We start from the raw sequence: 72089 nt of genomic DNA, 5'->3' as shown, positions 1-72089 counted from the left end.
CACATCTCACAATATCTGAGCGTCAGTCTTTTCTTAGTGACCACAATCTCTGCTCTGTCCATAGTCTACCTACCCACACTGTGGGTAACTCTTTGAATCTCATATTCATATCCGCCCCTCTCTCCTCATCCACTAATACTAATGTCACACCATGCCTATCTGATCACTCCATTGTTTCCACCACCATCTACTTTCCACCTTCTGACCTCTCCTCACTACCTCCTTACCTATTACTAAAAGGAAATGTAAACTTTCTGCCATTCTTCACCTTCTCTCATACCCCTCCTCCACCTTCACACCTGATGCCTCTTCCACGGACACTGCCTTCTCCAGCTTCCAATCCCTACTATATGATTCATTCTCCTCTCACTTTCCAATGCTAACCTTTACCTCTAAATCTCAGCATCCTCCACCATGGGTCACCCCATTCATATGCTCTCTCCACACAGACATGTGTTGGCTGCTGCACAGATTGAGGTGTACCCACTCACATGAGGCATGCAACTCTACAGTTCTGACTTGCACTCTCTCAAGTACTCTCTTGATAGAGTGAAAGGGAATTCTACCTCACCATCATCGACTCTCACTCCAATCATCCTTGGCAGCTACATGGCACCCTAAGCTCACTCCACACGCCTCCTAAACCTCTGGCCAACAACTCCACTCTCACAGCTAATGACCTAGCTGCAAAAAATTCCAAAATTAGAGTCTTTCCTCTGACCTTCCTAAACTCCCTCCTCCTACATTGTATACTGTGCCTACTCTACCTTTATCCGCTACAGCCATCTCCCACAGACTGATACTGAAGAAGCCCTATCTCTACTGATGAAGGTTGACCCCACGTGTGTCCCATCAGACCCTCTTTCTCCTTAGCTAGATAAGCATATTGCCTCTTAAGTGGCCTCTCACCGAACTCTTCAACCTGTCCTTTGACCCTTCTTGCTTTCCCTCTATTTTCGGCACAGTCATCAATATGTATCAGATGGCTGCCGGTTAGGCCTCTTTAAAAATGTTTTATCGTGTGTGGTGTTTCTTAGAAGTTTACAGGAATTGTGGTACTTTCTTTCTGTTGAATTAACATTAATTAGTTTCTCAAGCATTCTGTTGCCTGCCATCTCAAGAACTCATCGTGCTGTAGACCCTGATGAAAGCTTCATAAGTGCCTTGGGTTATCTTTCTCTCTGCCACGTCTTGAGAACTTGAACCTTCAAAGGTTTTCAAAATACTCTTTCTTTCATTTGCCTCTGCAATTAGCCGTTCACTTCATCTGTGCTCATCAATACTTTCTTGGAAACTCTTATCGCTTACTTCAGCACATTGAGGTGACATGACACCCAAGAAGTCATCATTAGTCATTTTTCTTTTTCTTGTTTATAGATTTTATTCTGCTGCACCTGAGCAGCTTTTTGTTTTCAGAAATCTTACTAAACTTTGTCTACTTTGTTGTTTATGTATTTCAATCTGAAAAATCGAAACATTTCAATGATCCTGGATACAGTAATACCATATTTGATTACAGTCAAATTTTAGTTTCATGACGGGGGCCCATGAGACCAAGGTTCAGATGCATAGTTCCTTGTTAGCCTAGCATCTTTCCCTCTCTGTATTCTTAATTCACCTGTACTTATAGTAGTTATTTTTTTAAACTATGTGACCCTCAATTTCAGTGAGGATCACCCTCATTTGAGAGTGGAAACACCATCACTGGGAAAGAGAAACATGACAACCCTAAACCTCAAGAGCATCTAATGTTAAAACCATGTTATTCCCACATCTCAAGCCTGATGATATCCAATTGACTATGCATGGTTGATGATCACAAACACTTTAATGTAAGGGTGACTTTCATGAAAAAGAAAATCAGTACTCAGGCAATTGAGCATTATGTACCCAGTGATTCAAGCAGCACCCATTTAATAGAGACATATGTGTCAAATATAACAATCTGTGGCATTCTTAAGTTGAACAAATGTTCTTGGATTTTATGCAAAACAGCTAGGAAACCTCACTTATGCCATTTGTCCCCTTCCCCTTTGTCATAGGGTTTTTTGGAAATGGTACAAGAAGAGTGTACTGTCCATCTTGGAATGTAAACCTACATGCAGAAATTGATTTATAAGGCGTTGGTTATGTTCTTTGCTCAGTAGGCCAAGTACACTAATCTTATTATAGGTATAACATAGACTGAAAGTGATCTTCACAAATGAAGATTGTACATTTTTAAAAAGAGCCAGGTTACAGTGCTGGTACAATTAAATAATGTCCTTTCTTTGGCTGATTTTGCCTTGAATACAGAACAATGTGTCTAGCAAAATATCCTGCTTTCTTGGAAAGGTCCATGCTCAGATTAAATCCAATTATCTGTTTCTATGATTTACACAATTTAGAAAATAACAAATGCAATTTTAGAGTCTTTAGCCTGGTCCTCTGGTTACATTACAAGGATTGCTGAACACCAGCAATGTGAGAAATTAGATTCCGCTCCGCACGAGTACAAGGGCGAGTACTGGTAAAATGGCCCACTGAGCCCTCACACTCTACAAACCAAAACAAAATGCCATCATAAAGGTAAAACAGGGACAGTTAAAAGATATAACTCCTTGTCTCTGCAATGAACACTTGACACCTTCTTGAAAGTGATTGCACCACTCAGGCAACAGGTGGCACAATCAACAATAGACACCCAAACAGAACTGCAGACCCTCAGAGAAGGTACGAAGCTACTTGCCACTAGGCTGACAATTTCATTTGTTTTCATTAGAAACATTAAGGTACAGTAGAGTCTATTAATTATGGATCTCTATGTTTTGAACTTCAAATACTTTCAGCCCTAGACAGCATAGTCAAAGGTGAGAAGCAATGACCGCTATAGTTCAACCGATCTGGAGAGCAATAGATTGCAGACCACTGAGGAATGAGGGTCTAGAAGACATTCAGTACAAGATCTACGAATTAGCGGTAGTGAACGCAAACCTTGAACATGATAACAGATGTTGCATTGTCAATGTTCATGGCATATTAAAAGAATAAGAGGGAAACAATATGGTGACATTTAAAGAGGGTCAGATTGAGTAATTACTACAATTCAAATTACAGCCACTTTTGCGGATACACAGAAACCATAGGCTGCTCCTCAAAGAGATTCTCCTGGACCACTCGTCATTTTCCTGTACAAACCACCCATTCCAGAGTAGTTGGAGAGAACATCGGCTGGTCGATCATTTGAGCACTATTTGAATCAAAAGAGGGATTTCATAAGGATAGGCAGAGCATTGGAAAAATCCTAGAGAAGAGGGGTGGGCTGAAGGCAGCTGAGAAGTCGGAAAAGGTTAAGGGTGCTGTCTCTTTAATGGTTTATGCAGCAAAGATCTAGACTCGGATACAGAAAGGGTTGGATGTTTGGAAAATCGGAGTCAAGTCATTTGTATTTTTTTTGTTCAGCAATCACTTTAAAAATTATCAACACAAAAGTGCAATTCTAAATTCAACATAGAATGTTGACAATCCATGAAAACATGATTTTTTAACATCATACATTAACATCAATGAAACATTATCTTTAAAAATAACAAAAGCCATTACACAATGACCAAGTGTCCATGAACTATGTCATAGAGATTATTATGATACATGATTATAAACTACTTATATTTAAAAAGCTGGAATGTAGAAAGAGGAGGTAGAGGTCATCACAAACAGCATTTCAACTAACCTTGCTGTCCACTACAAAAATGGCCATCGCCGGCCTTTGCTGTATCTCATCTGATTATGCATGCACTTTTCATGGCCATCCTAAAAACCAGAAGCAGAGAATTAGAATGACTTACACAGGGCCTCTCACACCTGTGCATGGGAAACAGAACACTTGCTCCAACCATGTTCCACTTCATGTGGATGGTAGAGCACACCCTAAAGACAGACAACAAGCCCCTGGCGCAGGTTCTGAGAGGGAGTGGGGTGCAAAGGTGCACCAACGCCTGGCTGGCATTGAACCTCAGCTATTAGTTTCTGGTACACCATTGAGAAAACCAGGCATGACCCGTGTCATAGCAGACTTTCTTTCCAGACTACCCTTCAATTTGGTCGCTGATAGAAGCGGAAATTAAAAGAAAGTGTTGATATGTGACTTCTGGGATAGTGGTGACCTAGGGCAGCGCTCGTCATGCAAGAATATATTGACATGGAAAGAAAGACTCCAGGCTCACCACAGCAAAAGACCTGCACTCTCACCACAAACCCACTTAGATGACACAATTAATTCCTTTACACAACTCGCTGGGGAAGTCAGCATTGAGTCTAATGAATGGTTGCAGGGTGAAACTTGTGTTCCAACAATTGGCCTGAAGACGAGGATCATAGAAAATGCTCATGTTGGGCATTTAGGTATTTCTGACATCAAGGTGCTTGCCAGCGAGCCTGACTCTGGCTGGGTATGGATAAGGATAGCAATCAGTTTGTCAACAGAGCGGTAAAGTACGGCACAACTGTGTCACTCATTACAAGCTGATAGGGGTACTCAAGGCTGAGAGAAAAAAAACTGGCCCTTGATTCAATTGGGCGATTCCACCCTCTCCCTAGGCAGATGGGCTTTTGTTTTGTCTTCATTCTCTATTTTTCCCACTCATCAGAGCTTATGTCTGTTGAGGACATTGCTACTAATAGAGTCAGTTGTTTCTGATGAAAGGGATTCTCAATACAGTTGGAACGCAGTTGGTCTTCAGTGAAATGTAGACATTTCTCAGAGATGTATGCAATAAATATTCCATCACAGCGCTATATCACCCCCAGGCCAATCGCATAGTGGAGAGGCTTAACAGCATGGAGGAGGACTCTATTCAGCTTATAATATGGGACATGTATCCTATTAGAAGGTGCTTGAATAAGATGTGGCAGTCATAGGAGGCATGTAAGCATGGCCCCACTGACATCATACCCTATAAGGTTATATGGGACAGAGACTTCCATCACAAGTGTTTCCCCTATTGGATTACAGGTACTTGTAGGCTCAGCACAATTCCTCTTACTCTCATAGCAAAGGGTAATGTCAGAAAAGCACAAGGACAGGACAACGGTCACAGATCATACCATCCAGGAGGGCGATGTTATAAATGGAGCGAGAATGGAGGGTACAGACTGCCTCTAGACAGTAAAATAGTCACACATCTCACAAAATCTGAATGTCAGTCTTTTCTTAGTGACCGCAGTCTCTGTTCTGTCCATAGTCTACCTACCCACACTGAGGGTAACTCTTTGAATCTCTTATTCATATTCACCTCTCTCTCCTCAGCCAATAATACTACTGTCACACCATGCCTATCTGATCACTCCATCGTTTCCAGCACCAGACCTTGTCACCCTTAAACGCAAGTGCAGGGTGGCTGAGAGGCGCCTGCTCCAAAGGCAATACTGGCTATCTGTCCTCACCAAGAAGAGAGCTCATACACAAGCCTGTGTCTCGGCGGCATCTGATATAACTCAGCTGAACTCTTTAAAATCTGCAAGTAACTGGCCAATCCGGCTGCAGTCTCTGCCTCTCCTGTCCCTTCCCAGGCCCTCTGCATGGCACTGGCTTCTCACTTCATCTCTAAAACTCAGGACATCCTTTCCTCACTCTCCTCCTCTCCCCTCCCTCCCTATACTACCTGCTCTTCCTCTGGCCCTTCTGCAGACACCTCTCCTCCCCCCTTCTCTGCCTCTCCCCTGTTCTCTGCAGACACGGTTTCTAGACAAGTCCGATCTATAAAAGGCTCGTCAAAACAGGTTCACCCCTGTTCGTCCAAAACCACCAAGGACCACATTGACACGCTGGCTCCTGCGTTAGCTGACTTCTACAACCACTCCTCCACCACTGGAGTCTTCCCCTCCACCTGAAGCACTCACTTGTGCAACCTCTTCTTAAGAAATCCTCTGCTGATCCCTCCTGCCTGGCCAACTATCGCCCAATATCAATCACTCCCTTCCTGGGCAAGCTCCTGGAGAAACTGGCCATCTCTCAGCTTAATCTCCACACTGAATCTGTTGGTTGTCTTCATGACCATCAGTCTGGCTTCAGAGCTGCCAGAAGCATGGAAACTGCTCTCCTGTCATCCATGAAGACCTGCTCTCCAACCTTGACTCTAACACCCCCTGTGTTCTCATCTTGCTTGATCTCTCCTCTGCCTTTGACTCTGTCAACCATGCCATCCTGCTAAAGTGTCTCCCTGATAACCTAGGTATCACGGGTGAGGCCCTGGTGTGGCTGACTTCCTTTCTCTCTGACCGACCTGCCCAGGTCGAACTTGGGTCCTTCCTCTCTGCTATCTTTTTCGCTACCTGTGGTGTCCCACAGGGGTCTAACCTCTCTCCCTGGCTGTTCAACCAATACCTTGCACTCCTTGCCCACCGTATTGCCACTCTCTGCCCCAACGTTCAGTGCTATGCGGATGACTCTCTGCCCCAACATTCAGTGCTATGCGGATGACACTCAACTTATCTTCAGGCTACCTTCAGCCACCTCTTCTGACTCCCTCATCTCTGACTATCTGTCTGCTATCCAGGAGTGGTGTGCCGCCAATACCCTCTGCCTTAATGTCAGTAAGACTGAGATTCTCCTCATCGGCACATCCACTCCCTCCTTTCCTGTAGCTCTCTGTACGGCCCCTCTTGGCCCTCTTCCTGCTCCCACCTGCAAGGCTAAAAACCTATGGGTCATCTTCGACTTCACACTCTCTTTCTCCCCTCACATCTCTGACATCTCTAAGAAGTCACCCTACCAGCTACACCTCCTCAGAGGTATTTTTCCTTTCCTCTCCTTCCCCCAGAAGTTCACTGTCTCCAGAGCTCTGGTTCTCTCCAGGATGGATTACTGCAACAGCATTTTCTAAATCTGCCTGCTTCTACTGTACACCCTCTGCAACTCATACATATCAGTACTGTGAGACTTGTCCATCACCTCAATCCCAGGGATTGTATCTCTCCAGGACTGAAATCTCTGCACTGGCTCCCAGTGCCTGCGAGGATTAAGTTCAAAACCCTCTGCATCGTCCACAAGGCCGTCTGGGGCCTGGGGCCTCATTACCTTCAACTCTCTCTTCCTAAATATCTTCCCTCTCGAGCTCTTCGCTCATCCGCCTCCAGCTCCCTCAGGGTCAGTCGCTTCTCCAAGCCACGAGTTGGTGGTAGATCTCTCTCTTCGGCTGGGGCCTCCCTCTGGAACAGCCTCCCCACACCCATGAAATTGAGGAGAACCATCTTCGGTTCTGGAAGCTCCTGAAAACCTTCCTCTTTGCTTCTGCTTTCTCCCCCCTCCCTGCTGAAGTCCTGGCTGACAATGAGACTGCACGGGTTACCTGGCCACCCATCTGAACTCGGGCCCTAGCCCTGCCAGTTGCACGCTTGCGCTGCCTCCCTGGCAACCCTGCACTGGGGGACTGTTTTCTTTATCCCTACAGTCCCCAAACCAGCACTTACGTCTGCACTCACCGTGCACTTGCCACCAACTGGCCTTTCTTTCTTTATTTTATGTGATTATTTATTATCCCATGTACTGCACTTTCCCTCCCCCCTCCACTTTTCTTTCCCCCTTCCCTTGCACTTGCACGATCTGAACGACACCTGGATTAGTAAGATCGTTGACTGTCTTCCCTTTATTCCCCCTCCCTTGCCTCGTTGCGCCTTGAAACACTTGTGTATAGGCGCGTTATAAATGTCATATCAAACCATATCATATCATCTCTTTTCCACTTTCTGACCTCTCCTCACTACCTCCTTACCTATTACTAAGAGGAAATGTAAACTTTCTGCCATTCTTCACTTTCTCTCTGACCTCTCCTCCACCTTCACACCTGATGCCTCTTCCACTAACACTGCCTTCTCCAACTTCCAATCCCTACTATATGATTCATTCCCCTCTCACTTCCCACAGCTAACCTTTACCCCTAAAACTCAGCATCCTCCACCATGGGTCACCCAATTCATATGCTCTCTCCGCACAGACATGTGTTGGCTGCTGCGCAGATTGAGGTGTACCCACTCACATGAGGACATGCAACTCTACAGCTCTGACTTGCACTCTCTCACGTACTCTCTTGATAGAGTGAAAGGGAATTCTACCTCACTGTCATTGACTCTCACTCCAACCATCCTTCCCAGCTACAGGGAACCCTAAACTCACTCCTCTCTCCTCCTAAACCTCACGCCATCAACTCCACTCTCACAGCTAATGACCTAGCTGAAAAATATTCCAAAATTAGAGTCCCTCCTCGACCTTACTAACACTCCCTTCTCCTACATTGTACACTGCGCCTACTCTATCTTCATCGTTCACAGCTATCGCCCACTTTTGTCACACTGATACTGACGAAGCCCTATCTCTAATGATGAAGGTTGACCCCACGTGTGCCCCATTAGACCCTCTTTCTCCTCAGCTTGTCAATGTTAGGGAGAATTCTCCAGAATGGATAATTTCCTTTACCTACTGAGTCCCTCAGCAGCTTTGCTGGATTTCTAGGATTTACTTTTTTTCACCTGGTAGGAGTGTGACCCTTTTCTCCCACTCTTACATGTGTTTTGCTGTATGTGTTGTACATTTCATGTGGTCAAGGACTGTGGAGCCTCACCTACTCAATAATATTTTTACTGTGTGTCACACAGCACCTTTAGTGCAGTGACACAGGGTTGTCTTTTCTCAGACATCCCACTTTAAACTCCATTTTCTGGGACTGACTACTGTCTCCCAGAACTTGTAAAGTTGCAATTGATGTTATTAGTCTTTTTAAATTCACAGACCCTGTACCAAATATCTTACATAGAGTTCTGGAAAGGGTTAATAGTTATCCCTTTGTGTCTGTTTCTCGTGGAACATTATTTTGTTCCCCTTTCTTTAAGATTTGGCTGGTGGCAGTGGTATCTACCCTATTTTTCCAACCGCGGTCTATTTCGATATCCTTGGTACTGTTTTAGGCTAAGTTAGTAGCCTCGAACTTTAAACCCGCTGGACCCCTTTTATTTTGTTTCGGTTCTGGCTGGGTTTATTCACCATTTCTTTTTGTAAAGGTCTTTGTCGTGTTTTACTCTGCGTGCCAAACCAGGTTTGGTTCCTTTGTTCGCCTTCCTTTGCAGTGCTTCTGCACAGAAGCGCTCCTTAGGCAACTCAATGTCTGAGGGGGACAGGATGTGAGGGAGGGGTATGAGACTCCCTGCACAGGGTCTTCTTGAGACCCATGTCGCACTCTGTATGATTGGCTGTGGTGACTGTCCCACCAGGACAGCCACCCTACTGTGTAATTGACAGCCAGGCTGTGTGAATGGGGGAAAACTGCATAAAAAGCAGGTCTCTGGGACTGAGAAGGCAGAGTTGCCTTGGATCGAGAGAACCGAAGAGAAGCTGGAAGAAGAGGACTGCTGCAACTCCTGAACCTCCCGGTGAAGCCCTGCTGCGGGTCCGAATCTCCAAACTTCGACGACAGGGAAGATCTGCAAGGAATCGTCTCTCCTTGAGCTGGTGGGATCAGCCAGTTCGCCAAACTACAAGCCAGGCCACCCTCCTCTGGTTGAATTTGCTGTGCACAGCTACAGTGAACCGGATAGCCAGGAGGATCTGACCCTGCTTGGGTTTTAAGGAGCGCACATTTTGTTTGTCGCTTTGCTCCGCTGCTGGTTTCTTCCCTGGGCAGTGCAAGACCCTCCAGTCTTCCTCCTTCTTGTCAGTCCGACAGTCGCTTCAGGAACCATGAGCCTGCAGGATCTGCCAGGAACATCTGCCTCAGCTACAGCATTCTTCTGCTCTAAAGGTACTGTGCTAACCCGATTGTTCGTTTGGTACTACCGCGGTGAAAGTGTTTGAAATCTTTCACCAATCCAAGGGCTTGTCTTTCTCTATTCTTTAAAGTAACTTTTCGTCTGACCAACTTCGTTTTAACTCTTGGCAAAAACTTAACAGTGAACTACTCTGAGCTGTGTGATCCTCTGCAAAGACTGTGGTCCATTGACTTTAGCTAAGGCCCCTTGAATTGATTTCCTCACTGTAGTGGCCTTTTGTAGATTGCCCTGCTTTCTTACTTGTTTAGTTTTTGTTTAACCTTATTAAGAGTGTATATTAAGTATATTAAGAGTGTGTTTTTCTGATACTTCACTTCGAAATCCCTTGCAAGCAGGTTTTCACTACTTTCACTAATCAGCAACCGCCCTTATGGAAGTCTCCTACTTCAACGTTTCTGCTAAGCACACCAACCTATCATACTTCTACTGAGGATCACTCTGATCTCCGTAATACTCTCTTTTTTCTTGGGATTCGCGACCAAGGCTTGCCTGGATTGAATCCTACCTGGCACTGCACCAATTATCTGTCTCCTAGAGCAAAAACACCTCTCAACTCACTTCTCTAACTACTGGTGTTCAACAAGGCTCTGGCTTGGGTCATCTCCTCATTACACTTGACATCTCCGCTCTTGGGACACTAATTTCCTCCTTTGGGAATTCGTAACAACACATTGGGGAATGACTCCTTTCTCTCTGCCATTAAATATTGGATGGATTTGCACTCGTTCATGTTAAACTCTACCAAAACATAGGTGCTTATTTCCCTGCCAAATACTCTCAACCATTTCCCTGTATATCCAGTTCCCACCTGACGCGCTCATCTAGTGTACTTCAGCTAGAAATCTCAGCGTCATCTATGGCCCTCCAAACAACTTCTCTACTTTCATCTCCCAAACTGCAACGTGGCTCGCCTCAACTAAATATTAGCAAAATTAGGCACCTTATTCCTTTCAACACTGCCAAGCATTGCGTAACCACTATTGTCTTGTCTAAACTGGATTACAGTGCCAGCATCCTCTTAAGTCTCCCAAACTATGCTTTCTCGACAAGATAATTAACTTCCCTACCAGGACTCTCTTTGAACTTCCTCACTTCACTCCTACTTCCTCGTGCCATCACCAGTCTGGATCGCTGACTATGCAAAACAGGGACAGATTTAAATGTCTTTTCATATTTCAGAAATCTATCCATGGTAAGGTGCCACTGTATCCGTCTTCCTCTAATCAACCTTACAAGCTTTCTTGTAATCTCTGCTCTGCATCATTGACTACCCTGGTGGCTCCTTGCCCTCCCTGTGCTTCCTCTCCCTTCCACTCTTTTTCTCTTCCTTTGCCAGTTGCATGGAATTCTCTTCCTCTGGACATCCGACAAACAGTCTGCATGTATGTTCTCAAAACCAAACTTAAAGCCTACCTCCTTGCTTCCGAGTTACCCTCTTAACCTACCTCTCATCTGCCTGCTAGTTAACATGTTTCCTTGGCCTCTAAGCTGCCTCCGTCACTCACTTTCTCTGCCTCCACTCTAGCACACCCCTAACAAAGTTGGCCGTACCACCTACCTGCACTTAAAAATGTCTAATGTTGTTGTCCTTAATATAGCAAGGTCCACCCATGTATTGCCCCTGGTGACTGTTCTTTACTCCCCTCCACAACCCACTCAGAATGTCTCTCGAACACACCCATTGTAAGAATCTCACTGCTTCCTGTCAAATAGGATTACTTATCTATTGCATGTTCTTTTGTGATCAAAAGAGCATTGTGTTGGCTAATATGTAAAATAAATAAATGCATACATACATAAATAAAGGTCAACATAAGTGGCCATGTAAAAACAATATTGCAAATTATTCCAGTGTGGCCTGGCCCTTCTCTCCCCTCCCATTGGTTGCACTTTGCTCTTAAGCCAATCAAAGCAACCAGGAGGTGGTAGCCGGCCACCAGTAACGAAGGCCCACAACAAAGACCCTGTCTGCCTTTGTAATTGGAACGTTCAAAACTCCTGCTAAACACGCTCAGTACAAAAACATGTCACGTAGTTATTTTCTCACTCTGACAAAAACAATTAATTTGGTGTAGCGGTGGAAAAACAGATGTAATCTGCACTTTAAATGGCACATGAATGTCCTTTGCAGCACGACTGAATGAGAAAGATCGTGATGACTGTTCGACCGATAATAGAAGTGTGGCGGTATCGATGGCCCACAGTTGCATGAATTACAGACACACACAATGCTGGCTTCTCAAATAGACCAACTCAGAGGCAATGCACACTGGATGTACACATTCAAAACATAACAAGACTTTCTTAACTAAATAAATGAAAAGTACGAAGATGCAAAATACCCTTGAAAAAAGAAACAAAGATACTAAAGACAATTCTGGCCTGGAGTCAGGCAGGACAGACAGCCAATCACACATTGCCTAAGTGACTCATTCTGTTTAGCCTGTAGTGGCTTCAAAAAAAGTTGACCTGGTGCAGGGAGTCCCACAGTGGATGTTGAAAACAGCTATACAATAGCTATGCGTACTGTGCATGTTGCAAGATAGCGGCTACGTTTTTGCATAATATTTGTTGAGTGATATTAATATATTGAAAAAAGGCAGTGGTGGGCGAAGAGCTACGTGATTTCATCAGTAGTGTGACTGATGATGCTAATTGCAATGCCATGCATAGCATCCTGAGCAGTGCGTGTCGGGGGTGTGTTATGGTTGCGTCAGAACTATAACTACCCACTTCTTTTTAGGCTCTGCACTGCAACCATAATGTTGGTTCAATAACTTTTTTTCAGTTTATATATTTAAATGCATATTTAACGAACATCAGAAAATGGGTCCTCTTTGACATCTATAACCATGAGACACACCAGTGAATACGTTTGTTTGGTGGGGGTTGGTGGGTTGTGCTGGGCAAAGTAAGTATTATTATTTTTCTCTGAGTAGAAAATCTCCAAAATCACAAATTAGTCTGTATCTACAAATGTGTTTATTGAGGCCATGTATAAGGCTTTAAATTGCAGCCAACACGTAATTTAACAATAGTTATTATCCTTCTTCAACTTAAAAAAAATGACAAAACTCTAATAAGGCTCAATACTAAATACTTTCAAGCTGTAGGAGCTCCGCCTCCCTTCAAAGACATGATATGTACTTCTCGGTCTCTCCACCTATACACATTTTTACATATGGAAATTGGATTCCATAAATCCCAAAGCAGGCTGCTTTGCTTCCAATTTTTCATGTATCTCTCTTTCCTACCACCTCTCAGGGTTCACATGGTTTCAACTTCTTACCTCCTCTTAGGATTCAAGTTTTACCTGGATCTCGACACATCGCAGGTTCACGTTCGGCAGGTTCTCATCTCCTCTGAGGTTCAGGTTTATCAGGTTCTCCCTACCTCACAAATTCAAGTGCCTTCTGGATCTCGCCACGCGTCATGTTCACGTATATCCAGTTGTCAACATTTCTCAGGTTCAAGTGCATTGATGGTCTCATCACCTCTCAGGCTCAAGTGCTGACAGAGTTCCAGTTCCTCTCAGGCTCACGATGCCCCGTGGTTTCTGCAATTCTCAGCTTCAAGTGCTCTGAGTTTGAGCAAATCTTATATTCAAACCTTTACAGTCTTCTTAACCCAGCTGCCAACTCCTTATGTACATGTTCAACCCCCGATTTTACATGTGCCTAACCCCTCCTTTAATCCATCTATCTCTGCAGGATGTATTATCTTCCTATACTTCTTGCACTCTTAATAAGGATGAACTATTTTAAAATCAGCCCATCCCTATTCCGTCAAGGCCAATGTGTTGCACCAGGAAGTTACATAATATGCCAATATCTTATTGTCCCCTCAATTCCTCTCTGCTCATGGCACATTTTCCGTATTGGCATTGTTATAGCTTTGTTGACCTTGTGATTAGTAAGTTAGCTCTACTACTTGTGAACTCACAAGTACTTGTCCACTGTACACCAGTGCACTGGCCATGTTCCCCAGGGATTTCATTTGATTTGACTGTTTATAATGCACTGTGAAACAGGGAGAATAGACTGTATCTGAGTGCAGATGTAACACAGCAGTTAGATGGTTACCTGACTAAGAATCGAGACAGCAAGAAGGTTATCTACGAAGATAGTTTCAAGAGCTTTTGGGATTGAAAGCAGAGAGGTAATGTCTCTAATCTGAATGGGAAAATAATTCCATAAATAAAAGCCTAGAACACAAAACTGTCTATCCCCTCTTGACTTGAAGAGAGAGAGGTGAACCAACACCTGGCAGACCAGGGAGATAAAGTTGGATATGGTATAATGGTGCCAACCTGTGAACACACTTAACAGACAAAACCAAGTATTTCAAAATTATTTTGCTGCCTCACTGGGAGGCCGTGAAGAGATTTCTGCAATGAAGAAATAGAGGGACATTCCGATACAGGACAAATATGTATATATTTGTTGTTCACTTGTTTGGTGCTTATACAGCAAGTAAAATACTGTTTCAACGCATCCACAGGGCAAAGGGAGGGAGTAAGGGAGTGAAACACATTAAAAAAAAAAACACAATATCTAAAAGCAGTGAAGGGGAAACGGCTAACTGCAGCATTGTGAGACAATTGAAGGTGAGCAAGTTGGCAATCTGTGATGGCTGCCAAATGTGCATTGGTGTAGTCTAATTTTGTGTTGACCAATGCACCAACAAAAGATAATTGTCTCTGCAGTGGTAAAACCTCATTGTTTGCGCACGCTCCTGATATGCTGTTGCAGGTCCGTGGTTCTTTGGTTCAAAGTCTGTAATTCCTGAGTCAATTCAACAGAGGCCCTGCGGTTTATGTTGGCTGTACTTGACCACAAGATGAATTTAGATGGGCTTTTATAGACTGTATGCCTTGCATGACGCTTGAGCATGTGGAGGCAAAGGGCAGACCTCCCATCCCAAAATGTGGAACTCATACACATGAGAGGAGAAATTTGCTTCAAATATCTTCATTAGAAGAACTGTTGAGGTGAGAAGAACATATCATTCGAAAGAATACTCATTGTGTTTCATTCTGTGAGAGCACCTAATGTTCCCAAACTCATGACTTCCTCCCCTAGTGTTATTATTAAACCAGCTTAAGGACATTACACTTTTCAGAGAGCAACGATGAACAGCTTCTGCTTGAGGGACTCAAGCTCCAGGCGACTTTCCTTAGCCAGTCCAACCTCCAATGAACACAGGCCCCGCTGTAATGGCCCCTGCTGTACCTCAGAGAGCTCACACAAATCATCCTCCACTTATTATACCCATACCATGCAACATTTGAGCCCATTGTTTACATAGAACAATGAAGAAATGAGTTGGATTCTCCTCGTCCATAACTGAAGGCAGGGACATCTGTGGGACTGGGTATGGCCCTAGTTATTAACCTGATCCTTATTCTGACGGGGCAGATATCAACATATCAAATCTATACTCTTAGAAGGTGACACAATCTACACAGTCTACACAATCCAGGCTTATTTGGTAAAGAAGGAGCTAGAAGGTGGCAATTGTGGGTATTTGCAGAATACTATATGAAGCCAACCTATTTACTGTGCACTCCAGACAGATTGCTGAACTGGGTAGAGCAGCCCCATATCTGCAGTGGCAAAGTCTCCACCATCACCAAACAAGTTAAGTAGAAAGCTGGTGACTTAGTAATAACCGCCAGACTTAATTTGTGCATTTTGGAAATCTTAGGCAATTCTTTTTTGGAATACAAATGTTTGGGGCATTGACCAGAAGAATCCAACACAGAAAGGGCATAGTAAGAACATTGAAGAAATCCAGGATTAGAGAATGGGATACAGAACAAGTGTCAGCATGAAGCATTAAGTAATGCCGGTTTTGAAATAGGCTACATGGAGAGAATGTGTAACTCAAGATACAAAACTCAGCCCTCCCCTGCTGCTAGGAAAAGGTTTGAGGAGAAAGGCATTCAGTTAATGCATACACTTTTTTTTCCTTGTTAAGGATTACAGTTCTGGAACCTGCCTGGTGCAGGTGGCAGTTACTTGCACCACACACTATGTCTATCCAAAAGACAGCGTGGGCAGAGCAGAGGAACTGTCTGGTCAAGGTACCACTAATCCTATCTTTTTTGTATTTTCATAGGATGGCGTCCTGTTAGCTGTCCCTGTCCCCCACCACTTTCCCCGGTGACATCTACCACTCTCGTACCACTGTACTTAGCTGTTTTCTGACATGGCTTTCTCTTCTTAGTCACTGAGAGCTTCCCTTTTGAATAAGCTACCATGGTTTCTTCTGGGGGTGAAGCCTTATTTTCTAAGTCACGGGCACTTCCTTGCTTTGACTTCAGATGTTAGTGCACTTGTCTTCTATTGGGCTACTCTTCACAAGGTGTCTGATGGTTGTTACTGTTTATCTATTTGTTGCAGCGTCTGCTTTTTCTGCTATGCTGCCTAGAAGCTGTCCGGCATATGGGGCGCACTGTCCTTTTATAGTATGACGTAAACAAATGACAGGTTCCAACTCTTTTCCTGAAGATTTCTAGAACCTGTTGATGAATGTATCAACTAGTGGTATTTATTTTCTAACCCCATCTCTTCAAAATGGAGCAATGTCTAGTCAATAGGATAATAACTCTTAGGGGCCAGGGATCGGAACCTGTGCCTGGAGGAGATACAAGTCAAGTCCAATTTGTATCTTCTAATCATATCCATAGATCCAATACATGTCATGGCAGGCAAAGTAGGGGAATGTAGGATTCAGGTTAGCTCCTGGCTGGGGTTTGAGAGCACAAAGATGTGATTGGTAATTCACTTTTACATCAGAATAAAATGAAATGCATTGCAATTAATCATTAAAACCATGAAGATATCACCAAAATAAAATATCAAATCAAGTGGATGCCATAATGAAGCATGCAGAATGTGAACGTTCATTTAAAGGCAGAACACACAGATACATCTGTCAGCATTATAGGTTGTCTTGTCAACACCTGCCACTGGAAAGAGTTTCCACCAAAGCAGCAGTGATTTAAGATGGAAGGCTTAACTTTAGGATTGGAATGCAAACATCTCACAGGTGTCAGAGAGCTCACAATACCCAAGCTTAAATCTGACTTGACCAGATGGTCATTTCTGAAACTATCGCTGTGGGGCAAAATTAACTGCATCAAAATGAACATGGCGCTGAGAAAAAAACAATATCCTCTTGATGCTCCCCATCAAGGCACCCAGAAATATTTTTAAAGAGCTAGACACTGTCATACAAAAGTTCCTGCGGGATGGCAAACCACTGAGGCTAGGTTTATGGAAAATGCAGCTTCCACTGAAACGAGGTGGTATGAATTTGCTGCACTTTTTCAACTATAATCTTGTGTTTACTGCTAGACATCTGTGTCGGACTGTAGGACCTGAGCAAGATCTACTGGAGGACACAGCGGCAGAGAGTAATAGTGTCTCCCACCTGGCACCTAAGGCCTTGTTAATGATGGTGACAAGACCATCTTGACTACAGAACCCACTGACAGCCTTCCTGTGAGAATGTTGGTGCTGCATGACGGGTCGTATAGGAAGCGATCCGTTCCTGTTCCAAGATGCATCACTTTGGCTAAATCCGGCATTGACCTCATAAGGGTAAGTACTCTTCTGGCCATTTGGTTCCTGGGAATCAGATATATCAAAGATTTGATTGATGATGGGAAATTGATTCCCTTCACACCTCTCGGCTGTGATTTTGACTTCAGTGAGTGCACCTATGCAGAATATAAGACATTGAGGGCAATCGTTGCTGCCAAATCGGATCATGTGCAATCAGCATTACAGAGTGCTGCATGGTCAGCGTTGGAGCTTTGCAACTGTGCGCTACACGAAGCTGCCACAATGTATGTAATTCTGCGATCCAACCGTGAAAGAGACCCTGAGCTAGCCAATATCTGGCCTGCAGAGCTAGGTAAATCAATTGATCAGGGCAGCTCGCAGAGGTGCTATAGCAATGTTTGTTTGGTCAGCATGGATTGGGGTCTAAGGGCATCTCAGACTAAACTCCTCTTTAGAACATATTGGACTCAAGAACATATGTTCAAGAGACACCTTTTGGAGAGTGATCACTGCTGGAAGTGCAGTCAGACAAGGGGCACTTTGAGTCATTTGAGTCATATTGTGGACTTGCCAAAAACAAGAGACTTCTGGGAAGGGGTTTGTGAAAGGTTGGGCTTGGTTTTAAGCTGCACTATTACAATGAATGCATCAATTTTAGTTCTTGGAGACGTGTCTCCATTGGAGGACGTACCATTTTGCAAGAAAGTCTGGCCAATCCGGCAAGTATGGTCGGCAAGTATGGTTGCCAAAAAAATGACCCTGAGGGCACAGAAATCATCTGCTTCCTTCTGCATTGATAAATGGGTGAAATAGTTGTTAAACTTATTCACATATGAGAGGGCGATCTGTAAGACACTGATACATTTTCAGACATCTGAGGACGTTTCCTAGATACTTACGGCTAATATATCCATTATGTGACCAATGTTAATTACTGTGTGTTTCACTCTGGTGTATTTCTTTTTTTCTTTTTTTTTTTCTTCTCGCCTTTTTCTTTCTATATCAATTGTCTATTTTGGTGAATATTTATTGAGCTTATTATTTCTTGATTACTCATTTGTACACCTGCATTGACTGCTCATATTGTAATACTGTTATGTACCATCTGTTGAGATTCATGTTACTTGCTTTTGTTGTGCGAAAATAAAAATATTAAATCGAAAAGCAGCACTGCAAGAAGCAGTGAGACAGAATGCAACATCATGTCCAATTGTTCTATCTTGGATACTCACACTCAGTTGTTCCATCTTGGTGATGGGGAGCAGTTGAAAAGTGCCAAGTGTAGGCCATGCTAATGCAAAGGTGGAACCTGGGGCTCTAGTAGACCCATGAACTGCAGCTAAATGTAATAGGTGAGCAAGGTAGGCAGTAGGTAGAGGCAGCACTAGGGGGAACCCTGAGGGAGTGCAGGAGGGGAAATACCAAGAGGCCAGAAAAGGAGTTAGAAGAAACAAGCAAACTTCACTTTCCAGTGCACATGTTATGTTTTACTAACAGAAATGGCTGAGATCCAACGATAATCACCCAGGGACCAAACCCCAAGAACATCGTACAACCTAATGCCTGATTCAACACCTATTTGTGAATACCAATGACCAGTTGATTCATATATCTGCACCTAGCACCTTGCCTGCTCCCGCTTACTGACCAACTCTAATTGATACACCTTGTAATTATATTACATTTTGATTTCTATGTATATGCACATGTTACCGTCCCTGCACCGTGTGAATTCTGTATATCATAATGTGTAACTTTGTTAACAACATATACTGTATCCTAAGCTTAACGTTGTCATGTATTGCTTGCACCCAGTTACCTACGGGCTTGGTGCGCCATACAAATAAAATAAACAAATGAACAAACAAACAAACAATCCGTGTTAGAGGGTACTGTTGTGGCACATTAAACCAAATAGTCTTTGCCACAACTTCATCCCTCCTAGAATCCCTCCCGCAAAATACTTTATATATCATGGAGCCTTATATTCATAATAAAACAATAAAACCCTGTGCCTGACTAAAAATACAATCTGTAAAATCCCACCTTTGACCCCTTGTTCTTATGATTAATAAACCACTTTCCTTTTCAATATTTCCACACCACCTCCCCAAACAAACCTCATAGTTTTCATTCAAGTGGGAATCACTTTTCTTGGTACACCAAATATACTTATTAACAATGATATTGGCCCTCATTACAACCCAGGCGTTAAGGGGTTAACAGCACCGCAAAAGGTGGCAGCGCCATTAAACCCTTAACGCCTGATTACGAGGTCCCTTTGCGGGTGGCACTTTAACGCCTGCTTTTACCAGGCGTATAAAACCAACCCGAAAAGGGACCTAGGAGCTAATTACGGCAGCGTAATTTACGGTGCCGTAATTAGCGCCTTCCCCAGTCCCATTGAGCCCTATGGGGCAAAAATGGGAATGGGGAAGGGCCATGGCGGCATGGGGAATTACCGCCCGCCAACCTCGGAATGGGGCGGTAATTCCCCATTCTGCCATGGCGGAGTCGGTAAGTTACCGGCATGGACCATGGTGCTATTAGCACCCTGGTCCAACGCCTGGGTCGTAATGAGGGCCATTGTGATTGCTTTCATTATTACACATCTCACCATCCATCATTACCTCTGTGAGACTCCAGAGACCCAATTATTTGGGTAGTAGACGTACTTTCTTATTCAATACTCTAACCCCCCCCACCTTCATTAAGAATCAATGGAAGTACCCAATAACTGCACTGCCCCATAAGTAACAGGAATATCTTGCACCAGTAAAAATCCAATTGTCCAAAGAATTCACACACACATTTTTGTACATTTAATGTTGACATTGAATTTTAAATAATTATGTTGCATGCAGCAATGTTGTCATGATCCGGAAACTATGCCTACAGTGTAAATTCACATCATCCATGTACATTAGGATATGAACGTTTATTTATATATGGCCTATACGCAATGTGTTTCAAAGAGCTTCAACGCAAGGGAGGGAACAACGGAAAATACAATGTCATTCTTACAGGCCATGAACCACAAGAATGTGAAATTAACTATTGTTAATGCAAGAGCTAAGACACAGATAGGAAGGAAATGGGAAACAGACAGGCGACTACCGTACTAGGCCTGACAATATTTCTGGTAGAGCCAGAATATTACAAGAGGTGAGGGAGAGGTGAGGAGAAAGGAGGGAGAGAAACAAAACAAGTGACTTTGGTACTAGGCCTGCGAACATTTCAGATAGTGCTGGATGGGGGGGGGGCAAGTATGGGAGGAGGGGACAAACAATTGTTGCTATCAAACTAGGTGCAAGGACAATTCTGTAAGTAGGTGCAACAAAAAATAAGTAACGGAGGGAGGAGAGAGGGAGAAGGGTGAAGAGGAGAGAACAGAGAATATAACAGTGAAACAAAGAGAAGCAGAGGGGAGAGCGAACTACAGTTGCAGAAGTCAATAAAACACATAATTTTGCATGGAACAAAAAATGTAGGCAAGGATTCAAGAAGGCGATGTGCACAGCATGATTCAGGGCCAACCTGAGTACGAAATCCAGGGAGGTCCAGCATGAGAGTTGAGAAGGTGAGCACCAAAGTCAATGGGCTTCATTATGAGTGTGCCAGTCCGGTAACTGTTGTTACTGGACCGGCACACTCCGAGTTCTGTGAGCGGCTGCCATCCCGTCCGCAAGGTCAGACCTGGCAGGCTGGATGGCAGCCGCTCACAGACTTTGACGGAAGCACAGGCATTATGCACACAGTGCCGGTGCTTCCGTCCTCCCCATTCCCATTGAGTCCTACGGGACTCAAATGGGAGTGGGGAGTAACATTCTCTGGCACCTGACTTCACGGATTGCCGGGGCTGTAATGCCCTGGTGATTCCGTGAAGTCAGGCACTGAAAAAAATGACAACTCGAGTTGTATTGAGGCCCAATGTGTCCATAGAGTCAAATCCAAGCATTATCAATGTGTCGGAGATGGTGAAAACCATAGTGAGTCAAGACAACTCCTGCAGTGAATAAGTGATGGAGGGGTTGGAAGAAGGGATGAGGGGGAAGCAGGAAAGCAGAGAGCTGCAAAGCATGGGGGAAGGGGGAAAGGACATCAAAGGGGCCGGGGGGCACACATTGGCTTGAAGGTCAAATAGGACAAACAAGAAGCTTCTGGAAGAATTTATCGTTAAATGAAATCGCACCTGGAGTGGGTAGGTGGTGACTGGAGGAGTATGTTTGGGTGCGGCAGCATCTTTTACTCTCAGAGGTGTAAAGTGGGGCCCTTTGAGGCATTCCCAAGAGCCACAATGGCTTTTTGGAGCTCTGAAATGTGCTTCCTTACTCCAGTGCTTAATTTGTGGTGGTGTTTGTCAAGGCTCACCTCCGCCACCTATTTCTGAGCCCCGGCACTTGTTTTCTCAGTCTCGGTTGGATTATGAAGAGGTTTTTCGTAAACATTATTTTAACTCATTCCAGCAGTTGTCACACAACAAGGAACAGTGTGAATTGGGTGCAGTCTCTCATTCTGGGCCGGTTCATTGGTATTCCTGAACCTAATGTCCCATATGGACATGACACTGCTAGTTTTCATGGAAAACGATGTGTTGGAAGGTGACAATGCTGGGTGCTCCAGTCATCTTGCAATGCAATGTGGGTTGACAATAGAAACAGTGACCAGCCAGCAGCACCAACACAGGGGGAAAGCCAGGCAAAAGGCCATTGCCTAAGAGGGGTGTTTGCAATGAGTGCCAAACTATACACAATGATTTTGCTGCAGTGTTGACAGGCAATTTCATCAGTTCAGGAAAGATTCTTCCTGAGTTTGTGAGGTCTACTTTGTTTTCTGTGGATAGATGGTCAACATGTTCCACTTGCTGCCTATTGAATCCGAGAAAAATACGAATGATGTGTTTAAAGAATTACTCCAACATTTCGCTTAAACTAGTATGTTATTTTAGGTCTATAAATTGAAATCTCCCGCGGGCAGTGCATCCATCACCCGCAATGGCCGGTACGAGTTGCAGGTTATACCCTAAATGTGCTGACACTTTGGGGCACAGTTGTGGATGATGGCACCAGTGGGGCGAGAGTTCCCTGCCCCGATGTGTCCCAGATATGCTAGAAAATGTGGGCCTTGGCACATGATATCTTTACAAATTAAGCACTGATTGGTCCTCTATGAAATTTAATAGCACATCTATGCTGATTTGCGCTGAACATTTAGACGTTAATGTTGTTCTGTACAGTATTTGTGACGTTACAGCGATGTGTATGATATACATTTCTCACACGGAAGGTGTTACGCAAATATTATGCAATGGGATGGTTGGTCTGAGGATCCTGGTGATTGAACATCTTGTTGTCAGAGGCTGCCCATGATGTCAATGCATCAGATGACAAGTACTGCAGATAAAGGCCAGACTTGTCTCATCCCACTCCTCCTGTTCCAGTCTCCTAATGCATTTCCTGCATGCAGCGCACAGATACCCTAGGACACCCACATAATTGCAGTGCCTGAAACGTAGGCAGACATGCAACACTATCATAGGAGTTTTCCAGGTCTAAATTAAGAACACACAAAACTATGTTTCAATACACAATGTAGGCTCTATCATTGAAATACAACTATTGTCCAACCTTCCCCCTTCCTCTCACTTTCCATCTTGATGTATGAGATATCCAGGAAAAGCTTGACTCGTCCTATTGCTTACAATCCTTGTATACCATGTATACTTGAAACTTAGAAGTATGATCAGTATCCAACTGTTTCTAATCAACCTACAGCCCTGACAAACCAATCTGGACTACTCACCACTTGTAAAACTGCCAAAACATTCTCTTTGAAAACACCCAAAAGGGCATCTTAAGGCTCTATTCTCATCCGATCCTCATTTGGTGGTCTACTGTTCTTTCTGTCAAGTAGAACAGCTCCCTCCCCACCCCTTTCTAGTCTGCACAAGGGAGCACCCTGCTACAATCTGATCGCAGCGCTACATCTTACAGCGCTCTGCACGGGTCACACAGGAATCCACAACAGGGTTTGCTTTTATTCCCTTCCATTGTGTGGTGTTTCCCTCTTGCTCGCAGTCCCTTCTGCTTCCTGGGGGACTTCATGGACCTGGAGACTTAACTCTGGGCTGTGCTGCCGTCTCCTTACAACATGGCCACCACCTTCTGCCTTCTCCATCATGCACCGGAGTGCCTCTTCGCTGCCTACTCCTTCAAAGTCTCTGATTGGCTGATGCTGCCAACTTACATCCAATCTGGAACTGGCAGGAGGAGAAGCTGACCCTTACCAAAGGATCCTGTCTGGCCCTGTCCAGCAAAGAAAGGCCCCCCTTGCTGCCGCTTTCCTCCGATTTCACATCTATGGCCTTTTCTTCTGCACCTTGGACCCAGGATCATGAACATGTCGCTACCTTCTTGCCCCAGAAAGCACATCTGTTCAACTTCCATGGCTCTGATTCACTCGTCTTAACTGCCCTCTGGCTCTCACTTCCGCTGGCTCGCAGCCTCACTCACATTGGGATTCCGAACATACTTGCAAGGGCTAATCCCTTATGTGTGTTTTGTACCAACTGCATATTCCTCCTTTTGTGCTTCTGGCTTGATATGCTATACATCCATGCACCTACTGTATAGTATATCTTTGGTTCACTCAGTCTGGCTGCCTGACTTCCTCACCTTCCTTCTGTCTTCTCTCGCCTCTTGGTCTTCTTTTGTCATCTTGTTTGTCTCTTCTCCCTCCTCCCTCTCTCCCCCTCTCTCCTCATTCATCTCATAGCACTTGCACCCTCGGAAATGCGATAGTTTCTTTTTTTTGTTCCAGCCTGTCCCTCATCCCTGTCCCCCACCCCCTTCTGACATCTTTTTTGTCACAGCTCTTGCACTCTCTGAAATGCCATCAGGCCTAGTACAACAGTCCTGTTCTATGTCATGTTATACAGTCTCTATATATCCTATATTGGTCTGTGCTTTCACCAGGTAAGGTTTGGAGCATTTGCTCATTCTCAACGACCCATGGCTCATCAAGAATTTTCTCACTGCATTTACCTCTTGTCCCTTCCCTAAGTTGGAGCATTTGACCCACTAATTCCGCATTATAGGTGCCATAAAATGACCAATAGATAAAATAGATAAATAAAGAAGCAGATTTTCTAATGCTTCCTTTCTGAATGGCTTCACTATATGACCCAGTTGTGACGAATCAACATCCGGGGCACCAGTGGTTCAGGGATGAATATTGGTTTCTAAACCATCACACAGCCCCACATCTCTAGTACACCAGAAGGGATCCAAACAGATTGGACCACAATCATTATAAAACTTCTTGTCCAATTTTGGTAATCTGGACAGAAGGGAAGGCTTATCTCCGCAAGGTTGTGGATCATTGGGTAGTTGCAACACAGAGAAAACACAATTACCCAATGATAAAAGGACAGTCCAGTGAAGGTTGCATTACCAATATCTACTTTAATATTATTATTACAAAAGACAGTTCTAGCACACTACAAATTACAATCCACACTGTAAAGGAACACAGAGGACAGACAATTGCACGAAGGAAAGGGAAGCACTCTGGATACTGACAGGAGGGTAGTTGGTAAAGTAATCAGTTTTACTGTTCAAGGTTATTTGGTTTCAGCACCAGGAGAAGGACAAGGTGGGCAGAACCTCCAGGCTGCTTTGTCGCTCTTGAGACAGAGTTTGAGGTGGGAGACAGCTGCAGGTATCAGCCGGCAAGCAGTTAGACAAATCTGGTGTGCTGGTCGAGGCATCTCAGACACCTCTGACGACTGCAGTGTGACAACAGTCAGTGCTGCAGCCGGTTATGGTTTGAGGACTCGAGTGTCTCGAACATGTCCTTAAAAGATGGATGCTGGTTGAGGCTTGGTGGCACTCCTCCTAGCTTCTTCGCAGGGCTTGTGTCATCCTTTCAAGGTGGACGGCCAAAATCTTAGGAGAATGTTTGCAGGCAACGCCCATGTCCTTATTTCAGATACTCTCTGGCACTTCCCACCTAGGAAGCTTTCTGACAGAAACAAGCAGGGCACTCTGTGTGCTGGGGCAATGAACCTTTGGATTCTGCCTCATTTTAGGCTAACAAGCAGGGTGAGAGGATAGCTCAGGGGCAATGTGTTTGTCGTGGAAGCAAGGCAATGCAGAGCAGCACCAGTTTGAATCCTGGGCAGGTGCTTAGACGCCGGTCTCTGGTGTTAAGTGTGTTATAAAAGATTAATTAATTAATTGATTAATTAAAGCATCCTATTTGTTTTCATCAGAGATCAATAGATTCACTATAACCCATTCACCTTTCAATTATATACCTCTTGTTAAATCTGCAGCACTATGCTGAAACTCACTGACAATCAGATGCAAGCTATGTCCTGACATATTTATTTGACTTTTTTTGGATTTAAACGAGATTAAATTCTATTTATGGGTTTCTACTCTTATCTGAACAGCACTGTTTCCATGTTGTCAATGTCACTCAACTTTCACACTTACTTCCTTTGCCTGCAGTAAACTCACAAATGGGATTTGTTGTAGGTCCAAACCAAATAGTCCTGTCAAACAGATATTTTTCCTTTTCATGCTTGTTATTTTGATTTCCTTTCTCTCCATCATCCAGTTCTGTATAACGTACATCAGTCTATTGCATGCTATCTTCCTGCAATTCTTTCTCTTTCTCTGCAGGGGATTGTGGGCAGTTTCTGCAGGCATGACTTTTACTACCAAAATGATTGCTGCTTATCCCTCTATACAATCCCTTGCTACGTTTCAAACCTCACTCAATGGGCCTCATTACGAGTTTGGAGGTAGCCGTGCCGTTTTTAGCGACATGGCTACCCCCAAACTCAGGTCTGGGTCTGGGACCCGCAAAAAGGGACTAACCGGGCCATTCTGACTTTGGAGGGCCCGATAATTCCCTTTCGTGTGATCCGGTACGTCCCCATTCCCATTTGAGCCCCCATAGGGCTTCATGGGAATGGGGGGGGGCGTGCTAACAACGGGCCCGTTGTTAGTATCCTGTACTGCTAGCGGGTCCCGCTCTGCATGTTTGGTCTGCCCAGGCGTACAGAGTGGGACCCGCTGCAGAACTCGTATTGTGGCAGCCCGGAATTAATGGTGCCGGTCCCTTAGCGGCAGCATTCATTCCGTGGCCGTCACAGTCGGAATAAGACCCATTGTGTGCAAATGATCATTTGACATGCCACACCTTCTTTGCAACATTTTCTTTAAAGCGTCTGTTCCCAATAGTAAAAAAGGTGAAACCTCTGTTCGACCCAATCATAAAGGAGGATTGCAAATGTTTTACCCCTTAGTTTTTGTTGTGTAGTAGTTATTCTGCCCTTTCCTGTGACAGAAAGGGCGGTGACCCTGTCATCACACACTTTGGGACCACGCACCCACCCATTGCAACAGAGCCACTGGAACAGTGAACCTTCTTTTACTCTCCAGATTCTCTCCCAGGCTCTGGTAGCCCCTCCTCTTCCTCCCTCATCCCTGTGCCATGTTCTTCCTCTCCTCTTTTAAGGTCGCCCTGGACTTAAGGAGGACTGTCCTACTTCCTTCTGCAACAGTAGTTTCACTAAGATCTTCCGGGAAGAGATACAATGTCCATGATCTGAAATCGGTAGAGAAACCAGAACGCCACCTTGACAAGGTTTTCAATTTTAGGAGCACCCATTGTGTGCTCCACAACACATTCTGCACTGCCATAACCAGCCAATTGCTTCCCTCCCAGAACACAAGCAACCATCCTGAGGTTACACTGAAAACTTGAAAAACGGTTCCGGCATCACTGTTTTCCTGCTCCTTGATTTGAAAACCAATCTGATCCACGCTGTGATAAGCCCACTTCGAATAAAACACATGGGGCCTCATTACGACCCAGGCGGTAAGGGGTTAACGGCAGCGTTAACAGCGCCGACCCTTACCGCCTGAGTACGAGGTCCCTTAGCGCCATGGCGCTTTTAACACCTGCTTTTAGCAGGTGTTAAAATCCATGGCGCTAAGGGACCATGGAGTTAATTACGCCACCGTAATTTACGGTGGCGTAATTAACGCCTTCCCCACTCCCATTATACCCTATGGGGCAAAAATGGGAATGGGGAAGGGTAAATGGGGATTGGGGACTTACCGCCCCGCCAAGGTCGGAATGGGGCGGTAAGTCCGCCAACCACCATGGCGTAAACATAGTTTACGCCATGGTGGTAAAGTCACGGCCCAGGCGGTAACTTACCGCCTGGGTCGTAATGAGGCCCATTAAGTTATTGATTGATCGTTTTCTTTCGCCTGTTCACATGCCATTCCCATCATGTTTCTGCGTCATGCCATGACTCCTGGGCTGGAGGTGAAACATGAGGATTGCTCCACTTGTTCTAGCCAAAAGACAGCAGCGCAATACAGCCATGTTATCCTCACATCCAAATTTGAAGGCAGCTTGATAGCACGTATATGGTTTATGTTATACATACTTCAATCTCAGATTTTTGTTTATAAATAAATGTACATCTTCCCAGTGTGCATTATGTTCTTACTGATTCAAGCATGCAACCCTTTCATCACTAGCATATTTGTCAAATACTAAGATTTGTGGTAATTGCTATACTCTCAAAATTATCTTGCAAAACAGCCAGGAACCATGATTGGTGCTATTGGGCCCCTTACCCTTTCTCATGGTGGTATTTCAAAAGAGTAATATAGGAGTGTACTACACCGTTCCTCTTGGAATGATGTCAGAACATACTTTATATGCTTATTCAAAGTTTTGATTTATTATGACTACCAAATGTACTTGAGAGAGAGAGAGAGCGAGAGAGAGGGAGAGAACGAGAGAGAGAGGGGGGGAGGGAGAGAGAGAGAGAGAGATAGAGAGGGAGAGAGAGGGAGAAAGAGAGGGAGAGATAGAGAGAGAAAGAGAGAGAGAGGGGGAGTGAGAGAGAGGGAGTGAGAGAGAAGGTGTGGGAGAGAGGGAGGGAGAAAGAGAGAGAGGGAGATTGAGGGAGAACGAGAGAAATAGAGAGAGAGATAAAGAGAGAGATAGAGGGAGGGAGTGAGAGAGAAGGAGTGTGAGAGAGGGAGAGAGAGAAAGAGAGGGAGCGAGAGGGAGAAAGAGAGAAAGAGAGAGAGAAAGAGAGAAAGAGAGAGGGAGTGAGAGAGAGGAAGAGAGAGAGAGAGCAAGAGAAAGAGAGAGAGAGAGAGAGAGAGAGAAAGAGAGAGAGAGAGAGAGAGAGAAATATATGTGCCTGCACTGAGTTCAGCTGGTATTAATAATTTCTAGCGGATAACATATTCCTTTCTAGAACTCTATGTATCTTTCCTTTTTTGTTTTGATTACACTGAGGCCTGATTCTTCAGAGACACATCAAAGCAACACTTTCCTTTGAAGAGGTTTGCAGTTCCTGCCTCTGAAATCTTGAATCCTGAACCTTCATCGCACTAATACTAAGGTTAGGGCTGCCGGCAGATTGCATGGCTGTTTCTTAAAGAGATCGCTTGCTACCGTTTGCCCGTGGTTGTAGATCCTCAGCTGGCCTTCCAGCGCGTAATGGCAGCGTTTCTAAACCTTCAAGGCAGTCCACTGATCAGGAGGGCCTGCCGGAGAAAAAGACCTTGTCACACTGTCTGTTTTTCCCATTTATCTCTGAGTGGCCATTAATTGCATGGTGAAAGCAGAGAGGTCCGGGGTCACTCTCCAGCTGAGATGTGTGCGCAGGGGATGACAGTTCCAATTTACAATCACAGTACAGCTTTGCTGAACTGCTGAACCGCTTCTAATTCATTTAATTTCGTTAAAGGATTTGTATGTTCTCATCCATCAGTATTCAAAGAAAGACTAATGAATTTGCACGAATACAAAAACACAATCCATAAAATAATTACATATCTATCTATTTACTTTTTATATAACCCTGTACACCCATGGGCCTCTAAGCGCTCAAGCGCTTTGAGGCTTCTTCCTGTTTTTATCCTCTAACAAGATACCAGGTTGTATACCTTTAATTGGACAAACTGAAAATATTATGCTGAGATGGTACAATGCTTTAGCTTTCGAAGTCCCATTGATTTCTTCATCAGATGGTAATCAATCGCAGAGATAATGAGAGAGATAAAAAGCAAAAGCCACATTGATCTTTCACATAGGAAATAAAAGAGACTTTTTCACTTTGACATTCTTTGGGTGGAACAAGAGTGTGCATGGATTGCAGGCCTGGGCGAACTACGCTATCAACAGAGGAAAAACTCAGGCAACAAGGCTCTAAGGTAATGAATGAATTAATCTTTCATAACACGCTTACCAGAGACCAGTCTCTAAGCATGGGACCGAGGTTTGACCTTTTGTTGCTCTGCACAGTCTTACTTGGAAGACACACGCATTGCCCCTGTGCTATCCTATTGGCCGAGGGTATGCAAGTTTTTGTTCTCCGTAATGCACCTCTCCTTTCTATTGAATCTCCATGTTCCCTTTTATGCATGAAATGCTTACAGCAGATCCAGAGCCCAACACATGCTTTTTTTAAAGTGCATGTTGACCCAAAAAACAACACCTGTGTTTCATCATCAACGGAGGATAGCACAGGGGCAATGTGCTGGTCTTGGAATCAAGACCACACAGAGCAATAGAGGTTTGAATCCCGGATCCATGCTTAGAAACTCAGGTATTAAGTGCGTTATAAAGAACCAATACAAATAAATAACATGAGAATTGATTATGGACTGTCAGCTCTTACAATTTCTAAAGTCTTCTTTGAAAAACGGATATTAGCACATGGCGGACATACGAAATGAACATACAGCAATGCGATCTCAAAGCAGGATTTCTCTCAACCAGACCCTTGTTCTCTGTGAGAATGTGTGTCTCGCTGCACCTTGAACGTGACAGGAAACATCTAATGTAATGCACCACATGTAAAGATAAAACATGGGGCAATGCTTTCAATTGTCTACAGAGAATCTGTTCTTATTGACTTCACATCTTACGCAAGCTGATTGTAAAATACTAAAACAGTTTAACCAAGTACACAATGACATTATAACCACTTTCTGTAATCCTTCCCAACACCAATGCACTCCTTTTGGACACCAATATGGAGGATTGTTTTACTCCCAGTTCCAAGTTGGTAACGCAGCAGTAACCATATTTCCATTTTGAGAATTTACAGTGGAAAACCTACTGAAGACGCAATGTGTACCAACTTATTGGTCTTAACTGTTGATTCGTGTAAAACCAGGGCGTGTGTGTGCATTTTCTAGGTGGACCATGATCTGTACACTCAAGGTGTTTTGCTTCCAGATGGGTGATCTCAAGTGTATGTGGTGGATCTTGGTGTTTTGGCCAGTGGATGCATTTGGAAGTTGATTGGTGTAGATTTGTGACTATTGTGGTGTTGGCTGAGGGTTTGTTTTGCCATTTGTTTTGGAGAGTTTGGTGAGCATGCAGTGAATGATGGTCAATGGAATGTGAGGTTGTTAGTAGATTATGTACGTTGCACCATTTTTCCAGACAAAGTTAGGTTTTGATGTGCGTGAACCGTTCTAATTGGGCGCGGTGAAGGAGAACTTTTTGAGAAATGGTTCACATGCTCTCTGTTAGTCTGGTTGCGGGGAATGTTTCATATAATATCGTTTGATTAGTTTAGTTCTAATCGGCTGTCCATGTGTATTTTGCTCATCCAAAGGTGCTTTGAATAAGTTCCTTGTGCTCCTTGTTGTTAGTTTGGTCCTTGTTTACTTCCCGGTGAGATTTTCTTGTTGGATGGGTGTTGTTTATATTTTTTTTGTTTTTTTTTTTCCGGTGGCAATTTCAGAACCCCTTTTCTTTTTCAGTCACTCAGCTGGTGCAAGTGAATGTAGGTCATGTGATCTCAACCCGCCTGCTAATTACTGTGAATAGTTTGGCACACTTTTGGATGGTTTTACTTGTGCCTACCCTATCCCTTTCTTTATCTACTTAGACATCCTTTAAGCCTCTTTTCTTTAGCAACTGGTCAGCTGATGCAAGCGGATCTAGGACCTCTAACTTACCCACATGCTAATGCTACTCTTGCACGTCAAGGTGTCTCTCACCCAGGTGTCCAAAGCATAGGCAGATGAAGAAATAGGCAATTCCTGTTAGCGCTTGGAAAAGTTCTTGGACAGTAGACAGCATGTGCATCACACACCTCTTTCCATGCGCACCCTCACCCACACATGCACACACTCAATCCACACCCCACTCCTATGCAACTTGAATTGACAGAACCTCATCACATCTCACTGATCTCCGGCCACATTCCACCTCCAAAACACACATCAAACCTTTTGCTTATCAAGGCTCAGTCCATCAAACTACAAGCAGCAGACATTGCTGACCTCATTTTCACTCATGCACTCTTTATCAAAAGGACATGGCTCAATTCCACTCCACACATTCTGGATGTCCACATCCTCACAGGTTACTGCATCTAACACCTGTAGCACAAAGTGAAGACAAGTAAAGGGCTTGCTATTGTCCACAAAACCTCATAGACATACACCCTCCAAGAGTACAGAACACACACAGCCATTGGTTGCCTCACTTGCCACTTTCTACTCAACCACACTCAGACAGCTGCCTCCCACCTGATTTACTGACCACACCAAACTAACAAGGACTTTGAGCAAAATCCCAGACCACATCCAACAGCATGCATCAGCAACACAACTGTCATCTTCCTCGGATGAATCAACCTGTCCAAGAGCCACACCACCAAAGAACCTAATAGAATAAGCTGTCATCATCCAGCTGCATGGAGGGATCACATAGCACATTTTCTACAGAACTACCAATCCAATATCCAACCACAATGCTGCACAGACACCACCTCCATCCAAGTTATCAGCGATGCTCCTTACATCCTATAAAATGGAGATCCTCTGGCTACTGGACCTTTCCGCCACCTTCAATACTGTTGACTATGAAGACCTCCTCAACATCTATGCCACAGACATGAGATTTAACAGAACAGGCATGCAGTGGTTTGCTCCTACCTCACCAACATAGACTTTCTTGTCCATATGCCCCTGAGAGATCCCGGAGCTGCTGAGTAACCTGCCAAGGTTCCAGAAAGCTCTATCCTTGTGTCTTTCTTTTTCAAACTTCTACATGGAACACGTGGACAGCACTGACATCAAGATACACAAATATGCAGATGACATGCAACTTTACACTGAGATCAAATGCATGGAGGATGTCCACTGACCCATGTAATGTCAGTTTTTCACCCAAGCCTGGATGTTATTTGCATAACTGAAGCTCAACTCAACAAAGACTACATTAATTCTCCTTGAAAAGCCTATAAAGCATGCTTAAACCCTGAATTATCTAACAGGCATGAAGTAAAATTGATTCACGCCTCAACTCTGACCCTGTGCAAAATCATTCTTCTTTACTGCTGTCTGTGACCTCTCATAAAAACACACATTGATGTGCAAGAAGACCAGATAACCCAAGCAGCATGGCACAAGCTTTTTATCCTTTGGAAAGAACACTGTTTCATACCCGCCTGAGTTTCTGATCAGCTATCCAAGCTTTGGACACTTCCCACTCACAGTACTACCAAATGGCAACGTGGCCTCTTTGAAAACCATCATCACTCTGCGGCTTCGTGTCCACATCATCACCATCCACAAGGAGATGCTCTAGCTAAGCCGTGAAGCATACCTCCTGTTCAAGTAGCCTGTATCAAATAACAATCAGTCAAAACCAAAACTCAACTCTACCTGGCCAAGAACACACCTTCTCCAGAGGCCAGCGCATCACAAAGAACTGCAAGAGGATAAAAAGCAGTAAAGACTGGTCCCCTCCATACTAAACCTCACAAAGGGCCTAGAGACCCTCCTCTTGAATCTTGCCAATCAATGACTGCTAAATTCAGCACTAATCCTCCCTGTCCGGAGCACACTTCTCTCCTGATCTCCCTATGCATTCCACCTCCTCTTCTACCCCTGCACTCTTGATTGTCATCCTATGTGTATAGCACTCATTTGCTTCACTGCAATGTTTCAGCTTTACACATCCTATACAGGCATATATGCATAAATGAATATGCAAATCAGCCAGGAACCCACATTGGTACTACATGTCCTCTTGCATTTTCTCATAGAGAATTTTGAAGGAGTGCTCCAGACTAACCATCTCGGAAAGATTACATTGTAAAATGTTAAAAGAGTCCGTTTAGAATGTGAGGACATTAAAACAAATTAAAAGGGTTGGCTTTATGAAGACTTTTGTGCATGGCTTACTAGGTTGTAGTGCGTCTATCAGGTAAAAACCAAGGCGGTTTATCTTATATTCAATATTCTTCTTTATTGCTAAGATGACATCAATATGTCATTGTGTATTCATTTAGTGTCCACAAACTCTGCTAGTAGGCACATGCATGTGTTTCGCCCTTGCTTGGGCTTTTTCAAGGCACAGTTTTGAAATCTTACACTTTGAGCATTGAGTATTGTCCCAATGCGTATCTTACACATTCACTCGGTTTTCAAGCTTGACACAAATAGAAACTAACAAATATAATTGTACACCCTGCTGCCAAGTCTTATACGACCCCCAATTCCTGCCACATGGCCTAGCTGCACCCTACCAAAATTCCCTTCATGGAAATGATCCCTCAGTGAAATGGCAACATTCCTGTAGGATATGTATTTATTTATTGTTCACTTGTTAGGCGCTTATACAGTAAGTACATTATGTTTCCAAGAGCACACAATTATAATCTATGTCTCCACATACCAGGCAGTTCTGCACTTATCAATATTATTAGTATCATTATCATTATTTATTATTATTATTATTATTATTATTATTATTATTATTATTATTATTATTATTATTATTTTAATGCTTTATTTTATTATTATACTGACTGCAGATAACTGTGTAGGAGCCACCTCAGTCAGAGGCAAAGGAAGCACATGAAGGAGAAATGTTCATGGCACTCTGAACGTTTAAAGATGCAAGGCATCGCTGAACACATTTTGGCACATACCTGGGACTACCTTTCATCCATCTTAGGTTCATAAAATGAGTGTTATAGAGGGGGGTAAAGTGCTGCAAGGCTGTGACAAAGTCACTTCCATGACACTTCCATGACAAGAATTCATTAACAATTAAATCATCTTTCACAATGTGCAGGATTATCATTAAGAGTGATGAAAACTATAATAATTAGAATTAAAGGCAGGTATATACACTATATGGCCAGTCGGTCTGGGGCAGAATCAGTCAAATGTTAAGCATACAAGCCATTCATGCTTCTTATGGTGCTTATATGAGCGCACATGAGGTAAGTTATAGAACAATAACAGTTTGTGTGAGGCATTTGCTTCTGTAAATGCCTTGGACAGAGTCCCATTCAATGTGTGCCTGTTGCAGCCATTCATGACTGTGGTTTTGCTTAAATAAGTATAGTTTGGACAAGTAATAGTGCATTATCATGGTTTATGACAACAACTTACAACGAAAACATGATACAAGCAATGCATGAGATGTGCTATGAGGAGGGACACTAAGCTTGTAGATGTTGTCTGGTTATTTATCCACCCATTCACTGTATATGTGCATGCCAATCCATATGGCCATTCCCACCCGCATCCTGACCCTCCACACCCAAATCACATGCTCCTTGGATCTCTAGCCATGGCTTTGTCAACCAGTAACAACAAACGCTGTGCTGGAAGTGCCTACCCGTGTTAATTCAAAGCAGTCTTCTGAAAGTGAATGGCTTAATTGGAGCTGTAAATGTGTGACAGTTGTAATAGAAATGTCTTAACCAAGTGTGCCTTAGCCACTTTATTTATAAGCGGTATGCATGTTGAAGCATTGGCAAAGCCAACCGTGATGCTTATAGGATGGCTTGCTTATAGGATAGGCATGTGCAGGCAAAGCTATTTCATGCCTAGGTACTCACACCATTTTGGCACACATTTCTGGGCTGTTACCACTATTACAGCAGTGCCTGGCAAACACCTGCCTCATGTCTACACAAAAGCCAAACATGTTGGCATTGCCAGTGTGTGTTTCCTGCAGGCATACATTAAACGGTTTCCTATAATAAAGTACAACCTTTAAATAATTCATTTGTATTCAGCAATGCATATAATGGTATTGATTAGGGCTTTTCTCATTGTTTTCATGAAGGTACTAGAATTAATCAGTAACATCATATGCATGTAAGTGTGTTGCTAACATTGCCTCTTGATAAACAGGTGGGTAAAGGGTTGCATTGTAAGTACCATATTACCAGAATACGATCTCTAGACTGCATGTGCGTGTGAGCTGCTGTGTTACGTGGAACTATTGTATCAAGCCGCGCAGACATGGATGGGCAGAAGATAAGCACTCATGAGGCTCCTTTAACATCTGGACAGCATCTGGACAGCAGCCTAAAGCATCATGCCCCTGATGGAATTCACCATGGTTGCTGGTCAGAGCGGCCACTGCCCCCCCATTAAGCAACGAATACAGACCCAAGGGTTTCCATGATCTCTCCATATATTCAGGAGAAGGTGATTGTAATCCTGGTATCTCCAGTCCATAGTTCCAGATGTGTGCATAGTGCAGTTGGGTTGTACCTGCTGATGGGCTGATGATCGTTATTTTGGGATGGGCAAAGATGGGTTCATAAGAAATATGTCATGGAGAACAATACAATATTGGAATCATCTGTTCTGCTTTGATACCGCTTTCAAATGATAGCATATGCACTTAAAGAATAATCAAGTGTATTGACTTTCCATCTCCTGATTGATCATATTAGTCAACAACCAGCAAAGATAAACCAATTCTGAAAAAGCCACAATCCAGAATACTTCCAAAATGTTAGAGCCTTCACACTAGAATGCATCACCAAAAATTCCTTACTCACGGACACCATATCACAACAATGCCTGGGGTACTAGCGGAAGTGACATCAGGCTCCTTAGATCACATGGCAGGAAGTGATGCCATTGGAATGTGTGTAGTACCGCATCATGTGGCCACATATTGTCTCATGTGCCCTGGACCAGCCTCATTTGCCCCATATCACCATTGTGTGCAAAATCACAATGAGAGAGCTAGAATTGTTGTCAATCAATCAATTATTTGTAAGGTGCACAATTCACCATGGGCATCAGTGCACCAAGAAACATAACCGTGGAAGACACTAGTAGATTTTAATTTAACAGATAGGTTTTTAAATGTTGCATACATTTGTTAAACTCCTGAATCTGATGGAGTGCTACTGTCAAGGAGTTTGACAACCTCAGGGCTGCAACAGAAAAAGCCTGTCCTCCGCAGCACTCCAGGTGATAGCGTAGAACTACAAGCTGTGCCATAGAGGCCAATCGTAAGGACCTAGAGGGACAATATGGATTGACTTTCTCCTAGGGAACGTTACAGACTTTACCCTGCTGGGCCCGATGAATAAGGCACAAGGAATTTAAATGGACGCATGACACGACACGTCGGGCTACCGACACTTGATTGCCATAGGGGATACCTGTGATCAATCGAACTGCTGCATTTTGTAAAATCTGTAAGTGTTTGAACAAATAGCCCCTTTGTGAAAGCAATAAAGAATTGCAGTAGTCCCAACTGCCAGTTACTGCTGCTGCAACGATTTGAGCATGAAACCAAGCAAGATTGAAGGGCAGGACTTTCTTCAATTTCTTTAACTTCAGGAAGCTACTACTGCAGATGGCTCTAACTTGAATTTCACCCCAAGACTTTTCACCACCTTAGCAGGTTCAAGATCTGACGGTCAATGGAGCGTGGTCCAGGGATGCAGTGGAGGGGATGGACCCACCGCTAATATCTCAGCTTTTGACCCATTGAACTTGAGTCGTTTTTACGCTCATCCAACTGCCAACTGCTTCTAAACAGGCTCTCAAACGAGCAGTCGTGGCAGCATTCTCGAGATCCAGCCTAAAAATAATCTGCTCGTCATCCGCATTACAAAAAAAAACGGAAGTCAAAAGAGCGGTTCAGACAAGCCAGGGGCTGGACATATACATTAAAAAGAAGTGGAGACAATGCTAACCTCTGTGGCACTCCACATATCACAGTCACGAGTGACAATCTAAAAGGGATAGAGAGAATGTTTGTTTCCCACTCAAGAAAAGATACAAACCAATCATAGGCATTACCTCAAACACCAATGCTTTGCAGTCTAGATATCAGGGGTTGTCGATAGTGTTGAAGGCGGGCAGACAGGTCTAAAAAAATCATACTGGCCATTCCACCCTCTTCCCGAATGTCTTAACTAAATCATCCAGCACAGAGACCAATACGGACTTGGTGCGCATTAGTGGATGGACACCAAGCTTCTCAGGCTCCAGAATCTGATTCTCCTCCAAGAAATCTTTAAGTTGAGGAGTTACCCAAACCTCCAGCAATTTCATAAAGAAAGGTAACAACGTTATTGGTGGATAATTGGAAAGAATTGCTCAATCTAAATTGAGCTTTTTCGGCAAAGGTACAAAGAATGCTTTGTTTGCCGGTATGGATCCAAAGATGAGGGATGAGTTCAAAGCTTCTGCAAACATTTCACCAGTGTCTCTCACTAGTGTTTTAAACTGAAGAAGAAAAATAGCATCCATGGGGATGCAGATTACAATTGTTCAGATAATTTGATAACTTCAGAGGAATCTAAAAGTCGAAAAGAGTCAAAGATAACCAACCGAGAATCGTTTCAGAGCGTCTTCCATATGCAGACAATACAGGTAATTCGGCAGCGGGGGGTGAAAACGATGTGTGGCTAATGGCGGCTCTAATATTCTCCTATTTTCCACAAATACATTTGCCAAATCATTGCATAGCCTTTGTAAAACAGAGACTGGTGTACAAGGTTTTGGAAAAAAAAATCCTTGAGTGTCTGAAATAATACTTTAGGAGAACCTTCACTCTAAACTCCAGTAGCTCAGGGGAAAATCAACGGACAGAATGATGGGCACTTAAGCAAGCAGTAGCCAATTGCATTAATGGGAATGGCACTGGTAGCTGGCCATTCTTTTGCAGCTGATAACTAGATGAAACCCATTGCAGATGCATCAGGGAATTAACTGAAACCAGCTTGTTTGGAATAATTTAAATGATGCTGTACTCATAGATTATTGTAAGAGTTTTTTATTTGTTGTTAGGTATTGATAGCAACTGTGTATCTAGAAGGTGTTTGTTGGTAAGTATTGTTAGACAAAGGTGTTTGGAGTCCGATATTTTTGGCAATCATGTGTATGATGGTGTTTATTCTTAAATGATGTTAGTAGTTGTGTGAATAAGCAAATATGCTATTAGGAGTATGAGAGTGGGGCAGATTATGATTTATTACGTATAGAGGGCGACCAGGAGGAGCATGACAATGGTGGGAGTCAAGAGGCATCAGAGGGGGCAATACCATGGAGCCACAGGCTCCGACCGTACTCCTTCCAAATGGCCCTGGCCCAAATTAAGGAGCAAGCGAGAGTCTTCCAGTTTAAATGACAGGAAATGCAGTTTCTTCCTTTACAGAAGGGACCAGGTGGAAATCATTATGGCCCTGCCCTCACACCGACTGGGTAAAATTAGCGTGTACCTTGCCCTCCCTTACCGCAGGATCTGGCAAGTTGATTCATGTCCTCGAGAAACACACAGCAGGCATTACTTTAGCAGTGGGGGACATGCAAAGTTTGTTTGCTTCCCTGTTAGGGGAGCATGTGTATGAGATATGGAGAAAGGCAGGGGTACAAGGGAATAATATTAAACAGCACTGCTCATGATGGTGCTCCATTTAATAACTGTTGAGCACACATATGGAAAGTATTGAGGGACATGTACCCCAACAGAGCTGAGATAAATTCAATCATGGCCTGCACAATGAGAGCAGATGAGTACCCCACCCTTTACATACAGCAGATTCAGAAGATGTGGTGGTTAGAGACAGGGGAGGCCTGGGACAAAAACATTGATGTTTTTTACCACATTACACACGGGGCACCTGTTAGAAGTACAAGCAGATTTAAATAAGGTGGTTGTCATATAAGTCAAATCATTGCCCGATGTACAGGCGCACAACACCCATTATTGTCGGCAGAAACAGGATAAGGATAGGGATCGGGCAGAAGAAACACAGAGGGCAGAAGCAAAGTTGGTGCTGAAAAAGCTAGCAAAGTTGATCGTGGAAGGAGTGGTAATCACTAATAACACGGTAAGGCAGGCAGAGCACAGCCGCACACAGGGGTGGGTAGAGGGGCCCAGAGATTTTAGGAGGCAAACAGGAGATATTCAGAGGGGAAGAGGAAGTTTCCAAAAGGACAGAGGGGGAAGTATGGGAAGCTTGAGACCCCAAATGGGGCTGCGATGTTGTCCCTGCAGGAAGATGGGTCATTTTGCATGCAAATGCAAGAGCAGTCTAGCCATGCCATTTAACTATAAAGTCCCAGCCTACTGCTTGCCTTTAACCCACAGCCTCAATTTGCCCTGTATGCCAGAGGCCCAGTACACCAACAACCCATGCAACCTCAGGCTTTACATGTTACTCAGCTACCTGCTGAACCTTGGGATAAGAACTCCCAGCCACAGGGCAGAGTCACTCACTACACAAGAGCGAGCATGCAATAGGACAATAGGACAGTTCGCAGAGAGCATTGGCATGCCTAGTACTACCATGAATACCAAACTGGAACAGGAACCCCAAGTGTAAGTGAAGATAGGGGATCAGGCATTTTCTTTTTTAGTCTACCCAGGGGCTAGCAAGTGCCATAGGTGTTACCGTTGTCAGACGAAATAATGGACACGCAATTCATTTTACTGAAAACTTACCTGTCACCATAGGCACACACAAATTGCCAGTTCATTAATTGCACTCACAAGAGACCCCATTTAATCTCCAGGGTAAGGACATCATGAGCACATTGAAAATTTCAATTTCCTTCTCAGATGACTGGATAGTGTGCCTCACACCTGGCATGTATCACAATAGGGTTGCTGCAGTAATAAAAGCAATCTTTGGCCACAGCACCCTGAGGAGTGCAGCATTCAATCCAGATTTTTCCTTTTTGGAGTTACCGTCCTTTTATGTCTGGTGCCAGGGATTAGAGACAACATTCTCCACATTCTTATTTATGCCAGCAGCCCAGCAGGAAAGGGTGCCAGGGATCACTATCACGTTACATTTGGAATCAGTACTCACCAAGTCAGGCATTGTAATCCTGTCTAGCTTGAACAAGGACAATCTTGAATGATGCACAGTTTGATGCATTAATCCAACACAGCGATTGAGGGATGTGTCCAATGAGCAGCTGTTCGAGGACATCTAAATCGAAGGGGAAATAGTCTTTCAAATGTCCGTTCTCTGTCAGGTTATAGTGGAAGACAGAGAGGTACCACACACCTTTCCCCTTGCCAACACAGTACCGTCACACTTTGGGGAAGATCTATACAGAGAAACCAGTTGGTTATGGACTAGTGGACCACACAACATAGGGCTGCTAAAAAGCCTAGGTTTGGTTTGCATTAAACTAAAACCAGGCAAATTCTTGCCCTGAGTGAGACAATTACCCATGTAAAGGGAAGTGGATAAAGGCATTTATGCCACCATAGTGGCCTTATTGCAACAAGGCATAATATAGCCATTAGAATCACCATGCAAAATGGCTAGTTATCCTGTGAAAAAAGCAAAAGGGTCAGCATGGAGGATGGTTCAGGAATTGCAACCGTTGAACAACATTGTAGAGACAGAATTCCCAGTGGTCGCCAATTCTGCTATGATCCTCTGTAATATCTCCACAAAAGCCATCTATTGTACTGTAGTAGACCTCAGAAATGCATTTCTCTCTATCCCTTTACTCCCTGATTCCCAACCCATCACAGTGTTTACTTACAGAGGACAGAGGTTTCAAAAAACTTGTTTGCACCAGGAGTATTGTGAGTGCTCCAGTATTTTTAACAGAGTGTTGAAAATAGATCTAGGTAACTTACAAACACAGAGCACAATGATTCAGTAAGTGGATAGCCTCCTGGTCTGTTGTTCATCAGAAGAGCTATGTATGATTGACTTGGTAAAATTTTGACTTTATTAGTAGATAAAGTTTCCTTCTGGAGAAGGTTTGCCGTTATGGTTCTCCATTGACTTGCAATTTAATTTTATGTTCTTTCAGTTATGATATGATATGGCATTTACAACGTGCCTATACAAGAGTGTTTTAAGGCGAGATGAGGCAAGGGAGGGGAACAGAGGGAAGACAAAGACAACGATCTTACTAGGCCAGGTGGCATTGAGATCACGCAAGTTGAGATTTTTTTATAATTGCACTCAGATGCAGTTTTAGCAAAGTAGGCTTCGCTCTGGATTGCATATTGACGTGTACTTGCATTCTCATGTATTTTTAATCTATTACATTCATTTCTTGCGATCATTTGTTTTCTGTTCCTACTCACAGGTGAGGATGCCTGGCCTCACACCAGCTGACTCCCAGGGGCTCGTACCCGGTTGCAGTCGTGAAGTCCTGCTTTGATTTATTTTATTGCCATCATAAATGGCTGCCTCCCACAGCAATTTCTCTAGCTCTGCTGTAGTTTGCCTGGGATTGGACTAGTGCGATATCATTTGTAATTGTATTGGTAGACAACGACAGGCGTGCAGCGGTCACATGCAGCGTTCGCTTGCCAGAGGCTCCCAAACGTCAAGCCTGTCTGTGCCCGTCTGATATATAAACTTTCCCTCGCTCCAGTAAGTTTAACCATCTTACCTATAGTCAAACAGAACTTTGTCCGTTAGCACCTGATATAACTCTCTAGCCTTCACCTCAGTTGCCTCCTCCTACTTTCCTCATTCTCCATCGTGCCTTAAGCTGGCACTATTTGACCTGCTATGTAACACACGCTCTTTGGTGAAACCTTTTCGCTTTGCCATCTACACCCTAGCCAGATTTCATATCCATCTTGGAAACCTGGATTACCGAAGCTTCTATATCTGACTTGACTCAGGTCCTTCCTTCGACCTATTCAATTTTGCATGCTGATCATATTGCTGACCACCCTGATGTGGGTGTTGCTTTAATTTTTAAATGACATTTACAATGCTCAACTATTACAATATCTCATAACATAAATATGGAATACCTTCTTATTCGAGTGTCCTTGTCGCCTGTTTCTACTGGTTTGGACACACTCACTGATCTTATTTATTCCCACTGACTTTCAGGCAAATGGGCTGTCTGCACTATAGTGGATGTTTAATATTTCCAGACCCCTACTCATGTCAAAGGTCACTTTGCATTTCATTTGTGATGCTGTGGATACCGTATACATTTGTACGTTGTTCCTTTGATCTGGTCAGATAATTTTCTGGTGACCTTCACAATATTTTTTTTGCGACTACCTAAATTAGTCAGCCCAGTAGTCCACCCTCATCGAGACTAGAGACAAGTCAACCTGACGACTCTACCTTCACCTATTCTAAAATGATGTAATCACTCTTGTTCTCTAAACAATATGCTTGACCTGTTAAATGTACTCAAGGATGCTTTTACTAAAGTTGCAGATGAGGTTGCACCATTAAAAGTAGAACTGACACCTCACAGATGCTCTGCACCCTGGTATGATCCCTCTCTGCAGGCTCATAAGCTCTTATACAAACAAGCTGAGCGCAAGTGTTGTTCCGCATATCTCCCGGCAGATAAAGCTTCTTTGAAAATGAATCTCCTAAAATGTCACCAGGCCATCAAAGAGGTGCAAATCTGATTACTTTGCCAACCATATTTTTCAAGGCTTTGAATAGGCATAAAGAACTGTTTTCAGTAGTAAGGGAGCTGTTAGCTCCTGACACAGTCTCTACCTCGGTTTGCTCCTCCCGGGTCTTTGCAATTCTATATCTGAATTTTTCATTCAGAAGATTGCTAATATTAGACAACTCATCCCAGCCCCTGTAAACGAGGTAGTATCTTCCACTTTACATCTTACAATGTCACCAGAGCCAGTTGAGGGACTTCACTCTACATGTTCTGAAACCTTGGTCTTCTCTAGACCCAAGTGTTAAAGAAAATGAGCGCTGAATTTGCTGGTTATCTTTTCACTGAGTCACGGAGTCATCCCTACAGTTTTTAAACATGCATTGGTCACACCCCTTCTAAAAAAGCTTAATCATGACTCTGCACTGCCTGCTAATTTCCAGCCCATTTCACTCCTGATGTTCTTTATGAAGGTTCTCGAAGCCATCGTCACCCCTCAATGTGGGAATTGCCTTGAGGACGCTTACATTCTGGACCCCTTTCAATTGGGTTTCTGCCCCTCAATGGGCACTGAGTCAGTGCTTGTCTCACTTATTGATGATCTCACTCTAATGAAGGATCAGGGTTGGGCAGACTTTTTGATACTAGTCTATTTTTCAGCTACATTCAACACTATTGACCACCCCACCCTGTGTCAATGACTTCAAGCGGTCGATATTACTGGGCCAGCAATTCTCTGGTTTGAATCTTTCGAATGATAGATCCCCAGGGACTAGTTAATCGCCTCTGTGTAATCGCCTCAGGGTTCCTTTAGAGCTCGACTATATCTCCCCTTCTATTTATTATTTATGTCCACCCCCTTGCCAGCCTCATCCATGTGCATGGCTGCTGATTTTATTCATGTGCTGAAGACATGCAACAAATCTTCAGAGTGGATCAGAATTTGAAGGCAGTCCATCTGAAGTCTTGCCTCACAGCTGTAGGCGTCTGGGTGAACAACAATTGGCTCAAGTTAAATGGGGATAAAACCAAGTTCTGGCAAATGGTCCACTAGCGGCATGTTCTTTCTGGACCCCTGACTTTTGTCCCTCTAACTTAGGCACTCTTCTAACTCTGGTGGATTTGGTTAAAAATCTTGGAGTCAAAATCGCGTGCTCCTTGTCATCTGATTTACAGGTCAGTGCCAGGTGTAGTGCTGGCTTCCTTAAACTCAAAATTCTGTAAAAGTTGACACATTTCCTTCAACATTCACTGAGGGGACCGGTGTTTGCCTGTGTGGTTTTAGGCACTGCAACTCAATCTTACTGGCTCAGCCTAAATATTACATATATTTGCTACATTTGCACACATGTCGCCAGTTCTATCTCAACTGCACATGCTCCCTTTTGGAAGCAGGATTACATTCAAAGCTCTTTGTCTGACTCACCGAGCCTTCGATAAACAGGGTGCTCTTTATCTTCAAGATAAGATGATCTCCTATTATCCAGCTAGAACTCTTGGCTCGTCAAACTTACACCTCTGTGTTGTTCCGAGAGTTCAACAGAAATCAGTAGGGAGCAGAACCTTTTTAGTTTTTTAGAAACCCCTTCCATTAGCTTTGAGTCACACAGAAGATCATTCTCAATTTCGGAAATTGTTGAAGACCTTTCTCTTCCCCAGTTAAATTCTGTACTTTCCATCTCACTTTCTCCTTTTAGTTCTCCTACCTTAGCTTGAAGATACCCACAGATGACTGTGCTCTATACAAGAAACCCATAACATAATATAGCATAAGCAAGTGGACAAGGAACAAAATGTAGTATTGTCAGCAAGAAGTTGTGTACCTAGTGCAGATAACATCATTGGCAGGCAGAAGAATAACCTGAGAAAGGAATGCAGCAGTGCAGAATACACCACAGCCTACCATGGTCAAACAAATGCAACAGTTTTTGGGTTTATGTAATTATTCATGAGCATGTATATTTGACTATTCAACATACACCAACCCCTGCAACATGGTTAAAGGAAAAACAGAAGGCAAAAAGGCCCCGTTGTTTGGGCAGACCAGATGATCAAATCATTTCAGGAGCTCAAAAAGGTGATAAGTACTGCCCCTGTTCTAGCCACACCAGATTATTAAAAACTATTGTTTATGTTCCTACACTCTAATGGCCTGTGATGACAGCTGCCTTCATGCAAAAGACTGCACTGGTACATAAGCCACTGGTTTATTTCAGCGGTTTTCAAGACCCTGTAATGCAAGGACATGCAAGCAGTCTCAAGCAGCTGCTACATTTGCCATACAGCAATTTCTACCATTACCATGGGGTGCCCTGTCACCCTTTACGTAGAGAATTCAGATTTTGCTATCCTAGAAAAATCAAAATCCACTCTCACCACCCAGCAAGCATCAGGGTATGAGGTTATTCTGTCAAAACCCTCGATTCACATAGTGAGGTGTCACACTGTTAATCCAGCAGCATTCATTGCAGAACCATTACAGGCAAATGACAAAGTACATGATTGCACCCCATATGAGGACACAATTCGTCAAACTCCCCATTTTAGGGAGGATCCTCTCAAAGAAGGCAAGGTGCTCTTCAAAGATGGTTCATCTATAATTGATCCGAGCATGAAGGTCAGGTGCATGAGGCAGGAGTAGTATGTCTCAAAGCAGGGCTATACCATGTGTTAGCTAAGGTGCCCTTGCATCACACTACTCTGCGCCAGTGTGGACCTTGTGGCGCTAATAACAGCATTAGAGTTATCTGAAGGGTTTTCCACCACTATTTACACAGACTCACTTTATGTCACATCCACATTACATTCAGGCCTGTCCAGATGGTACAGGAAACGGTTCACAAAATCAGATGGTAGACCTGTGCAGCATGCCGCACTACTGTCCAGGTTAATAGACAAGGTGTCCCTCCCTTCAGCAGTCACGGTGGTAAATGCACAGCTCAAACAACAAACACAGATCCCATTGCAAATGGCATTTGTGAGGCAGGCTTGGCAGCCAACGAAGCAGCTTACTTGGATAACCAAAATCCCACAGTGTCTTCTGAATTATGCTTTCAGCAAGCAGATACTACAGTTTCTTACAATGCCCTTTCGACAGTAGAGGTTATTGAGTTACAAGTACAGTCTGTGCAGCAGGAAAAAGAGTTAATGACGAAGAGGGGTTGTGTCCTCTTGCCTACAGACCTCACATGAAGACAACATATTTCAGGGAAACCAGTTATGAGAATTTCTTAATATTGCTCTCGAACAATTGCACTTTGAAACACAAATGTCCAAAGAATATATTGTGCTGATTAGCAAGAGGAATGGTTCATTCCAAATCTCCAGGATCTTGTTTCTGATTTCATATCAAATTGTATTACTTGCCCAAGGTACACCACTCTCACAACGCTTAAGGCGACATCGCCCTGAACTTCAGGATGCTTTGGACACCTAAACCTCCTCTATTTCTTTTCCTCCCTCTTTGCTTTCTATTTCCTCCTCAGCTCGTAACTTGGGACTTTCCTATGGTTCTGAACTATCCTTCACTCATCAAATCTCTTTATCTTCCCTCGCTTCTCGTTATCATTTATATAAGATCCTCAGTGCTCATCATTTCTTAACTTTCGATGCAACAAAAATCCTGATCACCTCATTCATTTTTTCAGACTTTTCCTTTGTTCAGTCTTCCTTACTCCCGCCTTGCTCTGCAAAAATCAGTTTTTAATGCTTCCATTTGTCTTCTTCTTCATATTCTTCTCCCATGTGATTCAATTGTCTCTTCTCTCTCTAGTCTTGGGTGGCTCTCTTTCCATTCTTGTCTCAAATTTAACTTTTTGTGTCTAGTTTTTAAATCTCTTCCCAGTTTTGCACCTACTTATCTTTCCTCACTGGTCTCATTTTATATCCATACTCGTTCTCTTCACTTCCAGTCATAATTTCTCATTGCAGCATTTGATCCTCCCTGTGCGAGTTTCTGTTTTTGCTCTTTTACTTTGTTAGATACTTTTGATTAGAATGCTCTTCCACTTCCTCTCCGTTCTATTTCTTCATACTCTTTATTTCATTCCTCACTGAAGACCTATTTATTGCAAACTGATATACAAGGCTGATTGTTCTATTTTTGCTTGTATTTTCATTTTATTGTACCATTTTTATGAATCTCTGCACAGTGGTTTGAATTAAAGCGCTTTATAAATCCCAAATAAAATACAAAATACAAAATGTGCACATGATTAGCAGGTGCAGTAACTTTCATTATTTAATTGGTGTGGTTTGCCCATTCTCATGGTGGATTGAAGCAGGTACCTGTGCTGACCCTGCTGCTAAATCTGCAGGAAAACCTCTGGTATATGAAGTGTTTATCCAATGGGGGATTTGTGATGTAATTAGGTCTGACAACAACATTATTTTTTTCAATGAACTGTTTAAAGAAGTATGTTGTTTATTGGATATAAAACAAAAATGATGCACTTTTCATCACCCACAAGCCAACAGACTAATTAAGTGCATTAATGGTAAAATGAAACAGAGATTTGATAAATTCTGTGACACACTGCATACAGGTTGGCTGCACTGTTTTACTCTTGCTTTATTTGCTCTAAGGAATCAGCCAGGGTCTAACTGTCACCTTGATCTTTACAAATTAATCACAGACAGGAGGCTGCACACTCCTCTCACACCTGAATGCACATCCTCCAATGCACACACTTCTTCTCAAATGTTAGGGTTGATCACCATTGAGACTTTAGTATTTAGTATTTAGGGAGCTAACCATATCTGTCAAGTTTATATTTCTCCAGGTTGGGGCCCCATCATAATAATCCTGATCCACCGGTAGATGAGGCATCACCGGCACAACAGGAGTCATTGCAGCATCTGCAACCAGGTGATTGCAGTTTTGTTAGGAACTTAGTCTGCAAGTGGAAGGATCCGAAATTCAAGGGACCTTTCTACATGATCAATGATCTCCCACTGCAGTCAAAGTATCCGACAAAAGACAATGGATCCACCTCAGCGATGTCTGCAAAGACAAGAGTTCATTTGTTCCTGCACCAGCAGTATTTAGAAGAGGTGGGAATATCAAGGGGAGTATGATTCCTAGAACTATATATCCATTTGGGTGGCATGGTATTGTCACCTCACCGCTATCTCTGACTGATAGGGACAGACTCAGAGAGTATATGCCCTATCTTGTTTTTTTTCTTCCATTCTGTGTTCCATTTTTTCTATTTTCTCTCCACCTGGGAGTTTGCTGGCGATAATGTTATTAATACTGAAGCCATTGAATTGCTAGGTATTAATAATGTTTCTAAGCACACTGAACTGCTAGAGAGTGTTGTTTCCATGTCCAGAATTAAAAGAGAAATTACTGATCCAAGAGTGATCCCAGGTAGTTCTGATGATGTATATCACCATGCAGAAGACAACATTTGGTATCGCCACATGAATGCAGGAAAGACAAATCGAGCAACCCATTTTTTGTCTGTTTATTGATTCCTTATGTAGCTGTTACGCTCACCTGGTTCCATGGGGGCGCCACCCAGCAGTTGGGGTTCAGATATCCCTCCTTGCGATGCCCAGATGCGACCAGCGGAAGAGTTCTGCCTGGAATACAGGTAAGCTATGTTCAGGACTGGGCAACCGGGGTAAAGAGCCTCCCACCTCCCTGTAGATCTGCGACCCTTCTGGACTTCTCCTCACCTTGTTTTAGATGTTGGCGGGTTCTCCCTCCTGCTGTCTTGGCAGGGGCGCATTGTGCTTTGTGGGCAATGGCGATCGAGTTGCTTCACTGATGCCGGCCCGTCTTGAGTCTTTCAGGTAGGTCTTATTGCTGTGAATATTGCTGTTCTTGCATGCCTTTTAAACAATGTCTTTTTCTTACTAGGTACGTGGAAGTCCAATATGCGGGAAGGCGGAATCTGTGTTTCACCGGTAAGTATGGGCATTTTTGGAGCACCTTGATGCAGTGAGTAGGTGCTATGCGCTTAAGATGCCTTGCCTTTGCTAACCTGTTATCTTTTCCTCTCCACAGGTCGTGGTACTCGGCCGGAGTATGGAATTCCGTAGTGATGCTGATTGAGGAGCGGCTGGCGAGGTAAGCCTTTCGGCACAGTTTGTTAATTGTACAATGTCTAATGCCTTGTTTCTTCTCTTTTACAGGCCCGTCGATCCGAAGGAGCGCTGGTTCCAGGATGATGGTCGGGAGAGCTGCGGACCGCTGGCGATGAAGTTGAGGTAAGCTGCTGCCTTTTCTCACAATATCTTCTGCTTTCCTTTGCAGGTGCTGTTCTTCCGAGGTTCGTGGCTGAAGCTGAACACGGTGAACGTTACGTTGCAGAAATGCAAACTAACGCGAAGCATGTCAGTCTATTCGGGTGTGGTTTAAATAGCTTCAAGAAAGAAGTCCAGGTAAAATAGTGCCCATGGTACCACACCCAAAAGCACTACAGTGCAAGACTGGTTTCAAGGAGCCAGGTTATGAGGATGCCTCCACATGACTGCAATTAATGAAAAGTAGTTCCCAAGCACAAGTCCATATTGAAACATGAGCCTGGCGCCTTCCCAAAGGCACCATGACTGGCCCCAAGAAAGCCTAGGCTGCAATTTCTTGGGTTTAGTGGGGACTGGAATCAAGACTCTCCCTGGCCCATAGGTTGGCCAGGGGGTCTTCAGAGTGTGGGTCGTGACAGCAGCGCCCACACCTAGGTTGTTCTTACCCCAAGAGATGTTACCAGAGGTAGCACATTGTTTAGTTCACATAGCTTTATGCAGAGTGTGATGCGCCATTCAGAGACATATGGTTCAGATACAGTGGGTAAAATGTAATACAACAGTGGTAACAGGGGAGAATGGTTTGAGTGATCTCATACATAGGTATCAAAGACATGGGCAGGTGAAAATGGGTGACCTTTGGAAAAGTGAATAAAGAAAAAATTAGTTCATTTTCACAGCATTGCATGCATCCCATTTATCAATGGTATAGGGCAGAGTAGGTCTCTCCCATTGTGGAGTTAGGCCTAAGTTATAGATGAAAGGTGCTGTCTTCTATAAAGGAGAATGGGTTCAAGGTTTGATTGGACGCTGCACACGGGGAAAGTTTGGGCTACCGAACGATGTGGTTTAAAAAATAAATTAAACGTGTTTAACTATATGGGGCAAGTACATGAACAGTTTGACTTGGATAGATAAATTGAAACCCCCACTAAGGTTATGAAACTCACACTGTTCTCCTTGTGTTTCAGGAGCAGCGGCAGGATGTTTGTGGGGATGAACACAAACTGCAGTGTAACGGTCATTCTTCCTGATATTCAGGGGGTACCGCTGCTCTCATGGACCTATACTGGGTGTGCAGTGGACTAGCGTACGCACAACTGAAACCCTCCTGGGGAAGTGTCTGTTCCATGGTAACATCCTGGTAGTACCTGATGTCAACATCATGTCAATATGCTATCATTCAGTGACCAAGCCCATGTACTAAATACATTAGCGGCTGTGCCAATCTCTGAAACTCTGCCATCGCTGCAGAGGTAACTATGTAACACAGGAGTCAATTTACACGATGAATGAGATACTGCATGTGTGAGAAGCCAGAAGGTATCTCAGCAACTAGTCCCTGGGGATCTATCATCCTGGTAGCCGGACACAGCCATTGCTTTTGGATCCAGTTCCGGGGGGGTGAACCAGTGCAGGAGGATCACCTCATTGAGGGGTCCACAGGGAGTGGGAATGGGACACCGGATTGAGGGACACAGTATCACCTTCCCTTTAACACATTTACCCCGTCCTGCCAAGTAGGATGTTTAGGAACTCTACCCCCCTCTTTTAAAACACAAACACTTTCACATCCCACTACGAGGGAAAACAGACAAACACCTGAGCCGCATACCTGACGTATCCCAATACAATGGTTCGACGAGGTCAGGCAATTACTGACTTCCATTAATCTTCCACACATAGATAAAAGGCGGAGCACGAGAGCACACTCTGAGCGAGGCAAGGCACACAAGGAAACAGCAGTTTGAACAAGAGAAGAAAGACGGAAAACAGAAGAGGATTCCTGAGACCTTGAGAATAGAAAGTGTAAGACCATGAAACCAAGCTGAAGAATCTTGCATTGTGTGTCAGAGCCCTCCCGTTTCAATAATCAAGGGAGGGACAAGTTCCAGCTGTCGTGGTACTGTCCTTGGTCCCTGAGAACCAAGCAGCGTCAGTGAAATCAACACATCCGGTGAGTTGGGGAGACTGATACAAGACCGGTCTGTGTTGAAGCCAATGTTGCAAGCAGCAACATTGTATGGTGAGCACTGGAACAAACATTGTTCAAACACGTGTGATAAAGGAAGCAAGTAAAAGTGAATTGCTGATGAGTGATTGAACTTTTGAAGCAAGATAGACAGAGATAGACCTTTGACAGAGTAGTCCGGCAATAAGAACTGGCAAAGTGAAACTGAGAAAGACATCATATCAAGAGAGCAAGTAATTGTGAATTGAATGTTGTCCTACGACGGATTGAGCAAAATCTTGTGCACAATCGAAAGTCTACGATTTATTAAGTAAAGAAAGTTTGAAAAACTAGATGAAGTTGGTCTGTGCCCATTCCCCTTGCTGAAAACCTGGATAATTGAAGCCAACGTCTTGAATATCCTGACATATCATTTCTTGAACACTTTTCTTTTGCATAACATTGTTCCCCACACTATTTGTATTTAGAAGTAAGGATTGGCAATATGTTTATTAGTATAGGTACTTATATTTTGACAGACTCGACTAGGACTGCATTATTATTATTGGATGGTCATAGGTTTTTCCCATCTTTAGATGTAGGATTAGACAGGCATTTTTCAAACCCAATTGAAGTTCATTAAACACCCTTGAACTGGGATCACTTGTGTCTGTCTTACCGTTTGATACCATGCCCTCCTTACACTTTACAGCCAAGTATGCGGAGGTGGTGGCTGGGCAGCACATGTATGAGTTATTTTTCAAAGAATTAGGCTTTGATTATACTTACTCATGAAACCTTCCCCAGAGAGTCCAGCACACTATGAAGTGATGGTCTGTGTCTATGACATAATCAGATGTGTACATGACAGCTGCAAGGACATACTTTCAACGTGGGAGAGCAGCAGGTTTCGGGAGTAGCTTGGCGTGTCAAGATGTCTCATCGTACGGGAGGGAATAGCACTGTATGTAGTTTGCTGCCAAAAGTGGCCGATTGTGCTCTTTTTACTGACTCTATATGATTAGGTTGGATGTCTGTGACAACATCGAAAAAAGAATTTTGAAGTAGAAAAGACTAAGTTTTTTTGGGCTGAATTTCAAAAACGTCTTTTGGCTATTTGCCCTCTTTTAAAAAAATAATGCTGGGGACACCCCCTAAATCCCCCTCCACTATACCCTACACTATGTTGTACCCCTACCCCAACCCCCATCTTTTTATTTTTTTTATTGCAAACATTTCTAAATAATGCAGTCAAAATATCTTGTCATTTCTACCTCGAAATATTCTGATTCCGTTTTTTCTACCAATACCAATTAGGTTGTCTGCGGTGGGATGCCCATCAAATGTAACAGTGTACTAATCATTCATGGTAGAGCCATTTATGCTGACTCAGCTTTGCATAGGCAGGAGCGGATAGGATGATTAGAATGTTTTTAAACCTAATGCCTAGAATGTATTCAAACATATTCTAATTTTGTGGTCTTTCCCTTTAGGTATTACTGTCTGATATGTGCGTGTTGAGAGTTTTCCGTTTTTCAGTCTCATGAGACTGGCTGACCTCCTGGATGTTATTTTGAATTTTCATTAAAGCTGTGTTTCTACAATTCGTGCACCTCTTCATTGTTGCTGGACTTATATGAGGGTCTAAAAAGGTGAGGCAGTCAGGAATGCATTTGCAGCAAACTGAAGGTAAGAATGCAATAAATGAACTAAAAATAAGACTAGCTTTCTCCTCAAGGGTTCTGTGTTAGGATGCTCTCTTAGTAGTAAGAGAGAGAAAGCATGTGACGAAATGACTGCTGCTCTGCAGGAGAAGAAGCTGAAGTGCCTACTTGTTCCTCACACTTCTGCAAAACAAGAGTGCACCCAATCATAAAGGTTAAAAAGGCAAGGTTAAGAAATGCACCTCCATAGCATTTAATGGTAACGTGGGCTGAGGGAAGGCTGTACACTCAATATGGATGTGATGGAGAAACAGGAGCAACCCAACCAGCAAAGTACATCTGTACAAAATAAAGGAATAATAACTCGAGAAGTATGGCAAGGGAACCCTCAGGGACTTCGGGGCACATCTCATGATAGTGATCACCCAGAAAGGGAGACGACATTCCTATTTACACATTTGTTGAGAGGCACAATATGAAAATAATAACATTGAGGATTGTACATAGTTAGAGGGAATGCTGCAACCACCATTGTGTGCAGACATTAGCATAAATGGTTTCCTACTCTCCTGGAATACAAGGGGCCACACCTACTACTCTAATGCAGCGGGTCTCTTGGAGCTGATGGAGAGTCAGGCCATAGCTACCCTCCCGGAAATATGGGCTAAGGAGCCAATCTTGTTTGATGGTCATACAACTATTTACAATCTGGTAAAACACGCCTTCTGATTGGTGTTTAGTGTTACTAACTCACTGAATGTAGAAAAAATAGATATCGACAATGATCAAATCTTGGTGGGTCTCATTCAGGGGCGTTTGTTGAAGAGCGCAAAGAGGGTTTTAATCAACATCTACGATCCTCCAGGAGTAAGATACACTGAACGTATAATGAGGTTCATAGTAACTATCTGTATTTTAGAAGCTATGGTGAAACCGACCGTACTGTCTTAGAGTTAAACTGGGGATTTGATGCCTCTAGGTAATGCTAAAGAAAGGAAATTGAGGATTTTCATGTGTGGACTTTATTTTACTATGTTAAATTACTGGAGGAAGGGGGGCACCCTGGGTGTGTTTACAAGAGTCAGCACATTAAACTGTACTACTTTGGATTATGCCTTTATTCCAACCTACTTTTTCCATGAAGTTATTGAAATTAACATTGTGGCAATGTCTAAAAGGGACCATTTTCTACTGAGTATAACTTGGGGGGATTCCTCTTGCAAAGAATATGGAACCCAAAAATAGAAATAACGTCTAATGAAGCTTAATCGTATCAATTGGAGAACAAGGTCCATCAATAAAGCAATTACCTAATGCAGAGAGTAAAGGAGATCTTCAACACTGAGGACCAGATGGGAGGGCCCCCACCAAGTCAGAATTGGATGCTTAATGATCTATTAGGGACAAAGCCATTGGCATCTACAAAAATTGGAACAATGGCATAAACAAATAAAACGTTGAAAAAAGGGAGATGCAAGGGCTTTTTTTGGAAATGTTCAATGGCACCAATACCCCCATTCAAACTGTTGGTGGAGCATCCTCGGAGTCCTGAGTGAACTACATTAATGAGACGATTGGTAGCATGTGGACACTGATCCCCCATGTTGTGATGGTACGACCCATGGAATCCCAACACAAAAGTGGAGGACATAGTGGCCCTTCTACTTTCTAGCAAGGGAGCATGAGCTCTGGGCCCGGATGGGCTGTGCAATGCCCTAATGAAGTTGAACTCGAGGTTACGGAGAAGAATTTGAATCCCCATTTTCAGATTTATTGGTAGACATAATAACAAGATCCCTCCATCACGGAAGGAAAGAATTCTCGTTCCAGTACATACATGAGATGACGTCTGTGACCCAAAGAACAAATCACATCTTGGCAATGCTTGATGTTCCTGCTAAATTATTTGCAAAAGTGTTTTTACAGGAACCATCAAAATGAGAGACAGGGAGGCATATCTTTCCATTTAACCAAACAGGATTCCGAAAGTCATTTGCTACTTTGGATAAAATAATGGCACTGAACACTATAGAAGAAAGATGATGGCCGGAACATATATGCAATATGTATTGATTTCAGTGTCACATTAAAAACTGTAGATCGGAATAACCTATGGAGGAAACTACAGGGCTGGGAATACCAAATGGTCTCCTAAATATGATCCTTGCCTTATATCAAAAAACCACAGTGAAGGTTAGGGCTAACCAAGTAGGGACAATGACGACGGCTATCATGACTTACCCAGGACTAAAGCAGGGCTGCATCTTGGCACCCCTGTTATTCAACCTGTACCTAGGAGATCTGACTACTTACCTACAAGAAGCATCACCATTCCCGCCCATGTTGGTTGAGCACAAAAATATCCTGGTTGGGTTATGCAATTGACCTTCTGCTGCTGGAGAACACACTGTATGGACTTCATGGTCACTTATACATGCTGGCGGAGCTTGCTAATCAGCATAGCCTGACAATACATATAAATAAGACTAAGGTTATGATGTTTAAGAATTCTAAGAGGAAACTTGGCAGAGAATAGAATTTGGCTCTACATGGACACAAATGTATGTATTTATTTACTTTTATTTATTGATTGTTTGTTAGGCACTTATACATTAAGAATATACTGTTTCAAAGCGCCCACAGGGTGGGGAGGGATGGAGTGTGGGAAAAACATTACAGAATTACAATACAATATTTAAAAGCAGAGAGGGAAGAGGGAGGGGAACTAACCTATATTCAGTACGTGCAAGTGCAGGAAGGAAGAGGGAAGAGGGGTAAGTGCTGGGGAGTCCGAGCCCGTGCAAGTGCTAGGAATGTTGAGTGCTACATGGCCTGGTCCGCGGCAGGTGTAAGTACAAGATTCCAGAGCAGAAGGAGTGTGTAGACACATATACGTATTTGGCAGTCCACACTGATAGAACACTATCATGGAAAAGACACGTAGAACAATCGAGGTAGTTGCCAGGCAACAAGGAGGATACATAAGGTTGTTTCCCAAACGTAATGCAGGTTTTTCACTGTAGTCTGTAATTAAGGTATTCCAGGCCATGGTCCTCCATCATTTACTGCATGGTGCTGAAATTTAGGCAGATAAAAACTGCAATAAATTATGGAGGATTGAAGCAAGCGTAATTAGATTGGTCCTATTTCTTTCTCACACTGTACCAATAGACTAGTTTAGAGCTGGGTTTGGTACCAAGTCAGTTGAATTCACCATTAAATTAAAAAGAGTGTGTAGAGGAGGTCCCAAACACGATTCACACCCCCACCGCCCATTTTGAAGTACCAGGAACATTCACGCCGAAATATGTGACGTATGATGAGCAAATAAACCAGCAGAGAGCAGCAGCAGGGCTCTGCCCAGTACCTATCAGACTGACACCACCTATTGAAATAACTGCACCTAAGAAACCTTGGACAATACCCATTGAGAAAACCATATCGACAAGTGAGGCAGAATGACGATTGTCAAAATACAATACCGGAAGAAGCCAAGAAAGTCCTAAAAGAAGACGAATGGTGACGTCAAGAACCCGGACTGACTCACATTTAAAAGATATGACGATCTATTAATGATGAAAAGAGATTAAATACCATGGATAAGTGACATCCTGAGTTTAAAGCGAAATAACAATGTCAAATGTTAGATGATTATGCCATGAGTGTGATGCAGATGTACCGCCAGCTTACACGTGTACATGTGCAAGGAACCGCTAGAAGCTAAGAAAATCATGAGGCTTGCTAAAGCTTAATAGTAAAATAGAGTGTGATAAGCGCCACCTATACATGTCTACCTCAAGAAAAGAACTGTATATAACTATACTTCCACTATGCACAAGAGCAGAACTGACCAAAGGTTACTTAAGGTCTCACTAGGAGAGCTTTGCAGCAGGAAAGTCGAGAATTAAGGACAGACAGAATCTCAGACAAAGTCAAGTCATGCCAAGAATCCAAGTTCGTACCAGCTGAAGCAGGCCAAGAGTAGATACATTTAATGAAGAGAAGAACAGAGTATCCTATTCTGAAAGGTCAAGATAAGCCATAGGAGGCAGATGGCTGACAAAATTAAATTAAATGCACGAATTGCATGGAGAATAACACAACTTTCACGGTGTCAGAATCACATGACCAAGCCAGCAGACGAGATGAAACTTTCACACCGACACATGGAATTGTGCCATGCCCAGGCGCCTTCACTTTTCCAGACCAAAAAGCAGTCTCGAGGCCAAGATACAAAGAAATGATTGACACATGACCACTGAAGTGATGACTGATTGTTGCAATAATTGGAGTGAGGCTGGGAGAGCGGACAAGTTCCCTGCACCTGGCCGGCTATTCTTCACGCTGCTAGGCTGGTGGAAAAGTATGAGTGGGGTTGATGCCAATCCAATCATAGTGAACCAAGTAATCTAGGGTCCTATAGTTAATAGAGCCAATGAGATGTCATACTTTGTGTGATGTCTATGGCAGCCATTTTGAAGGAAGGGTTCAGATGCCCCACCTGACACTGTTTATCCAATCCCCTCACTTCGTTAGCATATACAGATATAGTACCTATATTAAAGTTACTTTCCTATAACCAATAGAATTGTATGCAACATTTTAAGCATTACACGTCAGTAATGATGAGTTTTCAGTATAAAAGATGTGTTTTTTATGAAGTTTGTTCGAGTTGTGAAGCGAGAAGGAAGATCAGGCGATTGCTGATGTTCATGAACTCCCCACTTGTCATTAAACGTACTCCCTTAGCCAAACTATTGAGTTATCATTATTGATTCGATGCGAGAGTATTAACCTGCATCCCCATCCATCTCACGGGTGATACTACTCATCTTAAAGTGCTATTGGGCAACCCCCAGCTTTATAGGCCGGTTGGAGTCCTAGTGCACAAGTGAGATATGGCTGGAGGCTCATAAATGCAGAGGAATCCTCTCTCTTGAACCTGGCCGTTAAGGAAACAGATAAGCACATAGCATCTTGCCATTAATTCTACCATCAGGCATACAATGAACTAAACAAGAAACTGGGGAGCTTGGCTAAATACGGACTTAAGTAACATCTCAAAATCTAGATTGAACAGAGCCTTTAATGAAGTTCTGTACAATGTAGACAAACAACAGAACTTAGTTAACGCGGCTACTTAGTCACTTAGCACTGACTAACTTTTATCCAACGTGTAATTAAGGAGTGCACCCACCTACTAATTGAAAGTGGTTCCTAATTCCTTCTAGTATACAGAATGCTTACAGTTTAAGTTCAACTTAATCAATACATGTGAGGTGATGGGCACCAGGCGTGGGGTTCCTAGGTGAAGTCGCGCCTGTACATTCTGTGAGCAGGGAGTGATAGAATCGGGAAAGCATCTCATGTCCCAAAGTTTGAAATACAAAGCAAAAAGGAATCTTGCCATCGTTGCAGATGAATTACATTTAATTGGAATGATGAATGAGGGAAAGGAGGATATATGGAAAGAATATATGAAGGGATAGCACATTCCACTAATCCATCATTTGACCAAATTCTGGATTGAGATCAAAACTAAATTGGTGGATATGAAAGCAGGAGTATGATCACAAAGCAAGAAGATTAGGCTGTGCTAGATGTCTTTTGGGGAAGAAAGGGTTTTTAACGTTATATTACCTTATTGCGGATTGTTCTCATATGGATCCCACATAGTGATGAATTGAGTGGTCATACACATTACTAGACAAGGTTCACATGAGTCAATAATGAAATGTAATTTTTATTTTATTTTATATTATTGTGGATTTGTTTTCACAATAAGCCACATCTTATTGAGGATTCAATATCATACAGATCACATACATTGATAGATTGAGTGGTCACAAAGATTATTACACGAGGTTTATATGAGTAAATGAAGACATTTTATTCTTACTCTTTGTTTATTTTCTGTGAATTTGTATTCATAGAAAGCCATTTTTATGGCCATATTATAATAAAAAAACAAGATAAAGGAATATGCTATCAAGGTTCTACAAACGTATACAAACTTTAAATAAACACACCCTATGCAAGAATACCTACATATGAACACTACAAAACACATCCCAGTAGAAAGAATACAGAATACACACGGATATAAAGATGCAGCACTCTGGCTAATGAGACAGGGGGGTAAAGACAATAACAACACAAGGCTCTTGAAAAAGGAGGTGTTCTTTAATGTAAAAGAGACTGAAGTGACAGTCTTTCGGCCCAATAAATGGGCCATGGGGACAGTTGTCAGGCAATAATACATTTGCTGCTCTTGGTGGTGCAGTAACAGTGAACCAAGCTTGTTAGTGCTGTTGTGAAGATGCAGATTCAACATACCAGGCGCATGCGCAGATATAAGCTGAGGAAGCACCCACCTGGTAGATATTATGCCTCTAATGGTGATGTGGCTTTCAATGTGGTCGCACGTGCTGGTTTGGTTTTATTGCAGGGGCAACATAAGTAGCGGCATAAGCAGCATTGATATATTGGAGCTGTAGGACAATAGCGGAATTGATTTGTAGCAATATGTATATACCCATGCAGCAAGGTAGTGAAAAGTATACACACTTAAATACACACACGGCAGGACGTGTGCATTTGTGTTGTAGCGTGTTCATATTTTTGTTGCAGCATAGGTAGCTACTTAAGCATCGAGCCCCCAGCTGGGTTGTCAGTTAGCTTTAGTCAATGCCCCAGGGTCCATAGTTCCTGAAGCGGTAATGCTCCCTATATCCCCCACACTGATGGGCTTATTGCTATTAGTATCCCAGCACATTGTACCGGGATACTAATAAAATGTAAGTTGCCTTTTGCAAATAAATTTAAAAAAAGAAAAAAAAAAGCTGTTTTTCTGAACCCAAAAAACCCTTGATAACAAGATGTTGTTTTGCAGCAAGCACAAGTAGCTCAAGGCCAGAATGTTCTGAATTAGATAACAAGAGAAGAGCTATGGTGGCTGCACACTCAAGGAGAAATAATCACAAGTTTAAGGTTTGAAAAAGAAAGTTCTTCCAAGTGTATGGTAAAAAAGCAATTGAACAGAGTTAGACACATTCAGATACACGTATCAAAAAAGTAATTTCTTTTACTGAACATAATTAGCTAACAGAGCAGACAACAGTGTGCATTTATGTATTGACAAAACAAAGATTTATTTACAAAATCAACATCAAAAAAACAATCTTGTAAAACCTTGGCAATACAAGACACAATGTAAAATGACAAAAAGCAAGATGACACATTTGAGGCTTTCCGAAGGCAGCATCAATATAAAACGTCCCTGTGCGCACCCGACATACGTGAACAAAACAGACCAAACACACCATTAAAGAAAACAGATACCTGTAAAATGGCTGGGGAAAATCACTTAACAGACAGTAAGTGAGCTTACTAACCAGGGGTATCAACAGTATGCCCCTGAAACTGTACATAAGCTGCATCTGTTACTGCATCCATCTGACAGTTATGCAGATCAAATTGAAGGTATTTTCTAAAAATACGTAAGCAATGAATGCTTGATTAGTCACGTAAGCTCAGGTGGAAGACACAGCTGAGGCACTTCAAGACTATGAGAAATCTTCATACAATACCAACTTGAGTTTCGGCTGCTGATATGTCCATACTTTTTAACTGTGGCTCAGCCTTCATCAGGTCGAGAAACCTTTGCAGTCAGGGAACTGGAGGTGCCATCACCTATAGAAGATAACAATATCTCTGTTTGAAAACAAACACACTGCGGCTAACAAACAATCTTTCAAAATGAACATAGCAGTGAACAACCAGTTTTTGAAGCTATTGTAAGCAATTTTGTATGTATGCCAGAGGTATCTTAATTGTTGCAAAGGAAAAAGCTTCTACCGTTTGCAACTTTCAGGAATCATCGAGGCTGAAAGCGCATGAATGCACAAATGTAGAAGGACATGAGATAATATTGGTGCCAATTTGAAGGGTTTACAGTGTGAGCACTGCACTCCCATACCCCCATAGTGTCCTGTTTCCTCTTGGTAACTCGAATAAAATAGCTAAAATTCAGCATGGATAGTGGTGCCTTAGTTTGGCTGTTGGTCACGAAGCTAGCTCCAAGATCAAGATGGGCTGGTTCACAGTTATGTGCTCTAAAACCTTGAAGCATCTTGTGTAATAGATGGAATTACAAATAATGATCTCACAGAAAATAATTGGACAGGCTCAAAGAATGTGGCAAAGTACTACTTTATTTTCATTTACTGAAGTAGGGAGAACTGACAGGCATCGGACTGATGCATGCACACTCACACAGTAGCTTGATTACATAGAGGTCTTATACCCCAATATGCACCATCTATGATGTCATTCTACATGGCAAATCATAAAACCTATTAAGGGACGGGATTGGTTTAAGGGAACATATCAATATGTAGAATACATATGGGTTAGTACTTCATTGGCTACCCATTATCTGTAGGGCACCCCTCGAACTACCTCTAAATACATATAGTACTGATTACAGCAAACAAAATGGCAGTTGATTGGTTTATGCAACATTGTATGTTAGGTTGCCCATTCAACCCACTGATTGGTTTGCATGCTATTCCAACCTTGGACTTTCAGCTCTTTAGCAGCAAGCATGTGAAACCAAACTTAGGTGTTTGAATCCCATCAGACTACTTCCCGTTTTACCCATTAGACCATCATCTCTGATGAGTTGGCCATAAGCCAAAATCTTGCGTCTGTAGTTGAACTTGTAGCCTGCTCACTGTCCTTGAACATTCAAAGGATTGTGAGCACACCACTATCTTTGTCTGAGGCTCTAATGAATAGTGCTTGTTTTCGACTTCTGAGTCACATGTGAAGAGACAAACCATTTGTCAATTTCAGGCCCTAATTTACTGTTATTTGATTCAAGAATGCAGGGTGTTGTTGCTCCTGTTGGCCTCTAGAGACTTGCTCACTCTACCTTGCACAGACTTCATACACTTTTAATTGTCCAATAATTTGACAATTGCAGATGTTTTCTTCTTCTTTAATCTAAGAGGAATGTCTCCTTCATTCATAGATTACCCTTGTTAACTCCCTTTGTGCCTTGTAATTATTCCTTAAAATAGCATCCTTGGTCCTAGGCCAACATAGCCTTGCTGATGTTCTGCACAGATAGCTTTCCACCCTTTCCTGATTCTACAACCTTGAACTGTTTATGAGGTAGCTTTGTTGAATTCAATGTGAGCCAGCGTCCATTTTCCTATCATGGCTTGTCACGTTATATATTCCTCCATAGCAAGTCTCTTTATGTTTGCTTTCTACCTTGCGTTACTGCATATTTACAGTTATTCACGATTACTTCAGCCTTAGGCCCATGTTTCTCTTGGTGCTTCAGTTACATTATTACGCTTAAGTATTTTCATATCGTTTCAATATAGGTATAGGTTTATATCTTCTTCGTGACATCAGTCTGCCCTTGACAGATTTCACTTTAACGTTCCAAGACTTCCATAGGTACGTGCTGACATCCTTCCATGCAGTTTCTTTCCACACTTTCAGTGTGAGGGCACATTCTTTATGGCTGAGTGCATAAGGTCTCTCATACACTGAATGAGGTACGGGAACAATACATGGGATTCCATTTGCTGCTTTTCTTCTAGTATTCCAATATGACAGTGATGAGTGGTGGGAACTAGTGTGAACGTGTCCACCTTCTCCTCTAAAGTTCGTGTTCAGATGGGAGTGGCATGAACAAAGAACGGAAGGGCGCAATTAGAATGTAGAATATTCTGGGCGTTGGCAATATATATGCACTCCCTATTTTTTCCCCACATTCTGACTCATCGGAACTCTGTGGGACGCAAAAGTTCAAAGTTATCTCAATGATCCATGGTCTATAGACTTTCTTTGTCGGAAATGTCTCATACAGGTAAAACAATGAGAATATGGTCCAAAAATAATTGCAGTCATGATTTGTGGGTGGGAATTTCTAGGGGTATGAGGGTATGATGTATAGTGTAGCCAATGGAGTTGTGAGATTTTGAATTATTGTAGCATTTGAAAATGATGCAACGTGACAATATTGTGCTTTAAAAACTGTCATCCAAAATGGGCCTGTTGAGACCGTGTTCATTTTTTTCTGTTTGCTCTCTCTGGCTGTTCCGGAAATAAAGCAGTTTTCTTTCTACAGTTGTTTTGCTCTATCCTTGAGCTGTTCTTGTCTCTTAAATGTTGGGTCATTCTGGGACAGCTCCACCTTTACACTGTGCTGACAGTTCGATTCGAATTTGGATATGGCAGGCCTGGTAGTCCAGATGATAAGCAGATCCTGAGTCCGGGGTCGAACTGAAGGTCGCTTGAAGTTCAAAGTGATGCTCAAGTAATGAGGATCATGAAGGCCACCAGGTTTGTGTTGATGGTCGAGGTTCGACTGGGGATGAGCTGATGATGGGATGCGCAAGTCGAATGAGTTTGTTGTGGTGCTCACAGGACACATTTTGGGAAGAAAGTCAGGGTCAGTTCAATCATTGACTGAATCACCGATGAAGTGACTAGAGGTTTGAACACTGGTTAGAGCACTGCAAGTGCAATGATTCTTCTTTGTTCAATTTGAGGCAATTCAACCATTGCATGGTTCAGCTGGTGTGGTGCAACAGCAAACTGGTTTGAATGTGCAGGAAGAGATTTGGAAGGTTAGCCATTGTCAAGGGAGATCCAGAAGGTCCTGTTGGTTTGAATGGGATAAAATGAGCTCTGATCCTTCTTTACAGAGTAATTGAAGAAATCTTGGCTTTGAGGTGCTGTGAGACCCAATCCAGGGTCTCAGGTGCCATATTGGTACTTATTGTCAGGCTCTCAAAACATGCGGGTAGACTGGCATACATCTGCAGGAGTCCTTCAGTAGAGTGAGGTCCTGGGCACTGGTGTGACTGCCAGAGAGGTAGGTCTTGTTCCAGCATTAGGGTAACCTAAATGTGCCCTGGGGATGATTAGGGATCAGAGGTTCCCTCTGCTTTGAATTACCTGTCTTCACGTCACAACTGAAGGACTTTGGAAAGGACTGCTCTCCCAACAGGGTCCAAACTAATTCTAATACAAGAGGTGAATCAATGAAGGAGTGGGAGACCCCTTCTTTTAGAGATGAGGATATGCAGGTGATTGGACTAAATCAAGGCTGTTTTGGGAATACACTCCCATTACATGAAACAAATGGACTTTGCCATCTGACAACAAACCTGAATTGCTTTGTGTTAAAGGAAGTGGAGTAGACAAGAAGGAAGAAAGATATAGCGTGAACTCAAGATAGTAGGATCTTCCTTCAGCTGATTGGCACTCCCTCTGACTACATGGTCATTACGAAGTGTAGTGTGAGTGTTTGGGTACAGCAAGCAAAACGTCTACATCCTGATGTACCAACTTCCACTGATGAGTCTCAGTAAAGAAATGTATGAAATTCATGAGCCCACACTTCTGACCAATAGGAATACCTTTGCACACCATGTACATTGTTTGGTTCTGTGAAGAAAGTAAAAACGTGTTTTAGTTAGGTTTAAAGCTGGGTACTACCAGCTTGACATTTGAAGATAAGCAAAGGGTCCTGTGATGAATGCAGTTTTCCTTGTGAGGTATAAAGGTCCAAGCAGGCCGGTGGAGGTTTTTCGGAGTCGTTCTGGATACCTTTCATGTAATATAATAATTACGTGCTGACACTGGAAGTCAATGAAGGGTCTTAGGATCAGAGAAAGATCGGTTGTGTGATTTGACATTATAAAAGGTACATTATTCAGTAAGTACTGAAAGCGCTATAAAATTCATGAAGGTGAGAAAATAATGTCAATAATCAGGATCTGAACCTATTAAACCCCTTGTGACTGTAGCCAGATGTTTCTGTGAAAGAAATGGTGTGATCTTCTTAAACATAACCCCAAGTCTTAACATTAAACACAACAGGAATGTTAATGGATTGGTACTGAAACAGAGGAGATTCAAGAGCCACCCTACAATGTTCATCAGGCAGAGCAGTGATTAATAATCAGTTTTTGAGCCATTCATGTTTTATCAGCTATCACCAATTCACCTCTTGATGGTGGATGACAGTTTTTGATCATTCGGGCTATATTTTTTTTCAAGCCTAACATAGATTTGAGACTCATTAGAATAAGAATGAAAATCAATATCTAAAATGGCAGCAGATCATAACGTGGCCTGGAACAGTTATTAAATAGTAAATGTAATAAAGCAGAGCCATGATTGGCTCTGGAGTTAACCTATGTAGTCTCTATTTCTAATCTTTCAAAATGTGCAAAACAAGTGTGTCCCCATGTGTGTTCAGTTTCGAAAAAAACAAAAGAATGTTGATACATTTGATTGGACTATCTGAAAATATTGTGAAAAGCAATAGTGCTTTATGAATCATTAAATACACATAACATACTAATGTCCCCATTGTATTTATATTCCTTGCTGTCACTTATATATACTGTGCCTTCAGGGATAGCAAGAATCACTGATTTCTCTTCCTGCTCCGATACTCCATCTTAAAGCAATGGTCTCCCCCCCCCCGCTTCCCCATTTCTTCACAATGAATCATCAGTACACCCTCTCTGCACCACATAGCATAGTTTCAATGGAGCATCGCTTCCATTTCAATGCACTTATCACTTGAGCCACCCTTGTTCACAATGATCATATTGTGGTAATGGGCAGTCAGACAGGAGTGAGTTAACGTTGTCTGCTTGGCATAACAAACATGTGCAAATGCCCCTGATGCTGATGCTCATTGCTGCTGGAGAAGATTGTACCCTAAATATATTTACAGAATCATGTCTCACCGTAGACAGGCAGAAGTGGTTCTTCCCTGTAATGCATGACAATATTCAATTTTTTTCTGTTCATTTTTGATTATTTTCTGATTCGTATTTGCTTAAAATAATATTATTTCTCAAAGTAGATGCCACAGTTATATTAAATGTTTAGAAGCATGTACTTGTAGAAAATGCAGCACTGTTATTACTAGACTTCCATTCTATATCAGTAGGTAGGACATGACTGTTGCAATTCAGCTCAGGTAAAACAAAATAGAGATTCTTTCTAAATCATCAACCTTTCTAGTTTACAATCGAATTGCTGTGACTAACAAGGTCTAATGGAAACAAGTCAGTGGGGTCTTGGGGGCAATGCTTCTGATTGAGCCCATGTTTGGCAGCGTAATAAGCTTCATGGATCACAACGAGGTTATGCTCAAAACAGAGGGATGAGAACAAAGGTTCAGTCTTCAGTCTAACACCTCCAAGAGCAGGGTGTGCTATTTCTCAAATGTGTTTCTTCTAAGCTTCGAATGTTGGCCACTTTATCTACATTTCACTGTTGCATGTGTAGTGCATTGATGTAAACTGGAACTACAATGAGGTCCAGCTGTATCACTCTGAGCAGTTGCCCATTTGGAAAGGCTGTCAAGGAAGGGCTCCTGGAGAATCCTTCCATACGAAAGTTAAGACTGTAGCACACCAGGCCTGCAGACAGTGTCTGCCAAACACAACATCAGTTAGCCCATGGAGCCTCTCCTTGCCACACGCCCCTAAGAAATCACATACGTCCCTTGGGCATAATAAACTGTGTTCTGTTGAATGTTTTTAAAACAATTATTATTTTGAAAAAGCCCTGTGGCCAAGCCATGAATTGAAGCACATCACAAAACGTTCTGTACATGTATTGATTCTATTTTCAGCCGCGTTTTCCTTTGCCAGCTCGGTCACCTTTCACCAATTACACAACACATATATGCCTCCTGTTCTCATACTCATGTGGCTAGAAAAGCACAAAGTAAATAACCCTAGTTGTTACCTTCGTCAATGTACTATGTACTATTTACAATGCACCGCGCACCTGGCCTACCCGCTGTCCTCTGGGAACCAGGTGCCTGCTCACCCTGCCACCCTCCCGCACTGCCTCCGCCAACCCTTGCACTGGGGTCTGTATCTGTACCCATACAGCCCCCCTTTTCTTCCAGCACGTATCAGACATACCCTTAAACCCAGCACTTGCCACTTGCTGTCTGCATTACCACTGTGTGTTACCTTTAGCATGTCTTTATTAGCATTTATCTGTTTTCTACTTTGCTCCACACTTTACATTTCTCTCCTTCCCTTGCACTTTTCCCCTCTCCCAGGCACTTGCGTGTTCTCAATGTCACTGGGCCTGGTAAGATTGTTGTTTTGTTCTCCCTTGTTCCCCTCCCTTGCCTTGTCGCGTTCTGAAACACTTGTGTAGGAGCGCGATAGAAATAGAATATCAATATCAATATGTAGTTTGTACTATCACTTTCATCCTTCCCTCGCAGTTTTGGTTTTTAGTTACTGAATGCATGACATTTCCAATCCACTACAGATAGGAAGAACTCCCTGTTTTATCCAATGCAATGTCTTTATCAAAGGCTGAAAGATCAACACCTGCTATTGACCTGAGAGAGTGTAAAAAGTTGCAGGTTTCATTTGTCCACTATTAAAAAAATAATCTAAGAGTGTTTCATTTAAATTAATCCTTCAAAAGAAGCAAACATGGGCATCATTAGCTGGGGCACAGTTATTTGCAGTGTCAGCCAAACTAATTTGCATCTGCGCAATGAATGAGGCTGCCACCAGCCTTGCACAAGAACCCAATTTGTTTCTGGTTTCCCAGGCACGATTCAGCCCCTCCAGCCATCCTGACTACAAGTACAGTTGTGTGTATCAATGCCTTTGTTCTTCTTGAGTCACCTGCCACATTGAAAAGGTCTGCATCAGCGCCTTTTTGGTAAAAAGCAGCACACACTCCAGACACTGAGATTGGAAGAGAGACATGCAAGTGGATTTGACATTAGCGAGCAAAAAAACAAATTACTATGTGGTGTGCAGTATATCAGGTGTCAATTTTATTACATAAAAATATACATCATATGGTGATACTTTTCTGACAACCAAATCACTCCTAGGGACTGACTATTATGATAGATTGAAGGGCTGGCAATTTTGACAAGTTAGGGACCGTGCGGCTGAATGGGCTCCTCAGGATACATGGGTTTTAAGGTCAAAATGTGGTTTGAGCTCATTCTGCAATTTCAGCTTTGTTAAAAAAAAAAAGGCAAAATGAAGTGTGCAGGTGTTACTGCAGTATCTAAAATAATTTCCAGCTTTTCAGACCTGAGTGGACAATTACACAAATCACATAATAAATGGGCATGCCAATATATTGCACAGCCACGTTAGTGGCTGTGTATTTATTGTTAAGTTGCTAATCCCATAGGAAGAGCACTTTTTGGGTGGCTCATAACTTCGCTCCCCCTGGACGAATCCACACCAAACTTTGCAAAAAAAAAAGTATATGGCCCACTCTGAATTTTGTTGCAAAGTTTGGTGAGGTTTGGTGCAGGTGGGGGGAATTTATAGGGGGTCCCAACATTTCTTTTTTTCCCATAGACTGAATGACTTTGCGCACGCCTACAGCCCAAACCACTGCACGGATTTTCACCAAATGTACGGCAGGTGTAGCGGCTTGGTCCTTTTGTAAATTTGGTGAAAATCTGTTCAGTAGTTTTTTTTTTTTTTTAAATATATTTTTATTGTTGTTTTCTTATGTTTTTTGCATTTCAACAAGTTTCAAATAGTGCATGTCAATTACAATACTTGTATCTTAGATCGTTCTTAGTGTTGATAAACTTAAACTGGCAAAAAACAGATAACGAAAAGAGATGACTTGCACATAAGTACCAAATTGACACTTTCCCCCCCCCCTTCCCTCCACCCACCCTCCCCCCACCCTCCCTCCTTTCCCCCTTTTCCCTCCTTCCTTCCTCTGGTTTCGCTCTAATACAGATGTGGTCGAGTCCTATCAAACAGATTGTGTGGTGCTTTTTTCAACTTTTTCAAGTAAGATCTTTCGTGTTGGGTGCAGTGCTCAAATTCTTACTTAGTTGGCTATCCTGTGTGGGTTAGCTAGCCGGTGGGGGCAGCTTTCTATATGTTTCTCGCTGATCATGTCGGTGTATGTCTATTGCTTCGTCTCATGGTATCCCTGTGCGCTGAGTAGAATTCTAAGAAGGGCAGCCATATCGTGTTTATGTTTCTCTTAGATTCTTGGATTGCTGCTGTGAGGCTTTCCATTTCAAAGATGGCGTGTGCTTTAGTGACCCAGTCGTTCTTTGTGGGCAGGGATGGGGATTTCCACTTTATTGTCAGACAGACCCTTGCTGCTAACATTAAATTGCGGGGCATATGTGTGAGTATTGCATTGGAATCCTCTCCGTCTGGCTCTACTCCGAACAGGACTAGGATTGGAGTTAAGTTCCTGTGTATTCCATCTATGGCTTGTATCCAGCCCAAGACCTCCTTCCAGTACGTCTGCACTACTCGGCAGCTCCACCATTGATGCCAGTAATCACTGGTTTCACCACATCCTCTCCAACAGAGTGGAGACGTACCGGGAAACATCCTGGACAGTCTTTGGGGGGTATAATGCCATCTGACCAGTAAACGTGCATTGTGCATTTTATATTGGACTGAGATAGATGATGTCCACACTGCTCTATAAATGGTGTCCCAGGTTTTCGGTTGTTCAGTGAGGCCTAACTCTTGTTCCCACCTGGCTTCAGATTGGGGGCGTTTCAGACAACCCCTCGTGAGCAAGGCTTTATACATACGTGAGATCAGGCCTTTCATTGTTTGGGGGACGCTTACTATCTGCTCAAATGGAGTGAGGGGGCGTTTTAACTTTGTGCCCCACCTGGCATCGTTCAGGGCACCTCTTAGCTGCAGATATAGCATAGGGGTCACCTCGTTTCCACGCATTGGCTCTCTCGCTTCTTCGTAAGAAATAAATTTGCCTTCTCTCCACATTTGGCCCACCCGCGTCAACCCTGCGTCGAGCCAAGGCTGAAAGTGCTGTACCTCTGCTATGAGATCACGGATGGGAGAAGCACAGATGAGACTGAGAGGGGAGGGCCATGTCGTGACACCTTCCATTTTTCGGGAAGGGCGCCATAGAGACCATAAGACTTTCAGAATTGGGTGTTCTCTTATCCTACGGGTCATTGCTGGTAGAGGAACCCACATCCATTCTCCCAACGTGACTGGTGCAAAAATGTCGTTTTCTATGGCTACCCATTGTTTTTCGGGGTTTTCCCAGAGGTGGTCTGATAATACTCTGAGCTGAGATGCCCTGTAGTACTCTTCTAAATCTGGGTATCCCATGCCCCCTGACTCTTTGGGTTGAATCATTGTGGAATATGGGATTCTTGGTTTCTTGTCGGCCCAGAGATATTTTAGGAGCGCTCGTTTGACTTCCGCCATGAATGGCTCCGGTATTATTATGGGGAGGGATTGAAACAAGAACAATAAACGAGGTAGGACGTTCATTTTTATGGAGGTGAAGCGGGCTGCCCAGGATAACGGTAACCTCGTCCATCTGTGTATGTCTGCTTGAATGGTTTTCCATAGAGGGACGTAGTTGGCTTCGAATAGGCCTGATATGGGAACTGTTATGTTTACACCCAGGTATTTCACCGAGTGGGACTGCACCAAGAATCCCCAGTCCGCCTTCAATTGCTCTAGTGCTGCGATGTCCGGTTTTAGTGGTACCGCAATGGTTTTTTGCAGGTTGGCTTTAAAGCCCGAGAGAGCCCCATGACGGAGTATCTCTTGAAAGAGGGCGGGTATGGATTCCACGGGTCGGGTGAGGTATAATAGGATATCATCCGCAAACATAGCTAATTTGTATTCCTCTCCTCCTCGTGGAATTCCGTGAATCAGGGGGCTTGATCTTATGGCCTGGGCAAATGGTTCAATAATTAATGCGTATATTAAGGGGGATAGCGGACAACCCTGCCTCGTGCCCCGTGTAAGGGTAAATGACGTCGAGGCTACACCATTAATAGATACTCTAGCTTGAGCAGAATGGTAGAGTGCTTTGGCCCCTTGGATCCATGTGCTTCCCAGGCCGACCCATCTTAGTACTGCCCGTAAAAAGGGCCATTCCACGCGGTCAAATGCCTTCTCGGCGTCGATCGATAGGAGCAGGGGGCCTTCTCCCGCTTCTCGCAGTGTCGCCATGAGATCCAGGGTCTTCCTGATATTGTCTGCTCCCTGCCTTCCCCTTATGTACCCGACCTGGTCGGTGTGGATCTGCTGTGGCAAGACTACCGCCAACCGTGCCGCCAAGATGCTAGAGTAGATCTTGGCGTCTACATTAATGAGGGAGATAAGGCGATATGATGAGCATTCCACGGGGTTTTTATTTTCCTTTGGAATGACAATAATTATGGATTCAGTAAACGATTTAGGTGCCTGGCCCGTCTCCAAGATTGAGTTAAATAATTTAGTAAGGAATGGGGTCAAGGAGGTACTATTAGTCTTATAAAAGGCCGGTGTGTAGCCGTCTTGTCCCGGTGCTGAGCCCGCTTTTAGGTTCGAAATCGCTCCCTGAACTTCAAAGGTGGTGATTGGATTATTTAGTACTCCTAGGTGTTCTTCCGTTATTGTTGGTCGGGGGAGAGCGGATAAATATGGGTTTATAGCCGGGGTATTCTCATCTCCTTCTGTTGTGTATAGTTCTGAGTAGAACTTAGCAAATCGGTTGACTATGTCCTGCGGAGCAGTGAGGGGGGAGCCCGATTCATCGTTAATCTTATGGACTGCCCTTTCCGCTCTTTGTTTTCTAAGTCGGTTTGCTAGCATTGTGTGGGCCTTATCCCCCTTCTCGAAGAACTTCTGCTTTAGGTACTTAAGCTGCGTGAGTGCCTTGCCCTGCCATATGTCTCTCAATTCTCCCCGAAGTCCCTTGATTTGATCTATTAAGTCTACCTCGTGAGTTGGATTCTGCCTCAGAGTTTTCTCTAGAGATGTTATCTCTGTTCTCAATTCCCCCTCTCTGAGCTGCCTGAGCCTTTTTTTGGCTACTCCCTCTGCTATGAGGAGCCCTCTAATTGTGGCTTTTCCTGCCTCCCATACTGTGTTTAGTGGCATGTCATTAATGTCGTTAACTTCAAAATAATTAGTGATGGCTTCTGCCAGGGTCTCTTTAAATATTGGATCTCTGCACAAGAAGTCATTACAAATCCATCTGCGCTCGGGTTTGGGCAATGGGCCGAGGTTTAGCTCTACAGTGCATAAGTCATGGTCTGACCAGGCTACAATTTCTATGGTGGATTTCAAGATAGCAC

The sequence above is a fragment of the Ambystoma mexicanum genome, chromosome 5p (genome assembly GCF_040938575.1).
Source record: "Ambystoma mexicanum isolate Mex_15411 chromosome 5p, UKY_AmexF1_1, whole genome shotgun sequence".
Classification (NCBI taxonomy): domain Eukaryota; kingdom Metazoa; phylum Chordata; class Amphibia; order Caudata; family Ambystomatidae; genus Ambystoma; species Ambystoma mexicanum.
Note: the sequence above shows the minus strand (reverse complement) of the source record.